The 72089-nt window shown below is 32.1% G+C and overlaps 4 protein-coding genes across 6 annotated transcripts; 3 read left to right on the top strand and 1 right to left on the bottom strand.

Moving 5' to 3' along the window:
- Positions 1 to 398: 398 nt before the first annotated feature.
- Positions 399 to 2307, top strand: LOC108466096 (bifunctional protein FolD 1, mitochondrial-like). The gene is made up of 3 exons (XM_053030845.1): positions 399 to 727; positions 1542 to 1709; positions 1919 to 2307. Exons 1-3 carry the CDS (start codon positions 464 to 466, stop codon positions 2087 to 2089), a joined length of 603 nt encoding a protein of 200 aa, XP_052886805.1. The 5' UTR covers positions 399 to 463; the 3' UTR covers positions 2090 to 2307.
- Positions 2308 to 21801: 19494 nt separating this feature from the next.
- LOC108482810 (signal peptide peptidase-like) lies at positions 21802 to 28063 on the top strand. Of its 2 annotated transcripts, XM_017785927.2 has the most exons (12): positions 21818 to 22128; positions 22227 to 22337; positions 23142 to 23257; positions 23345 to 23496; positions 23601 to 23686; positions 24509 to 24636; positions 25015 to 25065; positions 25502 to 25588; positions 25719 to 25788; positions 27290 to 27426; positions 27539 to 27616; positions 27801 to 28063. In XM_017785927.2, exons 2-12 carry the CDS (start codon positions 22298 to 22300, stop codon positions 27873 to 27875), a joined length of 1020 nt encoding a protein of 339 aa, XP_017641416.1. In that variant the 5' UTR covers positions 21818 to 22128; positions 22227 to 22297; the 3' UTR covers positions 27876 to 28063. The 2 variants fall into 2 exon arrangements, with proteins under 2 accessions (XP_052887182.1, XP_017641416.1); XM_053031222.1 differs by lacking the exon at positions 27539 to 27616 and having other exon boundaries at positions 21802 to 22128.
- Positions 28064 to 45292: 17229 nt separating this feature from the next.
- LOC108484940 (uncharacterized) lies at positions 45293 to 54208 on the top strand. Of its 2 annotated transcripts, none has more exons than XM_017788892.2 (8): positions 45293 to 46298; positions 48336 to 48443; positions 48515 to 49165; positions 51250 to 51329; positions 52063 to 52482; positions 52594 to 52674; positions 52758 to 52852; positions 53755 to 54208. In XM_017788892.2, the coding sequence occupies exons 1-8, from the start codon at positions 46280 to 46282 to the stop codon at positions 53840 to 53842; spliced, it is 1542 nt and encodes a 513-aa protein (XP_017644381.2). In that variant the 5' UTR covers positions 45293 to 46279; the 3' UTR covers positions 53843 to 54208. The 2 variants fall into 2 exon arrangements, with proteins under 2 accessions (XP_017644381.2, XP_017644329.2); XM_017788840.2 differs by having other exon boundaries at positions 52027 to 52482.
- A 3960-nt stretch (positions 54209 to 58168) lies between these two features.
- Positions 58169 to 58564, bottom strand: LOC108478236 (uncharacterized). Its single transcript, XM_017780676.1, has one exon. It carries the CDS (start codon positions 58562 to 58564, stop codon positions 58169 to 58171), a length of 396 nt encoding a protein of 131 aa, XP_017636165.1.
- Between the last annotated feature and the right edge of the window lie 13525 nt (positions 58565 to 72089).

Genomic DNA, 72089 nt, shown 5'->3' with positions numbered 1-72089 from the left:
TACAAGAGGAATAAACTATGTCTATTTATAGGCTTGCAAAGCCATATTCTAGTAGGATTGAAACACCTTATCCTAATCAATATAAAATAGATGGAGTTTAATAAGGTTTAAAACCTTATTCTAAAATAAAATAAAAGAAGTCTAGTTCTATATGGATTTTACTTTTATTTTATTTTCCATCGTATTTTATTTAAATAAGAATTTGGGTCACTTAATTCTAACACTAGATTTGGGTGTTCCTTTTTCCCCTTTTTTCCAATATGCTATACAGCCAGTTTATAAAGAATTATCTAATCCCCTATTGGAAGATAAAATCTAGATTTGGGTGTTCTTTTTTCCCCTTTTTTTCCATTATGCAACACAGCCAGTATATAAAGAAATATCTAATCCTCAACTTTGTCATGGTCTTATTCAGTTGTAATACTATCTTGAATTTTACAAGAGAACCCTCAATGTTCTGCAAATGACTTGTAAAAGTTTCCTGGTACAGCATTTGGATGAGGAGAAGATTTTGAATCTGGTGAGTTTAGAAAAAGACGTGGATGGCTTCCATCCAATAAATATGGGGAATCTCTCCATGAGAGGAAGGGAACCGCTCTTTGTTCCCTGCACACCTAAAGGTTGCCTTGAGTTATTGCTTCGATCTGGTGTGGGAATAGTGGGAAAGAAGGCAGTAGTGATCGGGAGAAGCAACATTGTAGGATTGCCTATAGCATTACTACTGCAGGTAATAATCTATTTTATGCTTACATTACATATGTTTCATAAATATATGAAGAGGTAAAAGGAAGTTGATATGATATGAATGTATCGGGCAGTAATCCCTATTTGAGTGGCTTAGTAAGCATCTTTCCTCATGGTCTTTGTTTCAGCATATGAGTAAACTGCCTTACTACTGCAGGTAATAATGTATTTTATGCTTACATTACGTATGTTTCATAAATATATGAAGAGGTAAAAGGAAGTTGATATGATATGAATGCATCGGGCAGTAATCCCTATTTGAGTGGCTTAGTAAGCATCTTTCCTCATGGTCTTTGTTTCAGCATATGAGTAAACTGTCTTTCTATCACTTAGAAACACACTTTTCTTGTTATCTCCATCCTCTCTCCCTCAAGGCAACACCTTGTATGCTGAAATTGGGATTTCCTTTTTTTTTTTTTTTTTTACTCCTAAATTTATTTGTTTGCCTTGCTTTTCTTTCTTTGATATTACTTTGTTGTTTTCTTAGAATGGTCAGGGATCGATCTATGTATTAACTAGATACGTAGTATCCACTTCTTGAGCAGTAAATAAAAATAGTTTTGACCAATGAGAAGATAAAATAAATCTTTATTTTCTATATTCACACATTTCACCAGTGTCCATGTTGATGGTACGTGTAAATCTTTATATTCCAAAATTTTATTGAGAATATTTGTATTTTAATTCTTTCTAAGTTACTTTCCTATAATTCTCATAGGTTTAAGAACTGGTTCTGTTTAACTGTATCCACTTGTTATTTTACTAAGTAAGCTTATTTTACTGAAATTGTTGGGCAGAGGCACCATGCAACCGTCACAACAGTACATGCTTGCACGAAGAATCCCGAACATATCACATGCGAAGCTGACATAGTAGTCACAGCAGCTGGGGTACCTAATATGATTCGTAGTAGTTGGCTGAAGCCGGGTGCAGTTGTTATTGATGTTGGGACTTGTCCAGTTGAGGTAAAATTGCTACTGTTTCACTGATTTGCTTTACGTTAATCCACTTTCATTGCAGAAACTGAATGGAAAAACTTTGGGGAAAGTAGTTTGATTAGGAAACTATAGCGTAAACTCATAAAGTAGGTTCTACGACATTCATTGTCCATTCCAATGGTTATGATATCACATAAAGATGTAGTCTTAAAATGATTGGTGGATGAGGACTGCAGGATCCCAGCGCGGAGTATGGATACCGTCTTGTAGGAGATGTATGCTATGAAGAAGCATTGAGGATAGCATCTGCAGTTACTCCAGTACCCGGAGGAGTTGGACCTATGACAATTGCCATGCTTCTGTGCAACACTCTTGATTCTGCCAAACGGCTGTATGGCTTTACGTGACCAGCAGCTCTCATTATGAATGGCTCGCAATTTATTTAGTATCTACAAAGCATTAGCTTGGTTGTATTTTACGGTTTCTTCTCATCATTTTTGCAGTCCCCATCTTACCTTAACAATCAACTAGGGAGTACGGACTTTTTTGTCTCATTATTTATTCTTTTTGCTTTCATTTTCTAAATAATTGGTAAATTGCAAAAGCAAATTATTAGGAAACAAAATGGCTTATTTACATGATTTCTCAAGTAGTATTATGATTATATATACCTATTAAAAATAACTTGCCACCATTAACACAATTAGAGCTTCTCTAATTTCGTAATTAACACAATTAGAGCTTCTCTAATTTCGTAATTTTGTACTATTGACTTTGGATTTTTTACTTTAATTACTTAATCTTTTTAATTTTATTTTGATAAATTGATGAAATTAAAAAAATGAAATGCAATGAAACAACCCAAAGTGGAAATTTTATATATTTACTTTTATGTTAATTATATTTAAAATATTATACTAGTTGTGCACAAGTTGGGAGTTAGTAAGTTAGACTAGTTGTGTTGGAATAAATGTGATGGTCTTTAGGTATTGAATGCAACTATACATGTTAAATAGGTGTGCATTAGATTGATATATGCTAAAATGGTTATTGCATCGGTAAGTGTTGAATTGTTACTTGGTTTAAGTAGTTAAAGTATGTATTTAGTTAGTTCAAGCTATCTATTTACTGATATTGGAATGAGATATATAAAATGTCATGAACTAAAGATGTTGATTATGTTTTTACATATCAATTGGATGTGTTTTAGCTTGGTATACCTTTGGAATAAGTGATGAAGTGTTTTGGTATCATTTAATTGTTGGAAAGTTTGCATTTTTGACATTTTGGCAGGATGGTCTCTGAGACATATTGGTCATGTCTCGAGATAGTATGATAAAAAATGACCAAATGGTATATTTTTGGAAAGTGATCTTGAGAATGTTTGAACATCCCTTGAAACATGGTCTGTACAGTCTCGAGACAAAAATTTTATTGTCTCGAGACAAGCCAACCTCAAACCAAAAATATATTTTGCCTCGTTTTAGGTATCGAGACAAGAACCCTTTAATCTCAAGACATTTAAACATCGAAGCTAAAGGTCGAAAACAGAGGAATTATGTCTCGAGATCTGTCTCAAGACATATTATTAAATTTGGTAACTTAAGTTTGAATTTGAATTTTAACTCCGTAATTGACCTCGTTTAATTCTGAAACATTTTATGTGAGATATTTGTTATGATTTAATTATGTTTGTTCATAAAATTAAGTATGTATGGAATTTGCTATAATTGAATGTCAATATTATTGTTGAATTAATTGGAAATAGCCCGAGTTGCTTCGACAATATAATGTGACATCATGCATTCAGATCCAACGACCAGATCAAGTATAAGGCATCACATCTACACTAGCGGTCTTGATCATGTTGTTACTGAAATTCCTATTGCAATTGAATTTACTTTTGTAAATTACAGAGCTATTTTAAAGCTGAAAGACCTATGCGGGTTGGCATTTAGGTTTGGGGCTTGGTATCCCCTATTAGGAAGGGGTATCTGAGGTATGAACTGTAATATCCCAATGAATGGATGTATTAGGGATCATACTGTTGTGGTGTGAAAGGATTGTGAGGATTTTGATATTGCGGGGTAAAGTTCTGTCCAATTTGGTTTTGGTAACCTTTGTAGTTTGTAAGTTTTGATTGTTTGAAAAGTTTGAGAAGTTTTAAGGGTTGGTAAATTTTGGTTCGTTGAGATAATTGTTGTTGTTTTTAGGATATGCCACCGTTCTTGATTCTAGAGGTCGGGAGTGAGTCTGTGCTCTTCGCACCAATTGTTGATATCAAATAAAGGTTACGATGGTTGGTGACAATTCACCTAGTAAGCAGAGAGCCTTAAAAGGTGTTATGAGTTCTTAGGTAAAAGAAAGGTAGTTGGAGGAGGTCCTGGACTTGTGGGTCTTATTGAGAGGCACCGTTGGTCCTTCCCAAGGCACCTTGTGCCCTATCCTCGTTGGTCTCGTTTTTTCTAAAGCTCAACCGACCTATTTACATCATTTCTCCCTAAGCATGGATTATTCTGTCAGGACAATAAGTAAATGTGGTGTACAGATCACAAACGTGTCATCCTTATCAAGACCATGAGACTTTAAGTGTGTGTTTACCTGGTTTGTAAGGTTGAAGGTCCCTAGGTCCTCGCCAATAAGATCTAGTTCCTCATAGGTAATCTTAGATCATAACCAATTCCACGATGAAGGAGATTGCTAGGTGAGCTTCTAATGAGCTCACAAGGTATAGGTATAACAATAGTGATATTATAATTACTATTATTAGCTTCAAGTAATCTAAATGTTGCATTTTTTGAGCATATAATGCCACTTATAGTATAACTTTTTAAAGCTAATCAAAACACTATTTGATCATTTATAAATCATACATAGTCACATATTAATATAAAGAAGAGGTTGTTTGCACCATTTAATGAACAATTACACCATAACATAATTTAAACTAGACTTGTTCAAGGGTTGGGCTGCCCGTCCAAGCCTTATCCAAAATTTGGAAGGGTTTAGATAAAAATATTATGCTCGAAAAATGGGTTTGATAAAAAAAATTAGGCCCATTTAAAATATGGGTCGAGCTTGGGCTTGAACATTCAAGGCCAAGCTCGGCTCGATCCATTTTTAAGTTTATAATACCTTATATTATGTTATCTTTATATATTATGTAATTTATAACACATTAAAAAATAAACTTCTACTAAATATATAATATTACTCTAATGTAAATATTAAAATAATGTTAAGATTACTAAATATAAATTTTCTATAAATAAAAAATAAATTATTAAATATTAAATTAAAATAATATAAATATCTTTAAAATTTTAAAATAATATGGGTGGGCTTAAAATGGGATTGAGTTAATCTTTTGCAAATATGTGCAATTTTAGCAAAATTTTAGGCCTATATTTTTGGGTCGGATCAGGCTTGGACAAATATAAAGTGTATTAATATCATGCTTAGGCTCAGCCCACCTCTAGGTTAAACTTGATAATCACAAATTGGAGAATAGAGATTTGGTTTTGTAAATTAGATATCACATGTTGGAAAATATTATTGCTATCACTTATTGATTAATAGTTACTTTTTTTACTCTTAATTTGGGTTTAATTCACGATTTGGTTCTCGAAGCATACTTGTTTTCCCACTTTGGTACCTAAATTTTTTTTTGTCTCATTTTGGTACATTAAGTATCATTTTGATATATATATTTTGGTCCAATTTTTAACGTGGTTTTAAAAAAAAAAGGTGGCCAACGAAAACATGCCATATGGCATTTTAATTAAAAATATATTTTAATCACATATTTATATATCAATTTTAAAAAATTATAAAATATAAAAAATTTAGAAAAGTATAAAAATAAAATTATAAAAATAAAAATCATTAATTCCATAAAATAATTAAATGTTTTTAACCTAAAAATCTAACAAAATTTATTGGTTCTTCATCATTTTTATCATGTTCTTCATGTGAGGAAAGAAAAGATGTAACAGTGTATACCTGACTCGATCATTGAGTTCAGGTACTTGATGATACAAAGTCCCAATTAACTTAAATAGATTTTAAGTTCTATTCTTGTGACATTCTTAAACACCCACTTTATACATCAAACTATATTAAGAAATATAAGTTTTAAAAGTTACTGTCTTACAATCTTAGCAGTATTTACAATTCTAAATTTAAACTTTAAATTATTTTATTCAACGTAATCCTCGAGGCGTGACCTCTAAAGGAAACCTCTTTATACACATGTATGACTCTCACGCCTATCCTACAAATTTGGCGGTGTTAGGCTTGGTCCCTCCACTAGATGTCCTAGTCAAACAGTTGTCCTGTAAACAGGCAATAAGCATATAAGTTCAAATGAACTTAGTGATATTTTGTAAAACAACGTTTTAGCAATAATTTTGAATCTTTAAGAAATGAAGTTTTAGGCAGAGATTTCATACTTCCTGTTTATTCTTGACCTTTCGTGGATTTCCACCAGCATGGTCGATGCATGTCCTTTTTTCCATAGCTCACTACTAGCTGACTTATTTTCTATCTTAGACATATGCATGTCCTTTACAATAACGGATTTCTACGTATTGGAAAATTCCCATCTTATTTCAGTTTATTTCATGCCTCAACAAACTTAACTTTTACTATTATCTCTTCACTTGGATATAGAGTTCATGGCCTTTCACCGGTTGTCCTTCATTTTTGTTCTCTTTAAATTTGGATCCTTACCCTGATCCGTTACTTTCTAACGGGCTGTCCACCCAAGGTAGTCCATGGCTGAGTTTTTCTTCTAGATGCCTCATGTGGTCTAACCAACGCTATCTAGTCCTGATCAAACATTTTTCCTATTTGTAAATTCTTGATACATTCTATTAATCTGACCATTCGAGCGATCATTATCCCCGGGTGAACCTCGGCGGACTTACTTGTATCTGGCTACCCTTTTTCACCCACAAATCCTTAGATTTAGGTTTCGCTTGGGCATCTCATTATCACATCAATTATGGTTTATTAGCCAAAAATCTACGGACTTATCTAGTAGACATTTCATAACTCTATGTAGCTTTTCCCTCTTAGTTCCTTATCAATGTTAAAGATAGCATAATCCTATTTTTGTTTCTTAACAATTTAGCGGGTTCTTAACAATGCCGCTCACCCGTGATCCTAGATGCGCCATATTCATCCAATCATACTACTCTCTATGTGAGTCATACAACATTCTTCCTTTCTTTGTCCTGTCAGCTTCCTGGTTCACTGTCATGTGGACATTTATCTATTACCATAGTCAAGCCATGGTCTTACCCACGTAACCCCCATGTTTACTGTCCTAGCGGACTCCACCTATTACCATAGTCGAGTTATTATCTTACATATATAAACCACATGTTTAATGTCTTAGTTAACTACCCATTTTTGCTGTCCCAGCAGACTCTTTTGGTTGCCTTAGCCGAGCTAAGATCTTACACCTCGTAACCCTATGTTTAACGTCCTAATAGAATTTATTGGTTGCTATAGTCGAGCTATAGTCTTACACTTGTAAACCTTTTCTAAGGTGCCACCCCAAATGACCTTATAACCATTACCATGGTGTCGCCCCGGAGGACTTTATTGTCATCGTGGGGTCACTCCATAGAGTTGAGGGACAATTACAGTGTCACTCTAGCGAGCCGGTCAATAATTTTCATTGCGATGTTGCTTCATAAAGTCGATAGACTGTTGTCACGGTGTCCCTCTAGCGAGCCATAACATTCCACATTTGCTACCCAAGCTCCCTTGGATTCCCATTTCGATCCGTTTATTCTTCTAATGCACCAATTAATCCTATCTTCATCTACCTCATCAAGGTAAATACCTCCGCACCTTGCATACATTAAAACATGTATTTCATGCAATTCATTATGGTAGCTAATTCAACATACAATTTGCCATCCTTCTATTCATCCAGACATAACTAAGCAATATTTAATAAACAAATTTGCAAGAGTGTTTGCACTTACAGTATCATGCATACAAAGCTTACTTATCTTCCATGCTCATACGCTATCATGATTTTAGGCACAACTCAGAGCAGGCACGGACGTAATTGAAGTAAACAACATTACATCATCAGTCACCCAAAAACAAAGTACATAAACTCACCTTAAATCCTTCCTCTTTGTCAACTTAGCTTGTCCCAACGTCAGAGCCTCCTTCGTCCTGGAAGCTAAGCATGACAACCATTTATGTCGGTTAACTTGAGATCATTTAAACCTTAAAACCCAAAACCCAGTTTACAAAAACCTATTAGGAGTTATAGCCCTGTTTCTTTTCTCAAAATCTCGAGCACAGAAAGGTCAAAAAGCTTATCAGTTCCTCGATTTCTCTATATCCAGACTTCACTTCTCACAACAACAGCTCCATGCAGAGCTCTCTTGATCCTTCTCTTCTTCGGAGCAATTGAAGAAGCCATTGTAGGCGATAAAGAGATTACCGGCTAAATTTTGGAGAATTCTGTAATACCCCTACCCGTATTCATTGCCGGAATAGGGTACGAGGCATTAGGAGTTCTTAATTAAATTTTTTTATTCAATATAGCCCTTTTATAAATATCTAACCTTCCCGTAATATTAAATCGAGACCAATCCACATCAACCAAATCAATTCAACATATTTTCATGATAGATTCATGCATTTATATAAGATAACATCATCACATATCTATAACCAGGTTTGTTAACCATACTAATGGCTAACTTTACATTCATTTCACGTTAACATTTACTTTGTTAGCTTATACATGCCATTGATTTCCAAAATAAAGTTTCTTTATATACCGAAATCCTGAGGTTGACAGTGTGATGTGTCTCCGACCAAATCCGACCTCCGAGCTTTTAACACTACAAAACAGGGAAAAAGGAAATGGGGTAAGCACTTCGTGCTTAGTAAGCTCATGTAACAAGAATTATACTTACCTAATATTTTCAATACAATACAATAAACATCCATATATCCATTCAATGCATTATTACCCTAATATGCACAAACTCAACATTCAAGTTAGTACAATAATTTCCATGTACCAATAATATATACCATGATTGATGTACTCATCAATACCATGATTTTCATTCCCTTATTATTTTCCATATTTATCCCGTTGAATTTATCAGAATTTCGATGGATTTTTAGAGGTACACTTTTAGTGTACAATTCCGGGTCCGTCAATTCATATTCATGTGCGCACATTTCCATTTTAGAGATCACACTCCCGCGAACCTCAACCTTGCAGCGGGATTACCAGTCCAGGCTAAATCCTCAGTAATATAAACTCATAGAGTATTGTCGGGATTACCAGTCCGAGCTAAATCCTCGCAACGACAATTACTCTAATGAGCTTGGATCTGAATTACAGTCCAAAGCTAAATTCAGACCCTAATTCGGATTACCCGTCCGGGCTAAATCCATTTTACACATACTCTTCGGGAGGGCTATATCAAGATAGGATCACCCATCCGGGCTAGATCCTTTTTACCATCAATTCCTTTTCAGCGATCCATCGAATTTTCCTTTCATTCAACCGGGATTTCTTCCCATTTTATCAAATATATTAATGTTTCATTAATTTTCATACAATGAACACTCAAATCATATTCACATCAATAACATACAATCTCAAGCATTTAAGAATATAATTCAAGTTACACGAACTTACCTTGATACTTGTTTGTAAACAATAAAAATCTACTAATCCCGAACTTTTTCCTTTCCTCGATCTAGCTTTGTATTTGAATCTTCCGGATCTAAATAAATAAATTTAATTATCAATTTAATACATTTCATGTTCATATGCAACATTCTCTATAATTCAACTATTATTTATAGTTCATTCAAAGCTGTCTACTTAAGTCATAGTCACTAAATTATTTATAACTTGAGCTACGGAACTCAAAATTAAGATCCATTAATTTTACCTGAAAGTAGACTCATATATATTTTTACCATAAAATTTTCAGAATTTTTGGTTTATCCAATAAGTATAGTTTATTCTTTAAAGTCACCCCTATTCTGCTATTGACAGTTCTAACCCTTCTTCACTAAAAATTAATTATCTCTTCATACAGAATTCAAATAATGTTCTCGTTTGTTTCTCTTAAAAATATACTCATTAAGGATTCTAGACATATAAATTTAAGTGCATAATTGTTTTTATTAAATTTTTTATGATTTTTCAAAGTTAGAACAGGGGAACCCGAATTCATTCTGACCTTGTCTCACAAAATTCATTATATCTCAAAATTTACAAATCCATTGCTTACACTATTTCTTCTATGAGAAACTAGACTCAATAAGCTTTAATTCCATATTTTGTTCATCTTCTAATTCGATTCCTACAATTTTAGTGATTTTTCAAAGTTAGTCTCTCTGCTGTCCAAACTGTTTCATTGCAAGTCGTTTATTACCATTTTCCCTAACCTTTTAATAAATGATAATTTCGTCCCTACTCAATTAGCCTCTCAATTGAGCTGATTTTTCTCAATAAACATTTTATTCTATCACCTTAAACTAGTTTACAACCTTTAGGAATCGAATTTCAAAGAATAGACTTTAATTCCAAGCATTTTCACAATTAGGTCCTAAAAATCAATTTCCATTGAAATTGCCTAATAAAATCATCTCATAAACAAATTAAAGCTTTAATTTCATTCTATTTCATCATAAACTTACAGCACTCAACCATGGTGACTGTAATATCCTGATTTTGGGCCTAGTCGGAATAGTGGTTTTGTGACCACAAAATCCGAGATATAAATAATTATTTTATGATTATTTTAAGGTCTATGATATGATTGCATGATTGTGTGAAAATTTCGTGAAGAAATTTTATGCATAAATTGCTTAATTTGAAATTTGGGACTAAATTGAATAAATTGCAAAACTTGTGTTCTAGAAGTATTTTGCATAAAATTTAATTAGATTATTAATTAGAGGTCCTTAAAGAGTAATTTTACCAATTTCTAAGTCTATGGACAAAAATTGGACATGGATGGAATTTTTGGAAAGTTTAGTAGTAAGGGCATTTTGGTCATTTAGGGGTAAAATGAATTAAAATACAAAATTAAAAGCCAATTTTGCTCATCTTCAACCCCATGGCCGAATATAGCAAGGAGAAACCATGGCTAGGGTTTTCAAGCTTCCAAGCTCGATTGTAAGTCCGTTCTAGCCTCGTTTTTAATGATTTTTACGTTTTTGGAGTCCCTAGAGCTCGATTTAGCTTATGCTAGCAATAATTTAACCTAGGGTTTATATTTGGAAAAATACCCATAGGTGAAATTTGTGTATTTTGGTGTTTTATGATAGAATATGAGGTTTTAAATTATGTTAGACAACTTGTGCTACTCGGTTTTAAGTGAAAACGAGCAAAAGGGCTTAATCGGTAAAAATACCTAATAGTCATAAGTACATGTTAGAGTGAGAATTTGATGTTGCCATAGAAGGAAAAATGATCAGCATGTCATAAAACATAAGAAAATAGGCTGAATTTTAATTTACGAGCTTTGGGGCAAAAGTGTAAATATGCAAAAGTTTAGGGCAAAATTGTAATTTTTCAAAAATATGATTTTGGGTCAATTTGAATAATGTGAGTCCTAATTAGACTATATTTTAAATGATAGATCAAGGAAAACTGAAATTGGGCTAAAATGGGGAAAATACCAAGTTGTGGACGAAATGGTAAAATAGCCATTTTAGCATACGAGGTAAGTTCATGTGTAAATAATGTCGCATAATTGTTATTTTTAAGTTATTGATATTAATTATGTGTTATGCTGAATTTCATTATGAAATGTATGCTTTGTGGTTAATTTCAAATAATATGTAAATTATGTGAACTACTTGTTAAATATAATTGTTAATGAGTATTGATTTGGCATTCTACTAAGACGGCAAGAATAAGTGTTCGAGGAAAAGCCCGTTTGAACCTTAGGAATAGATTAGGATACAAGTGACATGTCACTAGGATGGTTGAGCATCCGAACTCGTTGAGTTGAGTCCGAGTTCACTTATGGATGCGAATGTCCGAACTCGTTGAGTTGAGTCCGAGTTCGTGAGATGTAACTAGGCATCCGAACTCGTTGAGTTGAGTCCGAGTTCACTTATGGATGCGAACGCCCGAGCTCGTTGAGTTGAGTCCGAGTTCACTTATGGGCGGGTTACATGGTAGCTTGGCTACATATGTGGCACTTATGTGCAAGTTATCCATGTATCCGAATTATATTCCGATGTGTTCAACGGGTAAAGTTCTACTCAAATGGAGGAATACTCAAGATGAAAGGGACGTATTGGTAAGTGTTGTGAAATGGATACTTTGAACAGGTATGTACTTAACCCTCGGGTTGAAAACTCGATATAACAACAATATGGTAAGATGATAAATGAAAAGGTGATATGAATGTCTTGGTGATGATTATGCAAATGATGTTTTATGTTTGCTTATATGGTTATGTTACTTGCTATTTGCATGTGAGCTTACTAAGCATTTATGCTTACTCCTCCTTTTCATTCCTTGTAGTGTTGACAAGCCAGCTCGAAATCGGAACGGCCGGAGGCACGCCACACTATCCGTATACCATCTTGGCATAATGGCTTGTATATTTTGAGTATGGCATGTATAGCATTATAATCATTTTGTATATATGGTCTTATGATATGGTTATTGAGTTGTATGGAAATAGAAATGCTTGGTAATGATTAGCCATTGGAATGGCTAATCATGATCATATTTGGTATTATGTATGTCAAATTGCTAGCTAATCCATGGAAACCATGAAATAGGTAAAATTTACCATAAAATAGATTCAGACAGCAGCAGTGACGTGAGTTTAAAAAATCACTAAAAATAGTAGAAATGGAATTAAATAATGAATAAGTTATGGAATCGAAGTTTGATGAGTCTATTTTCATATGGAATAAGCGAAACAGGTATATGAGCTATATTTTATGAGATGTTTAAATTTTTGTGAAACAGGGCCAGAGCGATTTCTGGATCCCCTGTTCTGAATTTGGAAATTCACCATAAATTTTACAAAGATAATTAGAAGTCATGTTTTATATGTACAGATTCCTTATTGAGTCTAGTTTTATTAGAGATAAACGGCATAGTCATTGAAGCTCTGTACAGGGAGATATCTGATTCGTAATACACAGAGGTCAGAGTAGTTGAACCCTAAAATAGGGGAGACTTTAACTAATAAACTGTACTAATTGGCCCAACCAAAAATTCTAGAAAAAAATTAGTAGATATATATATGAGTCTAGTTTCAGGAAAAATTTACGGAATTGGATTTCAAGTTTCGTAACTCGAGATATGATTTTTAAAGCGACTGTGATGCAGTTAGCCAGCTTGTCTGGAAATTTTAAAATGAATTGTATGAGCTGTTTAATTAATGAATTAAGTCCGTTAACACCTCGTGTTCGACTCCGGCAACGGTCTCGGGTACGGGGTGTTACAGTGACTTTCAATTTCATCCATGAAATCAAAAACTAATGAATTTTATAGTAGGACCTAGTTGTAAAAGTCTTAGAAACACAAAAATTACAAAAAAAAGGCAAGGATTAACTCACTTGGTGCAAAAATTATGAAATACCAGCTTAGAGAACCCTCCTATGGGGTTTTTATCTGCTGGAATTGAAGAGAAATGAAGAGAAATCTAGATATTTCCTATTTAGTCCTAGTTTTATTTAGTTAATTTTGCAATATTCCAATTTTACCCTTAATTTATCAATTTTTCTGCTGATTTCATACCCTTGCCGTCCAGCCCAAATAACTTTTGGGTCTAATTGCCTTTTAAATCCTTTCTCATTAAACTCTTAAGCTATTTAATCACTCTAGCAACTTTTACACCTATTACAATTTAGTCATTTTCATTTAATTAACTACCCAAACATTAAAATTTCCTAACGAAATTTTAATACCACATTAATAACATTTCATAAATATTTATAAAATTATTTTTGACTCGGTTTTACGAGATAGAGGTCTCGATACCTTGTTTTTACCCAATTTCTTCAATAATTTCTTTTTCTATCTAATCACTAAATCGGTAAAATTTTTCTATCAATATTTTCATACGATTTTCCTATCATATCAATTTTCATGCAAAAATATTGAAATAAATTTCTCTTTAAATTGGATTTGTGGTTACGAAACTACTGTTCCGATAATTTTGAATTTAGGCCATTACAAATTCTCTCATTTCTACCCACATAGATATATATATCTCCAAGGTTACATGGTCTCCTAGTCCATTTTTGCCTATTACTGCTAATCATTTTATCTCCCACTATGGAACTAGTCGGTTCCATCCTAACCAAACCAGAATTGAGACCTAATTAATCACAATTTAGCCACTAAAATATTTGGATTTCCTTATGGAGCCTAACACTTCGTCAATTAATTCAATTTAATCCTAACTTTCCTTAAATTCATATCAATAATGATAATCGGATGTTACAGAAGAATTAGGTTCTCTTACATTTTTGTTCATAGTAATTTAAACAGAACAAAAATAAATTCACAATTATTTACAATCTCATTTAATTAAAATATTGTTTAATTACATTTATTATAATTAATTTAAAATTCAAATAATCTTTCTTTTAAAGTTTCAAACCAAAACCTAAACTAAACCCAAAAATTTCCAAATTCCACTATCAGTGGCCACTGACAGCCACCATACTTGACTATCGGTCATTGCTCACTAGTAGTCATTTGAGTCCAAATTTCATCATTCTCTTATTTTTTATCCTCTCCTTTCATTTCTCACATTTATTTTTTTTAAACAACACTAGATTTTTGTAGATCTACAAATAAATCTTAAAACTTAAACACCAAAACTAGGTGTTTTTCACTATTGGATTGTCTTCAAATTTCAGTATATTCTTTCTGTAACACCTCGTTACTCGACCAAATCACCGGGTCCAAGCTACAAGGTGTCACATTCATTTTCGAAGCAACTACTATCAATTTACATTCGATTAAAAATAATTAAACATTCAATATAAGTAAAACATGTTTATAAAATGATAAATAATCATTTTGGGGTCTTATACGAGCTTACGAAAGCTCTTTTTCAAACCCAAGGTAGAAATAGGACCAAATTGTAAAGATTTCAAAGTTCTGGTTTGACACCGCGACTTTAAGGGTTCCTTGTTGTGACTCAACTCTCTGGCATAGGCTTGTCGTGATCTCGACTATACATCATTGCGATGTGACTCACTGTTTTCAAAAAGACCAATTTGAAGCAAGTTGGAAAGATTTGAAATAGCACTTAACATCTCAATTACAACTAAATCAATAATATACCAATTGTATTCAAGCCAAAATATGCTAAATGGTACTTCAAAATAACATTAAACAACGAAGTTCTAAATTTAACCATTTATGATACAAAATCGACTTAAACCCTAAGTATATGCCATAAACAATCAAAAGATTACTTTACAAACTTTGTTGAGTTGGTGAATCCCTTCTTGGATACTGGAACTACTTCTCGATTTCTCAAAGATCACCTACACCTACGTACGGAGAAAATAAAGCGTACGCTGAGCAATAGGGCTTAATGATACTTTTATGATCCAAATAGTATAACATTAACATAGGTAATATATTTCAAGATTACATATGTGAATATGCACTCAATATCTAACCAATTATGTCTCAAAATGTCAACCATTCTCATCAACTTACAATGCATGAAAATATACTTATAATCACACTTAAATAACTTATTCAACATCACTATGAGCGTAACCAATTTCATATGTTTGTCAATTATCAATCTTTAACCATATACTCATTTAACATCATTCGTGAATAAAATGCAAACATTTGTTTACCTTTATTAGCATGTTATCTAATGCCATTAACATCATTTACCTATTTGACTATATTTCAATCTATTTCCTAGAGTCATTTGACTCATTCTCAATTGTTTTGGCCCTCAGGGCTTGTTTCCAACTGATTTGCAAATAAGGTCACTTATTTTTTCTATCACAAATCACTTATGCACACAATTCATCTCATATCATTGTAACATCTCATTTACATGTCATTTACCAAGTTTACCAATTATATATCCCCATTAACGTGACTCGGACTAAGACGAATACACTAATCATCCAACTAACACACCAAACTGGCATCGAAGTGCATCGTTGGATAGATCGAAGTAGAGTAACCTAGTACGTAAAGTGCGTACTAGTGTTCAAAGCGCATCACTGGTGCACAAAGCGAATGCTAGCACACGAAGCGCATGCTGGCACACAAGGTGCATCTTGGTGCATAAGTGCATAATTCTGTCCACAATCAAATCCTATGGCATGCCAACTATATCCGACTTGGCCCAACTAGTTAATAGGGTACCAGTGTTCAATTATATTATACAACATGATACATATACCATTTCTCATTCATATGCATAATCATAAGTCAATTTCATCATCAAGCACAAATACTTCATATCATATGACATACATTATTTCAATTCTCATTTTACATATCATAATTCAAGTATTTCATGTCATTTTCCAAAATAAATAAAAACCAATCACAACATCATCATGTACTTACCTTGACTTATATTTATCTAATTAACACATATAGGCTAATTAACACATATAGGCAAGCACTTAATCTATCTCGAATCATAAAAGTATAAATTATGGTCTCACGTCACTCGTCAATAACTTTTGCTTTTCCTTTCCCTCTCGAAGGTTTCGCGCCGATGTTCGCTATGATTCATCATAAAAAATAACATACTATCAATTTACAGAAAATTCATAAACAAATATCAATTTACACATATTTTACAATTTATTCAATTCAGTCCCTAAAACCGAGACAAACATAACTTTCAATCTAGAGCTTTAGATTAAAATCCAATTTCACATATATACATTAAGGACCCTATACTTCCTACTCATATAGGAATTTCATGACACTTTTTTATTTTATTCAATTTGGCCCCTAATGTGCAAAACTAACAATTAAACTTTACAATTTAGTCCTTATCTCAATTTAAACTTAATTTCTAACAATTTCACACCTAAATTATTCAATTCTCAACAATGGCAACTTACCAAAATTTCACCAATTAATCTATGGGTTAGCTTAATCAAGCTCCATGATGAAAAATATATAAAACAATCAAAGAAAAATGGTTAGGGACTTACTTGGAATCAATGCCAAAAGCTCAAGGACTCAAAAATGGCATCCTCTCTTAGGTTTTCTTACTTTGGCCGGTTGGAGAAGATGAATTATCATCTCTCCTTCCACTAATTTCCTTTTATACCAAGATTAAGTATTAGTTAATTTTAATTAATCATTTTCCTATGTTTTTAATTATAATTAATTAGTTAAATTACAAACCATCATTACATTCCACTATCAGCTCTCTAAAATGGTTTATTTGCTATATTAATCCTTTGGATGATTGTTATCTAATCCTTAGGCCTTTTTCTAATTAAAAATCTATAGCGATTAAACTTTTACAATTTAGTTATTGAAACCTAATTAACCACATTTTCGACTAAATTGCTTAACCAAAATTTAATTCATCAATATAATAACTTCATAAATATCTCTATTTAATATTTACAGACTTGATTTACGGAAACAGGGTCTTGAAACTGCATTTTTTGATACCACTAGAAACTGGTTCGTTACACTTGCCCTCTTTATAAGCTTCTCTTTTACTTTTTAGATCAACCAAATAATAATAATAATAATCCATTCTTGCTTTGGTCGAAATTTAAGTTGATGATTTTTTAGACCTTTCTTTTCTTCTTTTTATTCTTTTTTTAAAAAAAATTATTTTTGGTGTATAGTGATGATAATTATGATATGAATATGCATTTTAGTAATGGATAGGAAAATTTTAGCCATAATTGTTTATATTGGGAAGAAAGATGAAGTGAATAATAAGATAAAATAGTGGGGAAGAAAATGAAGGAGAGAGAGAGAATGTGAGAAACAATTGAATTAAAAATATATTTTATAAATTAAATTAAAATTTAATAAATATATATTTTCAAGTAAAAAATAATTTAAGTAATAATTTTTTATGAAAATATAAAGACCACTATCTGGAATTCTCTAATTGGTTGAATATTTTTTAACTCCAGTTAACTTTTTGAATTAAAAACCATAAAAGAGGGATATTGTAACACCCCGAACCCGTATCTGTTGCCAGACTAGGTTTAAAAGGCATTACCGGACATATCGGAACATTTCGCATTCATATCACAAACATCATAGCATCATAGTCAAATATCAACATAAAGTTCATTTCTTAGGTCAACAAGACCTTAAACATGCTTTAGAAAGTGGTCAGGACTAAACCGAGCATATACAAAATTTTTTAAAACTTAAACAATTTTCTAAGTTATAAAGGTCACAGGCCCGTGTGAATAGGCCGTGTGCCTCACACGGCATTAGACACGCTCATGTGTCTAGGCCGTGGAAAAACATGGCATACATACTAACTTGTCCACACGACCACAAGACACGCCCATGTGCCAGGCCGTGTGAAAATTAGGGAGGCTACTAACTTGGGTCACGCTGCCAGTCATACGCCCGTACTCGAAACTAATTTGGCCACACGGCCTAGCACACGCCTGTATATGTATAACTGTATGGTTTGCTTAGGCTCATTTCGAAATTTCCCTCAAGCAACATGGCTGAGTCACATGCCCGTGTCCTTGCCTTCGTGGGCAAAAATAGGCCATTTACAATGCCAACATGCCACCCATTAAGGGTCCTCCCTACAAGCAAGAAATAGGTAACAATTGCGTCACAAATTCAACCAATTTCAATCACATAACATACATTCTTCATGTCATATAATCACCAATCAATTTCACGTTTATAACCATACCAAATCATACCAATTCATAAGCCAAAAACTATACTAAAACATATGTTTCATAACTACAATTCATTTCATTCATTCTCATACCAAAACCTTACCAAAATAGGCACATACCAAAAACTTACCAAATTGACCAATTCTCTTGGCCATCCATGAACATATCATAACATACCATTTCTTAACACAACTTAATCTAGCCATATCACATATCATGATATATACATCACAAAACATATCAAAATAGTCCTAGCTTATACATGCCATACTTTGATATATACATTTTCAAAAGGGTACCAAAATAGTTCGATAGTGTGGTGATTATCCTCGACGATCCCCAAGCTCCCGATAGCTTTGATATCTAAAAACAATTAAATACGCACACAAAGTAAGCTTTTAAAAGCTTAGTAAGCCATATACAAATAAACTTATCACATAACATAATTTAAATTCAATTCAATCATATAGATCATGGCAAAGCATAATCACATATCTATAAATCTCATATAGTTCATACATATTTCATATGTCCACATATGTTCAAATACTTACCTTTTATTCCTAATCATGATATACATTTCAAACGTACCTGAGTTGATACACAACTCCATATTTACTCATTTCTCGGAATGCCCGTTGAACCGTACGGAATCAAATAGGATACGCGGATAGCTCGAAAAACTCGTACAATGCCAACGTCCCAGACGTGGTCTTACATGTAATCAAATATCGATGCCACTGTCCCAGACAGGATCTTACATAAAATCAAATACGATGCCGATGTCCTAGATATGGTCTTACATGTAAATATCAAATCGATGCCAACGTCCCAGACATGGTCTTACATGAAATTACATATTGGAAATCCTATGTCATGACATAAGTATCCTAACTATTCCTATGGTTCATACGGGACTTTTCAGACATCGTCGCATTATCAGAACTTTCTCAAATTTCACATATTTCACTCTCAAATCCATTCATCACAATTCAAATATCATATAAGCAATTAATAAATCAATTCAATACATTTATTTGTATATTGACTTACCTCGTATGGATTCGAACGAACGGAATCGACTACTCAACGACTTTCGACTTTCCCCGATTTAAATTCGTTTTCTTTGGTTCTTCATCTAAACAAATTCAAATTTAACTTATTCAATCTCACATTCATTCAAATCAATTCATATACACATATTTAGGGAATTTTATAAATTAGCCCTCACATTTTCACATTTTAACACTTTAGTCCCTAATTCATAAAATCACAAAATATGCATAATTTCTTTATAGACATGCTTAGCCGAATTCTCATGTAGTTCAAATAAGTCCATATATTCCATTTATTTCACATTTTAGTCACTTAATTTCTCATTTTCACAATTTAACCCAAAATACTCAAATTCATTAAAAATCCCAATACAAAACATAGTAACCTAACACATATCTTTCATATTTCATCAACTAACATTACAAAACTCACAAAATCAACAATGACATAACTCAAAATCATCATCAAAATCAGAAATTTAGGCATGGGCTTGATAGAACACAAAGAAACAATCACAAAAACGTAGAAATTATCAAAAACAGAACAAAAACGAACCTTTAATTGAATTTAAGCATGGCCGAACCCTAGAAATCTTTTCTTTTCCTTTTTCTTCTTCAATTTTCGGCAATATGAACATAAAATGCCTAATTTCATGCCTTTGTTTTATTTTATTTCATAATATTTCATCATTTACTAAATTGCCCTTTATAATTAAACACATAATTCATGTTAATTAAGGCCATTGATGTCCACTCAAACTTAAAATGGTCTATTCACAACATAAGGACCTCTCCTTTAATAAGACATAACAAATAAGAACACTTAACATATAGCATGCAACTTTTTCATTTTACGTTGTTAGGTCTTTTTTAACAATTCGACACACAAACGATAAATTTTCATACGAAACTTTCACAGATATCAATTCACATATCATAAGCACAAAAAATAATATTAAAATATTTTTCTAACTCAGATTTGTGGTTCCGAAACCACTATTCCGACTAGGGTCTAAACCGGGCAGTTGCAGATACTTTAGATACCCAAATTAGGACAATAAAGTTAGGTACCGAAGTGTGAAAAATGATATATTTCAAGAGTCAAATCGTGAATTAAGCCTTTAGTTTATTGTTTTGGAAAAAGGAAAATAATTACTCTGTAGTCTTTTCTCCTAGGATAAAAACCAGGGTAAACTACATAGTTGGTCACCTAATTTCGGTAAGTTTTCATTTTAGGGCATAAAAAATAAACAATTTTCTTCAAGGATAACAAACATTTTCATTTTAGTCACTCAACTTTAATAATTTTTCATTTTGGTCACACCCATTAATTCAATATTATTGTACTCATTTTAGTCACCCAACTTTAATAATTTTTTATTTTGATCATTCATTTATTTTTCCTAAAATCAGAGTTTTTTTATAAAAATTGAATTATTCAACTGTGAAAGTGAAACCTGAATTTTCTCTATAACTCAATTATTTGTAAAACCCCAAAATTTTTCTATAAAAACTCAGGCGAGAAACCTAAGATTTTCCTTTTACTAGAAAAAATTAAAACTAATTCTAAAAAAAGAAAATAATAAAGTATTAAATAAATAAAATGGGTTTTACACAAGTAATTTTCTGTAAAATCCCAAAATTTTCCCTTTATTATAAAAAACTAAAATTAAATCTAAAAATAAAAAATAAAGAAATTTAAATTAGTTTTTCCTATAAAAATTCAGATAATTTACTATAAAAATTCAGATAATTTCTAGTAAAATCTCATGTTTTTTCTTTTTACTGCAAAAACTAAAATTAATTAAAATTAAAAATAAAGAAAATAAAAAGATAAAATAATTTTTCTTATAAAAATTGAGGTAATTTCTATAAAATCTTAATTTTTTTCCTTTTATAAGAAAACAACTGAAATTAATTATAAAAATTAATTTTAGAAAGATAAAATGAGTAACTAAAATAAAAATTTATTAAAGTTATAATTAAAATGAAAATAATCGTCACTGATAATGCCTATCTTGAAATTTTTTTTATTTTGAGTGCTAAAAATCAAAACTTACAAAAGGACAGATATTTTTGTACGATGACGTGGCAGAATCTTATTGGAATTGGCACCTCATCGGACTGTATAATCCTCGTACCAATTACAAAACCTCACCCAGTAACAGTCGCATACGAACCACACCAAGAAAGCCCAATAATATAACGCAACGCGTCAAAATTAGTTCCCTTCGCAAAAATTTCCAACCAAAATATCCCTTTTCTATTGGCAGTTACAATATTCAAAATGACAGCACCTTCAATTATGGCAACAAAATTGACTCCAGATTTTGTTTCCTTTAAAGAAAAAAAAATCTAAGATTTTCGTTTCAATCTGCGAGAAAGATTTTTACATTTTTTTCTCACTCTTTCTCTTTTGTTTTTCTTTCATTTTCGGCATCTCCGATCTGTAAAGTTACACCCACTGTTAAGAGAGACAAAAATTAAAGGTTTTAATCCCTAACTTTACTTGGAAGTTCATTACATTCTTGGTTTTGTTTTTTCTTTTTCCTTTATTAATAAGTTAATTTGTTTCCATCTATTGTAGTTTCTTTTTTGCTTTAGGTGACAGGAGGTTTCGAGTTTTATTCGCTGTTTTATTAGAAATAAACGACGACAATGAAGAACGCTGAAAGACTCGCCAATTTGGCTTTAGCAGGTTTACCTCTTTTTGATCTATTCTTCAGCGTTTTCTTAGTTTATTATATACATTTTTAGTTTGTTTTTGAAATGGTTGATTTTTTTGGGGATAATTTTTTTTTTAAATATTATTATTCAGTTGTTGAATTTAGTTTAGTAGAAGCAGAGTGGATTTAGTTAGTTAAAGTGTCTTTATGTTCGAGTCGCAAACAAAGGAAGATAAATGATAGGAAATAGATAGTCTGAGATCGAATTTGACTCTTTTTTTTCTTTCAGTCTTGGGGATGTATATCTTATGTAGAAATGAGGTAGCTTTGTTATTTCTGGTATAATGATCTTTGTTTTATTTATGAAACTATGTTATTTTAGCTTTAGAAAATCTTAAAGGAATAGAAATTTTAGGCTCTTTTTGGTTGTTGCTTTGGACATAAAAGATAATATTTTGAAGGATTTAGAAGTAATAGGATGCATGCAATTAGCCATCTCAAGCAATTCGATTTTATCATTTGCATGTTTTAGTTAAATATGATTTTGTTGTCTACTCTTTCTTCTACATTTTAAATTTGTGAACCAAAATTATTTATCATAATCAATGACCAGATGGATGCACTTCGTATCTCATATCCCCACTTTTTTCATTCTAAATGCATTATTATTGTACATTTCAAAGTATTAGAGTTCGTACCTCATGAATCTTTCTGAATATAATAGATGTATGCCTCATTGCTAAACCTTTTATAGAGTAAATGTAACATAAATCAGTGTCAGATATGAGATCTCTATGGAAGCTTTTAACGTGATATCCATGATTTGCTAAACGCAGGGTTGACAATGGCACCACTAGTTGTGAAGGTAGACCCCAACTTGAATGTTGTTTTGACTGCATGCCTAACAGTATATGTGGGTTGCTATAGGTCTGTCAAGCCTACTCCACCATCGGTGAGTAAATTGATTCTGTTACTTTCTTATTTTGTCATCAAGGACCATAGATAAGAATTATCTAATAATGTCATGTCTATCATACAGGAGACAATGTCTAATGAGCATGCTATGCGTTTTCCATTTGTTGGGAGTGCGATGCTGTTATCACTTTTCTTACTGTTCAAGTTCTTATCAAAAGACTTGGTTAATGCAGTTTTGACATGCTATTTCTTTGTGCTTGGGATCATTGCTCTTTCGTATGCTCTTTCCATATAAATTTGCTACTATTTTTTTTAACTTTTTATACATTCAGTTCACCTGATGCCCTTATCTCATTTATTCTTTCTGCCATCATTCTCAGGGCAACAATACTGCCAACCATAAAACGCTTCTTGCCAAAGCATTGGAACGAAGACCTTATCATTTGGCATTTTCCATTTTTCCGCTGTAAGCCCTTCTTTTTATTATTCTTGTGGAGTATATTTTGAGTTTTATCTATAAGAGGATTTGATTAGTTTTTGAATGGGATATAACCTTTTTCTTCTCTAATATATACTGAATTATTACTATTGCTTCAGCCTTTTGTGTTTATGATGTATTCTTCATTTTTCTTTTTTGGCATTTTGAATCTTTTGTTCGAGGCAAGCATCATCTATATTTGATTTGAAAATCCTGAATGTACTTTGATCTTGTTTGTTTCTTCCTGATTTTTCCTTTTATGTTATTTGCCATTATTTCCTCTGAAAATTACTTTGGATGAGTTTCTTGTGTGGGAAGGAAGTTATGTGGAGATGGGACAAACTTTCTTTTTTTCTTTTTCGGTTGTAGAAGGATACTAGCATACCAGCTGCATTAAAGTTTTCTGGCTTTTCTATAATTTGGTATTTTCTTCGAATCTTCTGCTCAACTTTGTTTCTAGGATTTGCTCTTAGAATTTTGTAAATCCAAAATGGAGTAAATTCTTTGATTCTCTTGATGCCTTTTAGAATGGTATATTTTTGTCAATTTATGAGCATTCTGGTTCTTGTGCCATATAAAGTTGCCAGGTCTTCCCCCTGGAATAGTTTAAATGCATAATTCTGTTGTTGATTTGAGTTTTAGGTGCCAATTTCTTGCTGCAGTGATATAACCTTTTCCTGTTTAAAGTTGAGTACATCTATATTTGGTTGTGTTCATCGTTGATTCCTTAGAATTCTTACTTGATCTGGTTAACATTACCTTGCTTGCATTATGCAGAATGATTTTTTTCCTTACACCTTTCTTAAACAGCTTTTGAGATTGAGTTCACAAGATCTCAGATCATAGCTGCAATCCCTGGAACTTTTTTCTGTTCATGGTATGCTTTGCAAAAGCATTGGCTGGCTAATAATATTCTGGGTCTCGCTTTCTGCATTCAGGTATGGCTTAAATCCTGTCTAATTGATCTTGTCACTTTCTAATGTAGAGGGATTCCTGATTAATGAGTTATTTGGTGCTTGGTATCTACTACTTTTTCTTTGATTTTGCAATGAGATCTAGAATAATCAATAATATTGGGATATTCTTGTTAGTATTCAATCTTGTAATATGGAAGTTTGTATGTCTGTCAAATTTTTTATTAGGGTTTAATTAACCAGTTGAATAATAATTAAAGTAGTATTTTCCTTTATCTTTTAATAATTTTATGAAGGTGCTTATTTGTTTGTCTTTTCCTTTAAATGAGTTTTGTGTTCCTTTTTTTTTTTCTACCACATATTAACTTGATGTTTGACAGTTTCCATTGTTGGTTTTTGTAGGGAATTGAAATGCTTTCTCTTGGATCTTTTAAGACTGGTGCCATTCTATTGGTAAGTATATTAGTGAGTTTTTTTTTTTTTGTGTGTGTATTATTCCCTGTTACTGAGACAACTTCCTAGTCTGATTTTTTTTTTTTTTATGTAGCAATGTTTTGCATGAGTTTAGCTGGTCAAGATATGAATCAAACAACTTTCCTATGGTTGCTTATTCTTGAGATTTTTATCCATAGACCCTGTTTCCTTTATGTGCTATCTGCTTTGACAAGAATTGATCCTTGTGGCTTCTATCTTACATTTTGCTCTGTTTTTTTTGAGCTTATTATTCGTTTGCTCTGTTTAGCCAAATTTCAAAGGTTTTTTTTCCTTGCTGATTAGACAAATTACTTTTTTGTTAGGCTGCTGTTTGTCCACTTAATTCACTTGTTTTCTCATTTTCAACTATGTTTCCTTTTGTATGAATTTCCTTTTCCATCGTTATACATTGCAGGCTGGGCTTTTTGTATATGATATTTTCTGGGTCTTTTTCACTCCTGTGATGGTTAGTGTCGCGAAGTCTTTCGATGCTCCTATAAAGGTCAGTTCCTTGTTTTTCTTCATTTGAAATACTTAACCTGGTTGGTTCTTGTTTTGATGTATATTTATGTTTTGCTTGTAATTAAATTTGTTACCCATGGTGATCTAATTGCTTTAATACTTATCTGCAGCTTTTGTTCCCTACAGCTGACTCTACCCGACCATTTTCCATGCTTGGACTTGGTGACATTGTAATTCCTGGTATGTTTGAAATTTGTTTTTTAGTTGGATGGTCTAATGCATGCTTCTGTTATGATGTGAGCTGTTATTTAGGGTTTCTTGTTTTATTATGTAGTCATTCTAACTAAAAGAGAAGTATCCTAAAATTTTGAATGTTGAAACAGGGGAAAGTGAGATCACTTTTTCCCTTCCTAACTGTATTTTGTATCTAGAGTTCCCTCGTATTTTTCTTGACAACTGTTTTACTTATATTCATTGAGAATTGAGACCTAACGCTTCATGATAATTCAAGCTTACACAGAGCATGTTAAATGGCTTTAAAAATTTGTAAGCTCATGCTTGTATGTAGACCTGGCCCGGACAAGGTGTTTTTAAATTTGGAATTTTTTTAATAATAAAATTAATATTTTTATTTCAATTTACTTATAAAAATATATACAAATTAGTAAAAATGTTACTTTTGAATAGTAAAGTGAGTAATTTAGGTTGGTCCGGGCCCATCCCAAATTGGCTTGGGTAAAGGATTTGAATTTTTTTCTGGTTGCTGCTTGGCATGTTCCATGACACCCCTACTTGCATGCTTCTATTTGATTATATGGTAAACTACATCCAAGGTTACTAAACTATTAGTAAGTTTACGTTTTGGTTATTTAACTTCAAAAAGTTACAAAATTGTCACTGAACTATTTGAAAGTTTTCATTTAAGTTTTTTTCATGAAATATCTTTGAATGTCATGAATTTGTGAATCAAAATCCAAACAGTTCTCTTCTTTGATTTTTGACACTGAGCGTCAGACTGAGTTGGATCTAAAGTATGTTCTACTCGTTGATGGGTACTGATTCACTATACCGATTGTTGAATTATCACTTGGAGCTTGCTAGTTAGACTTTCTTTAAAAAAAAAAATTTATAGCGTTGTGACTTAAATAAAAACTTTCGAATAATTCAATGACTTAATAAAAAACTTTTTAATAGTTTATAGTTTAGTGACCATTTTGTAACTTTTTTGAAGTTAAGTGACTAAAACATAAACTTACTAATAGTTTAGCAACCTTGGGTGTAATTTACCCTTGATTCTATGAGTTTGTTGCTGGACCATGATCTTATTTACTGCTGTAGCTCATTTGACTTGTGTTGTTTGATTCTGGAGATGTTCATTCAATTTTTTCTTTTCTTTTTTAACTAATGCCCTGTATCATCTCTGTTGCCAAGATAGGCAACACTGCTTCCTGCGCAGTAATACTCTCATCTGCTGGTGTTTTCCTAATGTCATTTGTTATCAAGTGCAATATGAACCTTTTGCTTTAGGGCTTTGATTTTAAGTTATTGATTTACACTGTTGTGGAGATTAATTTATGTTTACTTGGTTTAACAAAAATTGTTTCTCTGTCTAATTTCCATTTCGTTTGTCTGTTATTCCTTTGACAAGTTACTTGTCACAAAGATAGATGCGTGTCTACCTGAAACAGAATATAGGATCAACATTTTCTGTTTTTATATTGGTTTATTTCTCCCTTGGTAGGTATTTTTGTAGCACTAGCATTAAGATATGACGTATCTAGGGGGAAAGAGAGGCAGTATTTTAAGAGCGCATTTTTGGGGTACACGGTGGGGTTGGTCCTTACAATTGTTGTCATGAACTGGTTTCAAGCTGCACAGGTGAACTCTTAATGACCTCTGTTTTTATGTTATACGCCTTGTTAAAACATATCCAGTAGATGTGCAGTGATTCTGTATCATGTCAAAACTTGTATGCTCATTTTGCTTTCAGCCTGCACTTTTGTATATTGTACCGGCTGTTATTGGATTCTTGGCTGCTCACTGTATATGGAACGGAGAAGTTGGACCGGTTTGTTCCCAGCCCTTCTCTCTCACATTATGTTCTTGGTCTGGGCATTTTTATTCGATTTCCTTTTTGCTGTAATATAGCTATCTCCTAGTTATCTGATGTGGGAGTGAGTGAAGAGTAGTTTAAGAAAAATGAAGAGTTTGGGTAACATAAATGATCTTGTATGCTCGGATTATGATTGCAGTTATTGGAGTTTGACGAATCAAAGATGGCGGTTGTAGAAGGCAGTGAAGACAAACCTAGCAAGAAAGTGGAATGAGGTATAGAAGGCAAGGCAGACAGTGAAACTACTTTTAGCTTGAGAAGGAATTAGTGTTTACGTTAAAAGGTCAATCTCTTGGCTAACTTGTTTTACTGCAATGCCTTTGTAACAGATTTTGGAATTAAGCAAGAAATAATATTTAGCTTCTTAATCAGAGATTTTTTTATTCTTTCTTTTTTACACAATTCCAATTTTCATGGATATTCACCATGTTTTCTGAAAATTATTCTTCCTTTTCATGAATTTTCTTTTAAATGTTAAAAAGAAGAGATTAAAGAATTTGGAAGTATTTTTCTTAGGGTAAATTATACAGATGGTCACTTACATTTTAATCTCCCAAAATATAAAAAAAAAATTGCAAATTGGTCGCTCTTGTTAACAGCTGTTTTTATTTTAGATCTTTAATTTTAGTAAGTTTTTTATTTTGAATTAATGGGTGACCAAAATCATAACAACTGTGCCTTTGTAAATTTTTTATTTTCGGTACAAACTGTATAAAAATCATAACAGAGTTGGAGTCCGAATGTCATACGGATAGGGTCACAAAATGTTCAATATTTTGATTCTAGCATGGCCCAAACTGTGGCCTTTTACAGGGAAGGCCATGTTTAACCACCAAAACTAATGTTCAACTTTTATTATGATACACACTAATTACTAAATGATGTAGACAAGATAATAAAAATATTTTTAAAATTAAAAATAATAATTAATTTTAAATATGTACAACTTTTTCATCAAAAAATGTTCACTTGAATCTCTTTTTTATCCTTAAATTTAACTAAACAATAATATAAAAATAAAAATTCTAAATTTGTGATTACTCCTTTTATTATTTGATCAACTCAATTAATTAAATTATTTTAATTTTAAAATTAATTAATATTTATATAATTAAAATCAATTTTATAAGTTGAAATTATTTATAATGTGAGATACTTATATTATAAAAATAGTATATATAACATAAAAGTGTAAGGATATAAAATACATCAACTGCTATATAAATTAATTATTATACCATTATGATATTACAGTGTACATTCTTTTATTAATGATATGCGACGTAAACCTTAAAACATGTCACTATGATGAGAAGAAAACCAAAAACCGATCCAAACTAAGGTATTTAGACAGTTTATGGAATGCAAGTTTAAAATTCACAAAATGCAAACCGAACATAATTCTATTTTTTAATTCATATATAATTAATTTTAATTTTTATTATATAAAATTAAATATTTATATTTTAAAAGTGAAAAATAATTTAAAAGTTCTTAAAAATTATTTTTTTTTGAAATATTTATGAAGAAAATTTGAAATTTTGTCAAATAATATTAAAAACCATAGAACAAAGCTCATTTCATCAAAAAGTCTAAAAATTCAAAATATATATAGAAAAATCAATAACCAAACTGAATCGAACTAATTTATGACGACGATTCAAAAAGGTCCTAAAACCCAATTGAAATAAATTGATATCAATATCACGTATAACTAACTTTATGGTAGATTGTAGCATATACAATCAACATTATATAATTAAGGTAAATTAGTAATGATGTGTAACCCTATATAGTATATACAACTATGTTATTATAATGTATATTTTTATATTAATGATACTTAACTTTAAACAGAGATCTTAAACATGCAACTAACAATATGGTATATCATAATATATATATATACATATATGTAACCCTATATACAATTAACTATTGGATCGGTATCTTAAGTGTAGTATTTTCGTTTATGTACACTCATATTTTTTAAACAAATTAGTTTAATAAAATTATCTATAAATTACATTAATACACTTTGTATACTGTCTTCAATGGTCTTTGCACGCAAAGAAAAATGAAAGCAAATATTGGCTCACTGAGTATTACATGGTTGGATCGTAATACGAAAAGACATCTTGTATTAGTAGATAAACCTAAACATGTCTTTAATCTAATTGGAGATGGGTAAATCGGTTGAAAGACTAATATGTTGTCTATTAAGTCCATTTAGGGAGATGCTTTGTCTTGAACATCGGAACAGATGACTCTTAAAAGATAGAGACATATATGTGATTGACTAGATTGATAATACATCAGGCAAGACCCATGTAACAACCCGTTTTTCAGTAGTTTTGGAGCTACAAATCCGATGAGTGAATTCGTAAATATTATTATTTAATATTTACGAGTCAAATACAATATTATAATAAATTTTGATTTGATAAATTATGTTATTTGTATGAGTAATTAGGTTCAAGTGGTAAATCCATAAAGTCAAGTGGTTTTAGAAAATGAGGTATAATGAGTAATTAGGTTTAAGTGGTAAATCTTTAAAGTTAAGCGATTTTAGAAAATGAGGTATCGAGACCTCGTTTTTATAACCGAGCCCGTAAATATTTCTATTAAATATTTACGGAAGGTTATCAGGTGATATTAATATTTAGTTATGAAATTTTAATGTTTAAATAGTTAATTAAGTAAAAGGACTAAATTGAAAAAGGTACAAAAGTTAAAATCTAATAGTTAAAGGGGTTAAATTGTTAAATTACTAAAGTTGTAAGCTTTTATGTGGCTATTATTCCATAATTTCATGTTAGGTACTGTTGGTACCTTAATTTAATTTATATGTTAAAATAAATAAAAGTAAAGTAAAGTGATATATTAAGAAGCAAAAAGGTAAAATCTTTTTTTTTTTTTTGTTTATGTTCATCTTCTTGGTGCCCAAAAACCACTATTTTTTAGGGTGTGAGGTTCGGCCAAGGTCTCTTTTGTGCATGGTTATATTTTTTAGATCAAGAAATGACTCAAACGAACACTAATCGCGAGAAAACCGAAACGATGGATTAGTCGTTGGATCACGTTAGGGCATCATTTTGATACAGGTAAATTCATATAGAGTTAAATTATTTTATTATTTTTATATGATGTTTTAAATGAGTTACTATAAATAATTATGTAAATTAAAATCTTGATTTGTAAGGTTAGTTTATTTAAAGCTTGTAATTGAGAAATGTGTAAATCGTGATAATATACGGAAATGTTATAATGTAATGGAAGTAAAGGATTTAAGACGTAAAAGTCCCATTTGAACCTTAAGAATTTTAGGATACAAATGACATGTCATTAGGGTTTATATGGTTTTGGGCGCTAGTCTTGAATATCCTACCGATGGCTAATATCTTGCATTTGTTGCTGATTCTCCACAGCTCGTGTGAGCAACATCGTGTAGCTAACATTCCGACCCACAGTTCGTGTGAGCAAGCCCATTTACAGCTCGTGTGAAAACTATTGAAAAGGAAAGATTATGATTACATGAAAAGACATACTATATGCGAACACTCCTGAGTATCTGATGAAATTCTAGATGGTTCAATGGGTAAGTAAAGGCTAATGAAAAGATATGTATAAAAACTTAATATACTAATATTCATATGAAATGGAAAGATGGATATGCACATATGCAATGAAAAGAATGAGAATTTATCATGTGACGGATGAAATAAGCATGAAATTTATTTCTTAATATATTTTATGTTTACTTATAATCTACCAACTATGTGGACTCAAATATGTAGAATGTGAAATGGACATATATATGTGTGATGGATGATATATAAAACCTAAATGCTTATTAGGTATATGTCATGATTTACTATGCTATATTATGTATGATATATGAAATTTGAGGTGTGAAAGGTAATGGAAATGAAAGTACATAGCATATGATGAAAGTGATTGATGATTTAAAAAGCTTGAGATGTTATATGCCTTATTTGGTTAAATTTATATGTGCATTGCTTCACCTACTAATCTTGTGAGGTGTTGTGTATAGGAAAAGGAAATTTGGACTATGGCTAAATTGAATAATTTATAGTTGTTTAATTATTGCACTTGGTAAGTTTAAGTTCCGTTATATGAACTTACTAAGCATTAGTTGCTTACCTAGTTGATTTCTTTGTTTCTATAACACCCCTAAACCCTTATCCGTCGCCAGAATAAGGTTACGAAATATTACCAGTCATTTCAATTCAAATATAAACATTATGCAATTAAATAACATACATTTCATAAATTAATCAATCTAATGACCTAACCTATTTATTTATATAAATACTTTAACCATAATATCCAAATTAATTCAAAAACCACCATTTGAACCAAATATAAGATTATATAATTTCAACCAAAATATACCATTTAATAACTATAACCCAAAACATATTTATATAAGTACTAATATTAACTTATACTTCATTTACAAACATTATCTAAAATGACAAGTATAACATCCTAGGTACATGCCATTTACCAAAAAGAAATGTACATCACCACTTTGAGTTCGGGATCGACTTTGGATGCTGATTCAATGATTTGACTTTACCTAACCTGCGCATGGAAACAAACCATACGCTGAGTATAAATTCAGTGGTATTTCTATAATCCAAATACGTATTAAGCAAAAATTGATATTGTTTATACATATATTCACACAAACATAATCATTCAAACAACTAATCAGTTTCTTATACATATCATTCATAACACTTTCAATTATCATCTCTTCTATATCAATCTCATAATTGCTATTCAATAACTTTTCTTAATAAGATACTCAATTCAATTTCAATATCAATATCCTTTTCATGAATCCATGATTCATGCAATTTCATACATTTCAATTGCATATTTCATTTTATTGTTCATTCCAATCCATATTCAATATCATTCAATACCATTCAATAATAATCAATTGTTCAATACAGTTGGACACCCCTATTAACATGACTCGGACTCAAACGGATATGTGGATCCAACCAAAACACATCAGTACGGCACTCAGTGCCTCATCGGCCATGCTAAAGTGAATTGGTACCTAGTACCTCATCGGATTTAATCCGAAGCAATCATACAACACATAGTGTCTCATCGGAATTATCCGAAGCAATATTACGACACATATAGTGCCTCATCGACTTGAGGTCGAAGTATCCTTGAACACTTCCAATCCTATGGCATGCCAACTATATCTGACTCAGCTTGATACAGTTAATAGGGTATTCAATTCATTTCTCACTTCACAGTAATTATACATTTCAATATCAATTTCACAATAGTCACAAATCATTGTAATCTCAATTCAATATCAATATAATAACAAATAATACTCAATTCAATTCCATTTTATTCAATTCAACACCACAATTATCCAATATTCAAATATCATATTAATCACCTTAATATCTTTTCATACAGATATAATCAAAATTCAACAATTAATAATTAAATTCAAATTATAGAAATACAAACCGTATTTTTTCAAGTCACTTGTTGTTGACTTTCTCTTTTCTCTTTTCAGCCGATGTCTCTGGTCAACGTTAGCTATGGAAATTTAAAACAATTAAAATTTATCAATACAACAAAATTCACATCAATTATTTCAATTTCTATTCAACTTTTGAATAAATTCTAATTTAATAATTTAATTTTCTTTACAATTTATTCTCTATTTTTCATTCAACTATCACTTAAAACCAATTTCAACTCTCTAATTTCACCATAAATCCCTAATTTAGAATTTTCTTTCAATTTTGTCCCTACTACATAAAACTTATGATTTGTTTTACAATTCAATCCTTTTCTCAATTCTAACTTGAAATTCTATCAATTTAACCCCTAATTCTTCAATTATTTCAACATGAACAATATCTAAAAATCAACTAACTTTCAAAATTTCAACATAAATCAAGTAGTATTTTGTTATAAGATTCCAAAAACATCAAAATTACAAGAAAATGGACTAAATTGACTTACCAATCAAGCTTTAAACCTTGAAATCCCTATTTCCCCTTTCTTTCTTTCTTTTCTTTCTTCTCCCCTGTTTTTCGCTTGGCTATTTTGTTTCTTTTCTAACTTTGTTTCTTTATTTCTTTATTTAATTTATGTTTTATTATATTATATTAGATTAACTTAATAATTATTTCTTAATTTATAAGTAAATACATGTATTTATTGCAAATGTATGTATATTATTTAATACACATGTATTTTATTTTTACCACACACTTGGCACCTATTGCTTAATTGCTAATTTAGTCCCTCATCTTTTTTTTATGCTATAATTAAACTTTCACACTTTATTCAATTTAATCCTGACACTAAATTAACCATAATTCAAGCTAATTCGCCTAGCCAAAACTTAATTAACCTCACAATTAACTTTGTAAATATTTTTAATAAATATTTACGAACCCCTTTTACGATAATAATGACCCGAAAATGCACTTTTCCAATAAACCATAAATTTCGGGTCGTTACATTTCTCCCCCCTTAATAAATTTCTTCCTCGAAATTTACTTGAAAAGAGGTGGGGGCACTGAGATATGATAGTTTCTTCTTATTCTCAAGTCGATTCTTCAACACTATAACTTCGCCATAACACTTTCATTAATAGAACCCATTTATTACGTAACTCTTTTACTTCTTGAGCTAATATCTTAACCGGTTCTTCTTCATACGATAAATCAGGTTGAATTTTTATATCCTCTGTCGAAACAACATGAGAAGGATCCGATCTATATCTTCTAAGCATAGAAACATGAAAAACATCATGAATCTTTTGTAGTTATGGAGGCAAAGCCAAATGGTAGGCAACTGGCCCAACTCTTTCTATAATCTCATACGGCCCAATACAACAAGGACTCAATTTTCCCTTTCGACCAAATCTCAATATTTTCTTCTAAGGCGAAACTTTAAGAAATACTTTATCTCCAACTGAGTATTCAATATCCCGTCATTTTAAGTCTGCATATGATTTCTATCTGTCGAAAGCCGCATTAAGTCTATCTCGAATCTTCTTGACAGTGTCTTCAGTTTTCTAAATCAACTCCGGCCCAATCATTTTTCTTTTACTCAATTCCATCCAACATGTAGGTGATCTACATCTCCGACTATATAAAACTTCATACGGAGCCATCTGAATACTCGATTAGAAACTATTATTATACACAAATTCAACTAATGGTAAGTAACGTTCCCAACCTGATTCAAAGTCAATGACACAAACTCGAAGCATATCTTCTAAAACCTGAATAACCCATTCAGATTGCCCGTCAGTTTATGGATGAAAAGCTGTACTAAAGCTGAGTCGAGTACCAAGAGATTCATGCAACTGTCTCCAAAATCTCGATGTGAACCGTGGATCCCGATCAAAGATTATCGATACAGGAATACCATGCAATCTCACAATTTCCCGAATGTAAACTTCAGCAAGTTTCTGAAGTGACTAATCAGTCCTGACTGCTATAAAATGAGTTGATTTTGTAAGCCGATCAACAATCACCCAAATAACATTTTTCTTACCTGCTGACAGTGGCAATCCATTAAAAAATCCATCGTAATACAATCCCATTTCCACTCAGGAATGTTAATAGGCTGAAGTAGTCCGGTAGGAACCTGATGCTCTGCTTTTACTCTCTGGCAAGCCAAACATTTAGCTACATATTCAACTATATCCCTTTTCATACCTGGCCACCACTAAGATTCCCGTAAATTACGGTATATTTTAGTTCCTTCCAGATGTATTGCAGAAGGACTATCATGTGCTTATCGAAGTATCAACTCTTTCAATTCTGAAACGGCTGGAATACAAATCCAGTTACGAAATCTCAAGCAATTATGATCATCAAAACTGAAATTCTCTACCATGCTGTTATGATCCATTTCTCATTTCTTCATTAACTTGCCATCTTTTAACTGTGCTGATCTGATTTGATCAAACATTACTGGTTTAACTCTCAATTCAGCCAATAAACTTCCATCATCACTGATATTGGGTTGTGCAAACATTGTTTGTAATTCAATTGCTGCTTTTCTACTTAATGCATCAGCTACAACATTTGCTTTTTTCGGATGATAATCAATAACACAATAATCCTTTAGAAGCTCTATCCATCAATGTTGTCCCAAATTTAACTTCTTTTGAGATAAAAGATACTTGAGACTTTTATGGTCAGTATAAATATAGCATTTCTCACCATACAAATAATGTCTCCAAATTTTCAGTGCAAAATTCATAGCAGCTAATTCTAGGTTGTGTGTCGGATAATTACGTTCATGTGGTTTCAACTGCCAAGATGCATAAGCTATTACTTTTTCATCTTGCATCAAAACACATCTGACATCATTTAAAGAGGCATCACTATATACAATAAAATCTTTTCCCAGTTCTGGTAAAGTTAAAACTAACGCTTCAGTCAACATTTCCTTTAGCCTTTCAAAACTTTCTTGACACTAATTATTCCAGACAAATGGCATATTCTTTTGCAACAGTTTCATCGTTGGTAAAGCTATCTTCGAAAATTCATTTACAAATCTTCGATAATAACCAGCTAATCCCAGAAAACTATGTACCTTAGATACATTTCTCGGTGTTTTTCGCTAAGCAATAGCTTCAGTCTTCTTTGGATCAACTCTGATTCTATTTGCTGATATTATATGTCCCAGAAATACAACTTCTGATAACCAAAATTCACATTTGTTAAGCTTTCCATACAATCATTTTTTTCTTGTAGCATTTGCAAAACAATTCGGAGATGCTGTTCATGTTTGATTTCAGATTTTGAATAAACCAAGATATCATCAATGAAAACCACCAAAAATTGATCCAGGTATAGTTGAAAAATATAATTCATAAGATCCATAAAAGTAGCTTGGGCATTAGTCAATTCGAAAGGCATTACTAAAAATTCATAATGTCCATATCGTGTTTGAAATGCTGTCTTTGGTACATCATTTTCTTTTACCTTTAGTTGGTTATAGCCCGATCTTAGATTAATCTTTGAAAACACAGAAGCTCCTTTCAACTGATCAAATAGATCATCAATACGAGGTAACGGATATCTATTATTAATTGTCACATTATTTAGTTGCCGATAATCAATACACAGCCGCATTGAACCATCTTTCTTTTTAACAAACAATACTGGGGCTTTTCAAGGTGAAGTAATCGGACGAATAAATCCTCGATCCAACAAGTCTTGCAATTGCACTTTCAATTATTTTAACTCCGAAGACGACATATGGTATGGAGGTATTGATATCGGAGCTGTACCAGGGTACACTTCAATTCCAAATTCAGCCTCTCTATCAGGTGGTAATCCTAGTAATTCTTCAGGAAATACATCAGGAAATTCACAAACAGTCTGGATTTTATTGCGCTAACTTTCAACAGAGTCTGAATTAATAACATATACCAGAAAAGCTCTACAACCCTGATGAAGAAGTTTATCTGCCTGAATTGCTGAAATAATACGAGCTGACCCGCTGGTTCGAATACCATTAACTTCAATCTTATCTCCATTTTCACTCTAAACAGTAAACTTCTTTTTACAACAATCTAAAATCACCACGTGTTCAGATAGCCAATCCATTCCCAGAATTATATCAAAATCACCTAATGACATTATTAACAAGTCCCAGAATTATATTAAAAGTTACAACAATCTAAAATCACCAGTTTTGTATTAACATATGAATGTGAAAATCCCGAATTAATTAAAACATAAATAGGTTCTGAATGCAATAAAAATATATCTGTCACCACATCATGAGCATCCCCTCTTCATGAGTCCTTACAACTTATGCTCGAGCTGGTGTTCTAGCTTCTGATTACTGAGTGACAAAATCACTTCCACTTCTAGCTCCTCCTCGGATAACTGAACCACTTTGACCAGATCCTCAGCTTCTAGAAGTAGATTCAGATCTCTGGATGTAACTGGTGCATTATTTCTATTTTTTCGGCAATCTTTTACCAAATGCTCGGCAGACCCACAACGAAAGCAACCTCGTGTCAGTCTCCAATATTCACCTCGATGTTTATTCCCGCAATGTTCACATTCGAAAATTTCAGTATTATGTGATGGACTTTGTACACTACCGAAGCAATAATACGACACGTAGTTTCTTATTGGAAACACATATAGTGCCTCATCAACTCGAGGTCGAAGTATCCCTAAGCACTTCTAATCCTATGGCATCCCAACTATATCCGACTCAGCTCGATACAGTTAATAGGGTATTCAATTCATTTCTCAATTCACAGTAATTATACATTTCAATATCAATTTCACAATAGTCACAAATCATCATAATCTCAAGTCAATATCAATATAATAACAAATAATACTCAATTCAATTCTATTTTATTCAATTCAACACCACAATTATCCAATATTCAAATATCATATTAATCAAAAATTCACATACATTCAATTCAATATTAAAACACTAATACTTACTTTAATATCGTTTCATACACATATAATAAAAATTCAATAATTAAAAATTAAATTCGGACTATAGAAATACAAACCGTATTTTTCCGAGTCACTCGTCGTTGACTTTCTCTTTCCCCTTTTTAGCCGATGTCTCCGGTTCAATGTTAGCTATGGAAATTTAAAACAATTAAAATTTATCAATACAATACAATTCACATCAATTATTTCAATTTCTATTCAATTTTTGAATAAATTCTAATTTAATCCCTAACCAAAACTAATTTAATTTTCTTTACAATTTATTCTCTATTTTTCATTCAACTATCACTTAAAACCAATTTCAACTCTCTAATTTCACCATAAATCCCTAATTTAGAATTTTCTTTCAATTTTGTCCCTACTACATAAAACTTATGATTTGTTTTACAATTCAATCCTTTTCTCAATTCTAACTTGAAATTCTATCAATTTAACCCCTAATTCTTCAATTATTTCAACATGAACAATATCTAAAAATCAACTAACTTTCAAAATTTCAACATAAATCAAGTAGTATTTTGTTATAGGATTCAAAAAACATCAAAATTACAAGAAAATGGACTAAATTGACTTACCAATCAAGCTTTAAACCTTGAAATCCCTATTTCCCCTTTCTTTCTTTCTTTTCTTTCTTCTCCCCTGTTTTTCGCTTGGCTATTTTGTTTCTTTTCTAACTTTGTTTCTTTATTTCTTTATTTAATTTATGTTTTATTATATTATATTATATTAACTTAATAATTATTTCTTAAATTATAAGTAAATACATGTATTTATTACAAATGTATGTATATTATTTAATATACATGTATTTTATTTTTACCACACACTTGGCACCTATTGCTTAATTGCTAATTTAGTCTCTCATCTTTTCTTTATTCTACAATTAAACTTTCACACTTTATTCAATTTAATCCTGACACTAAATTAACCATAATTCAAGCTAATTCGCCTAGCCAAAACTTAATTAACCTCACAATTAACTTTGTAAATATTTTTAATAAATATTTACGAACCCCTTTTACGAGAATAATGACCCGAAAATGCACTTTTCCAATAAACCATAAATTTCGGTTCGTTACAATTTCTGTATGTCATTGGAAAAGTCGATCGGTTGGAATCTTCGTCGGAGCACAATCACAGTATCTATTGACTATTTTGGTAGCTTTTGATTAAGTTGGACTAATGGTTATAAATGACATGTATAAGGTTGTATGCTAGTTTGTTATGTTTCGAGCCTATGCCTAACATACTTGCGTATATATATGTGTTTTATAATAAGTTGGTATATGCTTATGTTAATAGGTGAGTTTGGTCTCTTATGAGTGTCTTGTGAAGGAATGTGACTAAATGGTATAATTTAAGAATGAAGTAACTAGTGAGTATGTGATGTGTGTTTGGCATGCATAAGGCTTGAATACATATGCTAGTTTACTACTTGGTAAGTTGATATATTTTGGTTGGTGCCAAACTTGTGTATGCGTTTATTTTTAGCCTTGTAAAATGCTTCAGTTAATATGTGTATTTAGTCATTTGAAGGTCAGGTAAATAGAGGACATATTTATAGCATTGAAGCATGTCAATTGTGTGTTTGTATGGTATATGTTCAAGGTATGAAAATGGCTTGAAATGTGTTGAATCAATGTTTGAGTTGTGGTGCTTATGAATGACACATTGGTTAGAATAATTAGGATGATTGAATAACATGTTTTGTAGGTGTTTAAGGCGTGTTTTTTGTCACATGTATGTGTGGGAAGAAGCTATCTTGGAATGCAATCATAGGCATTGAGTTGTCTTGTTTTAGGGGTTAATTTTGAAGCATATGGCCTAGGACACGGACTGTCACACGGCCATGTAACACATACGGTCACCATACACGGCCATGTGTTATTTTATTTTCAAGTGCAGGTTTCACACGGCCTCACGCACAGCCTGTGACACAGCCGTGTGAAACCTGCACCTGAAAATAAATAACACATGACCATATATGGTGACAGTGTGTGGTACACAACCGTGTGAACTAAGTTAGTGAGTTACACGATTTGGCACATGGGCTGAAACACAACCATGTATCCCATAGTTCGAATGTCCACATGGCCGGATAACCCCTGTTTCCCAATTTTTCATATTTTCCCAAAAGTTTCTAATTTGTTCCAAATTAGTCCCTGATTATTCCCTAAACTATTTTTAGGGTCTCTTAGGCTAGATTTAAGGCCGTAAAAGTATTTTTTTCTATAAATAAATTATGTTATCTAATGTTAATATATAATTGTATGTTAGTTTATATTTCGATAATAAATGTTTTGAATTGTACAGTAATGCTCTATAACCCTAATGCGGCAACGGAGACGAGTTAGGGGTGTTACAACCCAAGTAGAAATAGATCCTGAATTCATATATGGATTTATTCACTTGTGATGTTCATAGTGCGACATACCTTAATCTTAAGCGAATGATGAATATGTATGCGTGACTCGTGTACTTTGAAGTAAGCAAAAGCTTGAGTTCAAATAGGTAAGGAACCAAAAGTTGGTGCATTAGGTATACGACTTCTGCAATATGTAGCATCATTCACAATAGTTTAATTCATAACCTAAGACATGGATAAATGATATCCTCTCATTGGCATTACGTGATAGATGAAAAGTAAATGTGGTCACGGGTCTATTGTTTTTATGATACATGACTTAATTATTACTTGATAGTAATTGACTTTTCATAAATAAAGATGTAATAGTTACCATGAGATAAAATATGATCATATTGGAAAACGGATTTATCCCAAAGATATTAAGGATATCCTATAAGGGTAACACACTTATGACAAGATAATTGGACGAGCAATGATTGTGTAGCTTTCATAATGGTATGTAATTGAGGAGAGCTTAGTCACTATACTATAGTGGAACGACTTTGTGACTAAATGGGTTTATAATTAATAGGTGAAAAGTTAGAACTTAATTATAAATCATTTGAACTTTAATTAGAACTTAATTATAAATCATTTGAACTTTAATTACATATGTCTAATTGATCTCTCCTCTAGCTCATTGAAACAAAAATGAATTGTATATATAATCAAATGAATGTAAATTGATAAAATGATAAAGTTAGAGTTACATTTGGAAATAAATGTGGTTTCTCACTAGGTATATAAATGACCGAGAATTAATTAAGTTTTACAAATTAATTAAATAATTTTTATTTAAATTAATTAAATTAATTAAGTATATAAATTGTTATTTAATTAAATAATTGAAGTTCGAAAATAGAATTAAATTAATTAGCTATTGTAAATTCCGTTGAATGTAGAAATTAAATATATTTTCTTATAGATTCTTTTATGGTAAATTGAATGGAAAATGTAGTTTCTTATAGATTCTTTTAGAATTGAGTTTAAAAATTATTTAATTAGAAAATTAATTTAATAAATAATATTTACTTTGGAAAATAAAAAACATGTATTGGGTTAAATTAAATTTTAAAGTGTTGGATTAAAAGTTTAGAAACACATAAATTGGACTTGGTACAGGAGAGGCACAAAACCCCTAAGTGTGTGGGGCGACAACCCTACTATTATTAACTAGAGTTAGTCGCCATTCTCTCCTAATTCAACTAGGGATTGGTTTTTGTAACGCCCCTTACCCGTATCCGTCGCCGGAACAGGGTATGAGGTATTAACAAATCATAGTACATACTATTTAATAAAACCGAGACAAAAATATGGCGTGCAATTAGATCATGAATCATTATAACATATGCCTTTAACAATACTAGCCAATTTCAAAGGCTTCGTACAAAATAATCGGTTAGATACTATAATTAATATTTTAAACCTAGACAATTATGACACGTAACAAAATAACTAAGTCTACTATACATGCCATAATTCAAAATGTTCAGTTCAAATACCCAAAAGTATTGATAGTGTAGGCAGATCTTCAACGATCCTTGACTCCTGTGCAAGCTGGACGACATTATAAGACAAAAGAGAGAAAAGAAAGTAAGCTTATAGCTTAGTAAGCAAGTATATAAATAATGAATAAAGAATTTAATATGTTTACACAATAACCCAAGTGTATCTACTTTTTAATTTTATTATTTACTCCACTTTGGTCAAGCTATCTCTCCTGTGTCATATTCACTAAATAAATCATAACTCGAGTTACAAAACTCGAAATTCAAATCCGTAAAATTTTCCTGAACTAGACTCATATTACTTCTTACTAAAATTTTTCTAGAATTTTTGGTCTATCCAATTAGTACAGTTTATTAGTTAAAGTTTCCCCTGTTATATAGCTCGACTGATCTGACCTCTGTCCACTACAAATTGAATTTCTCCCAGTACACAATTCAAATATCCATGAAATCTGTTTCATTTAAAACTATACTCAATAAGGAATCTAGAAATATAAACTATATTTCTTAATTTGTTTTGTACAATTTTTACTGATTTTTCAAAGTTAGAATAGGGGATCACATAGTCATTCTGAGCGAGTCACACACAAATATAAATATCTCAAAATATAGAATTCCTTTACTTGCTCTGTTTCTTTTACATGGGAATAGACTCATTAAGCTTTAATTTCATATCTCATTCAGCCTCTAATTAAATTCCTACTATTTTTGGTGATTTTTCAAATTCACGTCACTGTGATTGTCCAAAACAGTATTATTGCTAATTCACTCTTTCACTCTTTCACACTTTCTTTGTATTAACCACATTTTAACATGCATATCACAATTCATTTTCACCAGATTTCATACATCACAAGTATAGGTCCATGATTACAATGTCACCTTAAAACCATCCCGTTGAACAATTCGGATCAATCATCGATACTTGATGGTTTCAGCACACAGCCCCACCATCATATTTCATATAATTCGGCTCTCTTGTACACATGGTGAACACTTAGTACCACTCATGTGACCTAGCCAATTTATCTCATAGCTCTCTTGTCTACATGGTGTCCTTCACTTGGAATCACACATGCGATCTAGCTACATTTATCTCTCCCGTAGCTCTCTTGTCTACATGGGATACATCCCGTATCACACATGTGACCTAGCTACTACATAGTATCTCGTATCTCTCTTGTACACATGATGTGCACTCAGCACCATACATGTGACCTAGCTACGCTTCATCTATATTATTCAATCTTTCCGAATGTTCAACCGGGATTTTTCTCTCTATTACTTATTTTCATTCTTCCAATAGTCGATTTATGCTTCAAAATCAGCTAAAATATATATAATAGGCTGAAATATAAAAATGTAAATGAAGTTAATGTATTATTTACATACAAACTTACCTCGGTGCAAAATATGAAAATTTTGCAATTTAGTCCAAAACCTTTTCCTTCCCCCTTTTGAGGTCGATTCCACGCCTTTCTTGATCTATAACAACACATTTAGCTTATTTAATACTCATACTATTTATTTCAATCCAAAAATCACATTATGGAAAAATTACATTTTTGCCCCCTAACTTTTACAAAATTATGATTTTTCCCCTAGGCTCGGAAATTTAATTTCAGCCCTTATTCTTATGTTTTATGACATGCTGATCATTTTCTCTTCTATGACAACATCAAATTCTCACTCTAACATGCACTTATGAGCGTGAGGTATTTTTACCAATTATACTGTTTTGCTCGTTTTCGCTAAAATCGCTTAGAAAAGATCGTTCTCCTAACCTCAAACATTCATATTCTACCATCAAACATCAAAATACATGCATATCATTCATGGGTAAATTTTAAACATAAACCCTAACTCGAAATAATGGTAGAAATAGGTAAACCGAAGCTACGAGGATTTCAAAATGTAAAGAACATTAAAAGCGGGCTTGAATGCACTTACTATTGAGCTTGAAAGCTTGAAACAAACCCTAGCTATGGAGAACATGCAAGTTTCGCCAAGCTAAATGAAGATGAACACATTTTTGTGTTATTTTTCCCATTTTATTTCATTTATTATGCAAATGACCAAAATGCCCTTACTACTAAACTTTCTAAAAATTCCATCCATGTCCAAATTTTTGTCCATATAAAGTATAATGGTCTAATTTCCATTTAAGGAACTCTACTTAAAACCCCCATTTCAATCAAGTACTTTATGAACATGAACACACATATTTTTCACCTATTTCAATTTAGTCCTATACGTCAAATTAAACACCCAATCGATAAAATTTCGCAACGAAATTTTCACACGATTATGCAATCATAATATAAACACTAAAACTTAATCAAAATAATTTTTTTTCAACCTCGAATTCGTGGTTTTGAAACCACTGTTCCGTTTTGGCCCTAAATCGGGCTGTTGCAGTTTTTCTATTAAATAAGTATTATTTGTATTTCTATTAATTCAACTAGAGTTTCTCTATCGCTCCTTGTAACACACAATTTTGAGATATTGTTATTTTGCTCGAAATAGTTAAAATTTATTTCTAAGTATAAATTCTATTTTCTGGGAATAACAATTCTATCGGTTTTTATAAGAGAGAGATTTACTTCCCTACTGAAAGTAAGAAAATTATTTCTGATTTTATGTTTGATTCGAAATTATTCGAACCCATACTCGAAGCGATTAGTAGTACGAGAATAGCGGAAAATACCATTCGGTTGAAAGTTAGGAAAGTCAATGATCTGTCTCGCTCAAAGCACAAGCACTTTTTAAAAAAAAGTTCATTGTTATAAATATCACAAACTGACTCTTTTTTTAATTTTTATTTTTCCGTAGTGTAATAAAATTATTTTCAAATCAAATTTTTTCCAACACTAACTTCTAAGTTATATTTATGATCTTAAACCCTAAGTTCAAATCTTGTCAAAGTATTATGTTACTAAGAAACATGAAAAGACCAAAACACTTACATTAATATTTATGTTCAGTTGACTCATTACCAACTCAATCAAGAGTTTAATATAAAATTATAAGTATAGATATTAAATAGTGGACCCGTTGACAATAATTTAATAAATAAAATTTATTTTAAAATTTAAAATTTAAAATCTAATTAATGAATAGTTTTAAATATTAAAATTCAAATACTATAAAATAAATATTATTATACTTTATATAATTTTTAATGAAAAAAAAATTCTTTAGAGCTAGAACCATAAGAGAGCTTCGATGGATTCCCAACCCCTCAACTCCCAATTTCCAAAGTCCAAAAATAAAAATTTCCCCAGTAAAGACCTCCAGCCCTCGATTCTCAAATTGTCGACCCAAAGATTTGGCTGCATAATATTTTTTGGAATACAATATTAAGTATTATTTATTAAGATATTAAGTTTTTTGGAATTGCTATTTAAGTTTTAATTTGTTTGAAAATTTTATGTTTAAATATTTAAATTTTGTGAAATTGTTATATTTAGTTTGTTTGGATTAAACTTTAGTTATGAATAAATTTTTATTTATTTTATAAAATTTAATTTTAGAGAATTTAGATTTAAATATGGGGCATATAGTGATATTTAATTTGAATTTGGATTACAAATAATTTATGGTTTGAGATTTGAAGACATATTTGCGGATTTAATTGAAGAGGAAAAGATCCGAAACAAATTGCAAATAAAATAAGAGACTGATTTGATTTTGCTTTCATTTTACAACTGGTTATGACAACTATATTTGATTTTTCCGGGAAAAAAACCAGAGATAACTTTAAAAAACAAAAGAAAAGAAAACCCCAAAACTGGGTTTTAATTCAAACAAAACCCCCCAAACATTAAATCCTACTCTAATTGAATCACATAAGCAATATGGAAAGTGACACCAAAAATAAAACAGAAAGTTGCACCCAAAAGCAATCTCTTTGTTTTCTCATTCTTCTACCAGAATTTCCCTTTCCCTTTCTCTCTCTCATTACAAACTTAATTAAAACGTAAACTTAAATGTAACAATTAAAAGAAACAAAAACCTTGGAATCGTAAAAGCTTCTGCATTTGAAAACCCAGATTTTGCTTTGCGATAATGGAGGTTTCTTTTTTAAGGTCGAATCAAAGGACAAAACGTTGAAGAAAAGCAAAGGGTTCCCAGACCAGAATATATATATATATATATATATATATATATGTCAGAAACAATGGGAGGTAGATGCTTTCGTTTCTCAATCTTAGATCAACCATTTAAGATTTGGGTTTTTAGTTTTCTATTCATGGCTGCTTTCAATTTTGAGATTTTTTGGGTTGTTCACAAGTTTGGCTTCTTAAGTGTGGGTTGACGGTAATATGTCAGATAGTTGCATGCTTAGAGGGATTTCTGGCCAATAAACGTGTCATTGGGGCTGTTTGGTTTTTGAGAAAATGGAGGAAGAATTATAATATTCTAGACTTGATTTTTTTCCCAACAGAAATGAAAAAAAGAAAGTATTAGCTATCTTTTTACTAAAAAAAAAAAAAGTCTCCGGTGCTTGCATTTTTTTCTTTCAATGATTTAATATTGTTTTGGGACATAGAGAGAAATTCAAACTGAGGGAGGCAAGATCCTAACCTTTTACCTAACTCATTCTGACTGCTGCTTTTGTGAGGATTTAGTTTTGTTCTATCACTTGAAAATATACAAAATTTTCAATGGCTTTGCTTATGCTATAAGTTACTTGATCCATGAATATTCCAGTCCTTGTTTCTAATGGTTGCATGTTTTCTTTTGGAATGTTCTTATAACTGCGGATTGAAAGCACCTTTCTATAATGGACCTTGGAATATTTTTTTATTGGTAGGGATGTATCAATGTGTAACATCTTCTGTGAATCATGCTGTTGGTGTTAACAGTCATCTGTATAAGCTGATTTCTTTTGTTCCATAGTTGGAGAAATTGTCTGTCAAATGAGAAATTATGCTTCAATAAACCTGCAAATGATCCATGAATATGAACATTTTGTTCACTTCAAGATGTTCCTAAAGGACTTTTAAAGGTCATTTCTCTAGAACATGGGTTGAGATGTGCTAGAGCTTTGTTGGTAAAGCAAAAGTTTCCCAGTGGAAGTAGATACTAGGTAACATCAATTTCAAGAAACTTCATAAGTTAATGGCTTAGGAAGGCAATGTTGTTGTAAGACCATGTAGTTGGTCGGAGGTTGAATTGTATTATTATCTGTATGTTAAATTGAAGCTTACCATGAGTTACGTTAGGAGGCTGAATTTTCAGATGAACTTATGTTCCTTGGTTCTTTTCATATGTTACTGTGGCCATAAAATCCATTCTTTTGTTAGGATATTTCCTCCATTCTTTTCTAATTTTTATGGGGTTATATTGTTGTTTTTCTGTACTCTAAACCCTATCCTACCAAAATGGCTGAACTTGAAAGTTACTAATGTTGGTGCTACAATAATGATTTGGAAAATCTTGAAAATGGAGACATGTACTTTTTATTGTTTGGACCTAGAAAGCAAAGTGAGAAGGAAAAAAATTAAAAATTGACTGATGTTTCTTTGGAAGGAAAAAAAGCAAGATCCCTGAGGTATGGACTATCAGTGCCTGTTCTTAAGTGCTATTTTTTCTGTTGGTTATTTATTATGAATGTTGGAGATGAGTTGGAGGAGGTAAGATTTGATGGGTTGTAACAAGAAAATTAACCTATTCTGTTATACCACCCTTAAATGTGCTTCCTTTTCTAGTGTAATGGTTTTTACTGGTCTTCAATGATATCTAGAAATGGTTTTTAGAGCTAGCTGATGTGGGCAGTTATTTTACTTAAGATTTTCTTAAGGTGTTGTAACTTGAGGACCTTATGAAAATGATAGAGATATCAAGAGGATCATTGCATGTAAAAGTGAGATTGTGGAGAGTATAATCTGACAAATGTGAAGCTGTACAAATGGTTGAAGGAGTATAGTAAAATTGTTCATCAGACTCAGTTATTTGGATGAGATTTTAGTTCAGCAGAGTTTCCCTCTTCATTGTTTTACAATATTTTATGCCTCTTCATTGTTTTACAATATTTTATATATTTGGTTAGGACCCATTATGCTTCTTCTCATTGATAGAAAATAATCCATTATAAATATCTGTGACAACTCTGATTTCTATTATTAAGCATAGCAGCATGTTAACTAATCTTTTTCACTTTTATACTTAATTTTATCATATCTAATACTTTTGTTTCTATTTCTTTGTTATCGTTTTAGATTCAGGTCAGGTGCAGATTGAAGAGGATAAAGTTTCTCTGGATGTGAATAAGAAAAGAGCAGTGAAAACACCAGCCCAGGTTATAGTTCTTGAGAACTTCTATAAAGGTAATAATTCTTGTCTTCTAATTGAAATGTTTTATTTTTTCTGTTTCCAAAGGTTTTTGGTTCTTTTACAGAGGAAAGATTTCCTTCAGATGAAATGAAAGCAAAACTGGCTGTTCAATTAGGGTTGACACAAAAGCAGATATCTAGTTGGTTTTGTCACAGAAGGTTAAAAGACAAAAGGAGAGATGACTGCTACGCTAATGGGCAACATGATTATTCCAGTGGTGTTATCCAGGATCATGTTAGCGGGCTCAGGCAAGATTCTTGTGGCAGTATTAAGCAGGGAGATTACAGATATATTGATCTGAGGGAGGTAGAAAGTCGAATAATTCATGGCCAAGGGTTTCCAGCTGCTGACCTCACATACGAGCGTAGAAGTCATCAATATCCATATGGCGTTCAGATGGAGGATCCATCTTCTGAAAGTAGTCTGTCTTTGCACGATCAGCTTTTCTTGAAAGTTGGGAATCGTTATGACATGCACATTTCAGCTAAACCTACACAAAATGGAGCAATTGTGCAGACAAACTCGAGTTCTAAAAGCATAGGTTATAAGCCATCTGGATATTTGAAGGTTAAGGGTCAAAGTGAGAATCCTGTTATTACTGCTGTCAAGAGGCAGATGGGAAGGCATTATCGAGAAGATGGTCCAGTGCTCGGAATTCAATTTGATCCACTTCCTCCTGGTGCATTTGAGTTCCCAAGTAGCCATCCAGTCAATGGTAAGCCTAATACCCAGATCTGTTTGATATATTGACAATTTTCATAGAATCATGAAAGAATTCTGGCAGACAAGTTGCTTAAATTTCTTTGTTTTTATTGCTTGTTGCATTGTTTTTCTGTCTGCTAAACATTTATTAGCTTCTGAATTTAGAAAATAATTGTTAGATTGAACTTCTTTCTACTGCCTTTAGGCATTTGCTGTGCTGATCATGGTGATGTCAGAAGCAAATGCATAAGAGAAATCTCTTTAGTCTTTGAGAGAGAGGCTAAGCCCTAAGGCATTGGGGCATTGTCCCTTTGTGGACAAGTTTTTTATTTTTATTTTTAATGTTTAGATAATGATTTTTACAATTTTATAGCAGTTTATAAATAACAAAACAAATTGTTCTACAAAAAAAAAAAAGTTATCGCTCCCCGCTAAGAAGCCTAGACCCTAATTCAAGTAATATCAATGATAATTTAAACCATCATGACTATCCCATTAAATAATTTTAGTCCAGATGCTTAGAATTATTTATTCTCTATTTTCTTCTCTGTTTGCACATATGTATACTTTTGTATCTTATCTTTTAATCCTTTCCATCTCCTTCCTTGAATGTTTACTTTCTTATTCCATGTACTTTGTTCCTTGATGTTTCTTTATTACTAAGTAGCTAATTTCCCATATGGTTTCAATCTCCCATTCACTTTCTTTTTCTTTTTTATTTTTTCTGCTCTGATCTCTCTATCTCCGTTTGTTTTGTTTACCCTCATATCTACCTCCTTCCTTTCTCCGTTGGTCTTTCTTTTGTTTCCATGGATTTCTCCTTTTGATTTCAAAAGCATCTTTCTTTCTTGTTTTATTGTCTTTATTACAAGTTATTTAATGATGAGAGTTAAAACTGCAGAGGAATAATGTTTCAATGGCATATGCATTCCCTGTCTGTGGAAAAAAGGTGTAAGCCCTGCGGCGAAGTTTATGATTGTCAGAAAGGCATATTCCTATGAGGTGTATATTTGACATCTTGCTGCAATTTTCAAAGGCTTAACTTGTGGCACACCTCATTGTGCATTTCAAATGCATTTAAAAACACTGTTGATAAACTTACGTACAAAAAGCAAAGTCTGAGAAAGTATAATTGAAATGAAAATTGCTTTTGGGAGTATGGGATGCATTAATCCTGAAAGTCATCTGTTGCAGCTGTTTACCATTTATTTTGTTATACTTTGAGAAAGCTTTTTGTAATTGCAAAGTCATATAAGTGACCAAAGCAAAGAAACAATGTTTAAAAGTGAAACCAATCTGGTAACTGAATTGTGGTAAGTGGAAAGTTTAAGAGTCGAGAGGTTCAATTGGAGTTTGATGTCAGAAATGCATCAATCAATGGTTAATTAAAAATGATTTGCAAATAGAATAATCATAACAGTCCTAGGTTTGTGGCTCAGAAATGAGAATGAAAAAGAATGGATAAATTTGAGTCTAAATCAGAAGTGTCTGCTTTAGTAGAACAAGCTTCTTCAAAGAATGAAATATTCACAAAAAGGTGTAAAAGCATGAAATATTCATAAAAAGGTGCAGTAGTGAGAGATAGCTGCTTTGGCACAGCTCTGCACTATCCTCTCCTAGGTATACCTTTGTTTGCATGTGAGTCCCTTTGGCTCCTTACCTCCACACCTGTTGTCCTGGTTCTATCAACAGAGGGTAGACCTGTCAATTGGGCCGGTTGGGTTGGTTTTGTGTCGGGTCAATCTAGATCAGGTCAATTTCCAACTTAGTTTGGGATTTAAAATTTCCAGATCATTTTGGGTTCAAATCAATTGCGGGTTCAGGGCACTTAAGTTTAGGTTTCTCAGGTCAAATCATTACGAGTTTGGATCATTTTGGGCTCAGATCAATTGGGGGTTGGGATGACTTTTATGATTAAATCAGGTTTGAGTCCGGATTGGATGGGTCAAGTTATCGAGTTTGGGTCAGAATTGACAAGTCTAACAGAGAGCACACTCTTGCTAATATGCTTCCCTTGTAGTCTTGAAGCTTAACTTTGATTATCCTCAACCTTGAAATATTTGAACTCATCTATATCTTCCATTGATTGCATGGCAGAGCCAATCAATATTAGAGATTCCCGACAGCCCCATTGTTTAGATATCTCTGGAGTGATGAAGCAGTCGAAGCCTAAGATTGTAAGTGGATTCTTGATGCATTTTTCAAAGTTTTAGCATACATAATGGACACCCAAACTATATTTATATTATATTCTGTAATTCTAAGACCCTGTTAAACAGTGGTCACAATAACTGAGAGTTAATTTGTACTAGTTCAATCAGTATTTGAGCTAAATATTATGTTAAGCTATTTCTTCCTAAGGTGCCATTTGCAATCCTGTTGAAAGAGAACTAAATTTGGGGTATTGTCTTTGATAATGGAGGCTGTGTGTATTATTCATGGACTATATGTCTCAGAGGCTGCTAGTGTTTATAGCAGTTAAGGTAGAGAAAAAGTGGTACAAGCTTTTCAGTTTTAAGCAACTTTCTCTGGCCCCACTATTTGTTGTTGTGAAATAAAGTAGAAATTGTCCTAAAATTACTTTGGAAGGTAGAGAAATTCTCTACACTTGTCAAGATTTCTTTAAGATACACATGTATATGGATCTTTTAGTTGAACAGCAATATAATGGATTATAGATGTAGCTTTCAATTATTTGTACTTTGTACTTGGACCATGAAAGTCACTCTAGTTCTTTCAATTAGGAGCTATTTTGACATTACTTATGATGGGAAGTCACATTTAACAAAGTGAATATCATCTCTTTTTTTATGGATATGTTATTCAAAAGTGATTTTTTTAAGATCCATCTTTTTCTGTTTACTTCCATTGTAGATAAATGAAGTACATAATACCATGTTGAGTTTTCAGGACTCATACATGGAGGGTGCAAACTTTAACACTGTGCATGGGTCCAAAAGCCAGGACTGGAGATGTCATCATCAACCGAAATATAAGCCTTCTTTTTCTTGTTCGAACCCTTTTCCCTACAAGGACTTTCCTTTAGATATCTACAAAGGTTATGCTGACAAACCTGCTATCAGTGATTGCAAACGAAGTTGGATGAGCTCTAAGCTTGTGGTTGAAAGGATGGTGCCGGATTCTTGTTCTAACCATCCTGGTCCCTATGGTAGGAAAATTACTAATGAACAAAAAATTCCTGGGTTACATGATGCTCATCATATCCACATGGACCCCAAAGCCAAAAACCTGCCTAAAACTTCAAGTTTCATACGCGCGTGCAGTGAGTCCTTGGGTAATGAGAGAGGGCCATTTGCAAGGATGGAAAAGGTGTCATTATTGACTTTATAGTTTCTGCTTACATGTTTTGTCATTTACCAGTTTTCATGGTGAATGTTTTGGCTTCAAATTTTTCCTTTTTCATTTTTTGCTTATGTGCAGGTGGAGAACGTTGTTGGAGAATGGAAGCTGAGAAAGGATTACCCTGTCAGAGTAAAAATTGATGCAACAAATGAATTGAGCGTAAGTTTAAGCTTTAGTTGACTTTTGCTCAAGTATGCATATCACATCGTTTTTTCTTGTGACGCCCTCTTTCATATTTGAAGGTTGCTAAACGGGTTGATCTTGAATTTCCTCAAAAAGATTTTGTGGCAAATGCATCACATGCCAGATTGCATCTGTTGACAAATCCAAGTAAAGGGTCAGTATAATATGTAATTTTACCTTCTTAATCTATCTATTCATTGGCATATGCACATGCCAATGGGTTTTTGCTTGTTCTTTATTGTGATCTTGCATGTCCATATACTAGCATTTCTTTTTAAGTAATCTTGCATGTTCCTCTTTATTCTTTATTGTGTTTTCTTTTTCTGTATGCTTGCGGCTATTTGTTGTGCATAATAATTCTTTTTTTTTTTTTGATATTTTCTTTTGATGGTGCTTTGCTTCAGTTATTACTTTATGGGATTAACTTTAGAAATCATTGGTAGTAAATCAAGCATTTTGGTAGTTGAGGAAAAGCAAGGAAGGTCCATAATATAGCTCTATGTAAGGTTCTGAACATATCAAACTACAAATTTAGACCTAAAACAAACTAATGTGGGTTAATATTTATACTTGCAAATAACAGGTTTATCGTGTGGAACATAAATAAGGTCAATTCAATTGAAGTGTTCCATTTAGTTTGTATTTAATCATCGGACATAGTATTATCCATTTTGTGAAATGAGCAGTACTGACATAGTAACTCTTGTTCCTTTGGCCAAACTGATTATGTATTTCCATTCTCACAGTGATTTTGTGCCATTATAAGTGTGCATGCCTTCGTATTTCTTATTTATTTTGCATGTCCGGTGGTCTTTGGGGAGGGGGATGTTTGTGGTATGTGGTCTTGTAAAGTGGAGAAAAAGAAGCATTTAATAACTTCTACAGTTCTACTGCCAACCATCCGAGACATCATAAACTTGGAATGCCTGGAAATTCCGGATGGTTTCTTCCTTTCCCTCATCTTGGGACTTAAATTTAGGAGTTTGGTTGTTCTATATGCTTCTGAAATGCATTTGCGGTTTCATAATCTTTTTTGTTGCATTTGATGTGATGTAGACCTTCCATGGATGTACCGAGTTGCTTCAGTGGGGATGAAACTGCAGAAACTAGTTTATCCTCTCGGATTGAGGATGCATATGGTTGAGAAGATTGCTTTTGTACTGCTGGAAAAAGAGCGAAGGTCTTCAAGCTTACTAACTAGAAAAGCAGTGGTAGGAAGAACATGGGGGTAGGACAGTGTTTTTGTTCATTGTATTTTGTGTTTAGATAGATAGTGGTCAGCTGTTAATATATGTGTAAACTCTTTTTGATTTTGTAGTTAATTAAATGCTTTGTGATTGTGAAGGATAGTAGTGATGAATTTTTCTGGTGAATCCACCAAGGGCGAAAGAATGTGACTCTATCCCCTTGGTATCAATATTACAATGTCTTAAGTACAATACCTATTCAACTTAGACAAAGATGTTAATTTGAGTTTAATCCAAGCTGTAGAATTTTTTTTTAATTAAAATTTATGGTTGGTTAAAGTTAGAAACAAGTTTCTTAGAGTACGACTTCGAAGTTGGTTCTATCATTGATGCTTCCGGGCATCGGTTGTAGTACCACTTATCCGAGATCATTGTCAGTCTAAGTAAGGAATGTTCCAATACATCATCTAAGTGAGTTGTTAAGAGCATAGAAGTACCGATAAAATAAATTAAAAAAAAAAAACATTAATGGTTGGAGGTTAAAATTTTCTTCCGACCTTTTATTTAAATTTACATTATATTATATTTATTAATCATGTTTGTTTTTTTTTACCTAAAAATATTTTGAGATATCTAATATTGTTTATAGATATCTAACATGCCTTTGATTTTAGAAATTAGGCTAAAATACTAAATAAGTCCTTCGAAAACAATTAAAAAATCAATTAAGCTCCTTATCTAAAAGTGCACCCAATTAAGCCTCTTGAATTCATTTTTTCGTTCAAGCCTTTGACAGGCCGTTAAGTGTTAAATGGTAAGTTGATGTAACAGATGATGTGGAAAAATGATGATGTGGTAGTTGACATGGCAAGATGATATTAAAAAATGATGATATGGAAGGCTTAATTGATTTTATTTTTTTTATTTTTTGAGGGTTTGATAATTAATTTTTTTTATATTAAAATGATCGGGTATTTTTTGAAAGGAAAGAAGAAAAAGAACTTGAGATCCAAGAGATCTTTAGACCCAAGCCCATTACAGCAATAAAACTAAAGAAAACAAAAAACCGGCCTCACTATCTGATTTGATAATGCAACCAGCAATAAAATGTAACCTAATGGATAATCAGAAAGGTAATGAAATCAAAATTAAAATGAAAAAAGGAAACCTAAAAAAACCACCCTAGTCAATGTGAAACGGTTGGATACCATTAATGCTCCTGAGCTGTCATTTCCAAAGTCCAATTCGTTCTTGTCACTAGCAGATTCCAAAAAGATAAGCTATACCTGCTACTCTCTATTGATAATCGGTTTCCTCAAAAAACTCTTCAGTCTGGGTTCCTTGACTAGTACCTCTCTGAAGCAAAGTCATGCCGATTCAGTTTTTCTCCCATCAGGTAAGTAGGCTCCCTTCCAGCAAGAGCTTGTGTGTTCCTCGATCTATAAATATGCTGAAAAATAATCTCTTGAAAACACCCTTTTTTGTTCTGGATGTCGTTGATAATGGCTTCAATCACAGATTTATTCGGTGAAGTCGTTTGGCATTTCTTAATAACTATTTTAGAGTCTCCATGATTTTTATCGATTGTAAACCTAGTGAGATCCCTAATTTTATACCCTCTAAACATATATATGCTTTTGCTGCAAATGGGGAGGAGATACTACTGTGGATGATGGACTTTAAGGCCATGAGGCTCCCCGTTAGATCCCGAATCACTATACCTGTCGCAGATGTAGAATTGCTACTATCGAACGCTGCATCGAAATAGATCGTCGTTCTCGGTATATCTTCTTGGGCTCTTAAGTGTCTATTCATATTTAAAGGTCTCTTCATTTCTCTTACCACTTCATATTCAGCCAGAGACCTCTATATGTTTTGCGCTAACTCACTACTTGTGTTTTTCCTTTCATGTACGAACTGATTTCTAGAGAACCATATGAGCCATAAAGCATAATAGAAAAGTCTGCATTGGATGTCGTTACCTCTCTTGAAAACCCAGGTTAGCCACTCCCATATACTTTGGTTCATATTATTAACCACCGAAGATAAGTGTACTATTCCCCAAACCTCTATTGTTGTAGGGCAGTCACGGAAGATATGGAGGTTGTCTTCTACCCAGGAACAGCCTCGGGGGCATCTATCATTAGAAATTACTCTTCTATACCGGAGATTAGCAAAATTTGAAATAAAATCCCAGAAGATTCTCTAAATAGTGATTACAATTTTAGGAGGTAGCTGTAGGCTCCATAGCTTCCTGTAAAATTCTTTCATTTCGGTCTGTAATAAATAATTCCTAGGATCCGAGCTAGCATTATGTAATAGTTTATAGGCATTGCGTACCGAGAACTTACCAGATAACTCTCATTTCCAAACTTGCGTGTCCTCATGGTCGGTCTCTACGAGAGGGATCTGCAAAGTTTTCTGAGCAACTTCCTCTTGGAAGGTACGATTAATCAAACCTGTTGTCCATTTCCTATTTGCGCTATCAATAAGCTCTGAAACTAACTGTAAATCCCCATTGTTATGACTGCTATGTTTATCAGCTGTATCAATCCCCAAAATCCAGCTATCTTCTCATATAGAGATTTTATCTCCTCTGCCCACTCTCCAGCCCAGCCCTTTTTGGAGAAGCCCCTTGCTGTCTAAATACTCTTCCAGGTAAAGGAAGGTAAATTGCCCAACTCTGCATTTTGAAAATTTGAGTTCGAAAAGTATTTAGCTTTTAAAACTCGTGCTAATAAATAATTTGGATACTGAATAATGTGCCAACCCTGTTTTGTTAGCAACATAATATTAAATTGACCAAAATTTCTAAAAACTAAACCATCGTTTTCTTTTAAATCACAAAGGTTTTTCCAAGTACACCAATGGATACCCCTTTTTCCATGGCTCTTCTGCCACCAGAATTGTGCAACAATACTTTCAAACTCATCACATAGGGTCTTAGGCAATAAAAAATAAGTCATCACGTAAATAGGTATTGCATGTAGAATGGCCTTCACAAATACTTCCTTTCCCCTTTGAGATAAAAACTGATTACTCCAATTATCAATACATTTTAGAAAACGGTCCTTCAAATTTTGAAAAGATTCATTTTTTCCTCCTACCCACCATACTTAGCAACCCAAGGTAACGCTCTGGTTCGTTTGAACTGTGGACCCCCAGTAAATTACTAACCAATCCCCTGATTTCTTCCGAGGTATTCTTACTGAAAAAAACTGTTGATTTGTTGAAATTAACACATTGACCCGAACAAAATTTATACTCCCGCAGAATGTCATTGAATAAAGTTGCATTCTTGCTTGTTGCCTCCCCAAATAAAATACAATCATCAGCAAACAAAAGATGTGATACCTGTGGCTCGCTTCTACTAACCCTAACACCCTTGAGGAGCTCGCTATTCATTGCTAGTCTCAGTAGACTCGATAGGCCCTCCCCACATAAGTGAAATAAAAACGTGCTTAACGGATCACCTTGTCTAAGGTCTCTGGTTGGGAAAAATTTGTCCCTAATATGCCCATTTATAACTACTGAATAAAAGACCGTTAATACACATTTCATAATAGCATCAACCAATTCGTATCAAACTCCATCTGTAGCATAATTTCCTTTATAAAAATCCATTCAGCTTTATCGTATGCCATGCTCATGTCCAGCTTAACGGCTATATACCCTTTCTTTCTTGATCTCTTCGTATTTAACTTATGCAATACTTCATATGCCAACAACACGTTATCTGATATTAATCGTCCTGGCACAAAAGCACTTTGCGTGTCATCAATACATTTTCCAATGACTCCCCGTAAACGATTAGCTATGACCTTGGCCAAAATTTTATAGAGCACATTACACAAACTAATTGGCCAAAATTGTGTCATGTCTGAGGGGCTGGTGACTTTAGGAATAAGTACTATATTAGTAGAGTTCACAGTACTAACCTCCATATCCCCATTAAGAATTTGTAAGCAAAAAGATGTGACATCTTCTCCAACAATATGCTAGCATTCCTGATAAAAAAGAGCTGGAAAATCATACTCCCCCAGTGCCTTTGTGGGCCCCATGTCGAATACTGCTGCTGTAATCTCCTCTTTGGTATATGTTACTGTAAGCTTCTGATTATCTTCATTGAATATACAAACTAAATCTCGGATAACAAATGGTCGTAATTTCTCCTACTTCCTGCCTAAAATAAACCTTGAATATCTAGCAACGCCTTCTATTTCCTGTAGTACCACCATTTCTCGTCCATCTTCATTCTGTAATCTATGAATAAAATTCAACTTTCACCGCTGTGATGCATGACTATGAAAAAATGCTGTATTTTTATCGCCGAATTTCAGCCAATTAAGACGAGCCCTTTGTTCCCAATAACATTCATCTTTGTCAATCTCCAAGTTTAAATTAATCTTCGTATAAATCAGCTCAGCTAAATTCACATCATCTCTCTTAGCTTCAGACAATTGTGCTAATTTCTCCGTAAGGATCTGTTTTTTCTTTCTCCTATTCATATGAATTTTCCCTGCCCACTGTTTCAAACCTTTTTTTAAATTTTCCAGCTTCTGTAACAATTCCCCTGAAGACTCCTCCCATAAACATTTGACTTCATTAATAAAAGATTCCTCTAAAGACCACCAGGCCTCAAATTTGAAGCCATTTTCCTTCAAGCGTTCTTCATTCATTCTTGTATTAATAAGAAGGAGACAATAATAAGAAAAAAAGTGCACTAAATGTTGGACTTTCACCTCCGGGAACATATCAATCCATTCTGTGTTGGCAACCCCTCTGTCTAATCATTCTTGAATATTCGTCTCCGGTAAATTACTTCTCTCCCTAGTGAACCAATTCCCACAAAAATCCACGTCATGAAGTTGGCATTCCTCCAGTGTTCTTAGAAATAGTTCCATCCGTCTTTCATCTCTAGGCAATCCTTTTTTTTTTCTCAAAACCATACATAATCTCGTTGAAATCTCCACAAACGAACCAAGGAATATCTACTTCAATAGCTAGCCTTTTCAGAACAGCCTATGAGTCAGCCTTATCTGGCGCATAAGGAGATCCATAGAATCCTGTAAATCTCCAATTATTCCTGTCTTCCTTATCCGCAACTATCACATCAATATGCCTCTTGGAAAAAGTATAGAGAGTTATATTTACATCTAGCCGCTAGGCTAAACACAATCCTCCTCGTGTACCATCTGAGTCAACTTCAATACCATTCACAAAACCACAACTTCTACGAACCCGCTCCATCTGCCACTTACTAAGCTTTGTCTCCATAAAGAAGACTATTTGGGGATTATATATCTTCAGCGAATGTCGAAGTCTTCTAATTGTTCGTGGTCTCCCCAAACCACAAACATTCTAGCTTAAGATTTTTATTGTGTTCGGTCGGCTTGCCTCTTGGCAACCACCGATGACAAAATATTAAATTCCACCGTTCACTTACTCCTTGTCATTGCATTGCCACTCTCTTCTTTCCCAGTTGGATCTCCCGTTTCCCCCATTGTTCATTTTTTCCACTCCTCTCCTACTAAGATTCCATCTTCTAAATCATGTTCCATGGCCATTTGCATCTAATCAGAGCAAGAATTCTCCTGCCTGTGATATAAAGGTGACGTTCCTCCTTCAATATTGAATCCCAAAATTGGATCAATAAGTTTCCCACATTTGCCTTTAGTATCCCCATCCCAGAATCTGAGCCCCAAAGATCGATTGTCCCCCCAAATTTCTTTTCGTTTCCCTTTCCCTTCATCCCGAAGCCATATACTATTCATAGATAAGGCTCTTCGGGATTGTGCTTGCAATGATAAATCCCAACCCACTTCAGCAGTATCTACCCCTAACATCATTTTTTCCTCACAGAATGAGTCACTATGCCCCAATCAGCCACAATAGAAACAAAAAAGTGATAAATATTCATACTGAAATTTAACATACGAGCATCTCTCGCACCACATGACCTTCTTCCTTTTTTTTAAAGGCCTTCTAATGTCAATCTGTACCCTTACTCTCATGTAATTACGATTTTCCTTCCCAAGATTTGAACCATTATACTCCAAGAAAGTTCCAACAAAATTCCCTAATTGCATTGCTAAACTTTCAGAAAAGAGCCCTATTGGGACGCCGTGAATTTGGACCCAAAAAGGGGAAAAAAATTAAAGGTACTCTTAATGGGTCTTCCTCCCTTTTCAATTTATAAAGTATCAATAAATGATTATTAAAAGTCCAAGGAGAACCTTTCAAAACCCTCTCCATATCCATACCGTGAAAAAATTGAAAGATATACCTTTTTTCTCTCAGATCTCGAATTTGAACCCCATGAACAGGATGCCACAGATTGGCCATAGTACTTTTCATGGCTGGAAAGTGGATTATACTGGCAGTTAAAAAACATCCCACAAGCTGAAATTCTCTCACTCCTCTTACCGTGCTTGGATCTACCTGGATCTGCAGCATTTCTTCCTTTTCCTCATTTAATGATAAATGTGCTAATTCAGTCTCCATGGACGCAGGTTTGATGGCCAGAAACACAGACGACAGACTCCACTTGTAGAAATAAAAGCGACAAAAAAACTCTTAGTTTGAACTAAAAAAACAAAAACTGGGACAAAAAACCTAATAACAAGTCAAATGAATAAACCTAATAAAAGATATTTCAATTAATCAACCTAGGGTTAGACGTTGTTAGTCTGGAGAGAGATAATAATATAAATTAGGGATTTCTACGGATCAAGTCAAATGAATAAATCGTCTAATTCAGAGTCAAATAACAAGTGAAGTCTAGGTGGATTTTTCTCTTGGGTATTGTCTAAATCAATCAGTTTTCCCAAAAGTATTTCCCCAATTTACTTTCTGTGCATTCTTAGTTTAGTTAATTAGTTTAGATAAAATAAATCCCCTTATTTTTAGGCTAGATAATAAAAAGAAGGTTAATACTAGTACTTTTAGTTCCTGTGGGTTCGACATTCCGGTCTTGCTATAAACTATACTACTGTTCGATAGATGTGCTTGCCTTTATCGTGATAATAGTTAGTTTTCAAGTACGATCAATCATAATTTTAAAAACTTATCACAAGACGATCACGTCAATCATTTCAAAAAATATAGTTTAAGTTTGACCCCAAAAATCTCTGGATTTTCCTTGAATTAAAACCTACAAATTTTAGCAACATATAAGCAGTCAAATTCCCTATACGCAAGATTTGTAAGAAAGTGATAAAGTCAAACTTAGAAGCTTCTTTTTAATGTTGTAATTTAATATTTGTGAAAAATTAAATTTATTTAAAGAAATCGTGAATAATATCAATAATTATTGGGTATAATTGTAAAATATATTACACTTTTAAAAGAAGGATTTAGGTTCAAATTTTAGAAATAATATTATTGAGAGTGACAATAATAGTCATAATTCTCGAAAAGATCAATATTTATGAACCGTAAAATGAACATAAACAATACATTGTTTCCGGAAAAGAAAATAAATATTGAGTAATGATAGTAATTAGATAAATAATAATATAATTTTAATCTTTTAAAATTACTAAAAAATATATATAGATAAGATAAACAAACAAAATTAACGAGTAATAATTTAAATTTGGAAGAACAATTTAAAATCATTTAATATTTATCCTAAGAAATTTTCTAAAATTATTAATCACATTTATCCAAAACTTTGAAATCATATTATTATTTAATAATATTCTTCTATATATATATAGAAAACTCACACACATAAGACTCTCATTCGTCTTTGTCGTTTGCCCTTTTTTAAAGCATCCTGAATAATCCCTTCACTCTTCTAACTTGTATTCTACTAATTTTTAGGTTGATTAATTATTTTATGAAATTATAAAATAAAATATTAAATATTAAAATATGCTTTTAAGTTTATATACATTTCGTATGTTTAGAATTTAATTCTCTACTTTCGAATTTAAAAATTTAGGTACAAGAGTCACCACTATTAAAATTATTCTACTAAATTCACTATTATGATATTTTAAATAAAAATCGTATAATAATAAAAATAATATTGAATCAAATTAAATTAAAAAGTATAAATTAAATATTAAGTTTTAGCATTATATAAGGGTTGTCTTATAACTTAAAAAAAAAGAAATACCTACAAAAAATGTGTCAAGTGGACTAATTAATAACATTAAAATTATAAGGATCAAATTATGTTAAAATTAAAATATATAAATTAAAATTAAAATTTAGACATATTAAAAGGATTAAAACTAAAATTTAATTTTTTTATGAAATGCAAAAAGAGAAGAGAGGGAGAAATGGAACAATTGGATGTGTGCCATGTGACAAATGGAAGGTGAAAAAACCGTTGCTTTTTTAATTTATATTTAAAGAAAGTGTTTGTTTAAATATAAATAATAATAATAATTGTAAAGCCCAATTTTAGCCCGGGCCCAACCAAAAAACCAAAATAAAAATAATATGGTCCAGAGTTCATTTACAAGAAATTTTATATCCAAACAGCCCAAAACAGAACCCTAGCTCAAATTTAAGGGCCCAAAAAGCCCAAAACCCTAAAATTTTTAGAAAACCTAGTGCCACCCCTAACCCTACCCTAGGCCTCATCAGACCACATCACACACCACCCTCGCCATCGCCACCACTGCTTCACCGCCCATTTGCACTTGCAAAAAGAAACGAGAAAAGCGGCAAAAACAGTACAATGCAAGTTGTATTTTGGCTATAAAAGCCATAAGAAAATCCATGTAAAAAGTTTTTTTTTTTTTTTAACAATCAATAAAAAAGGAAGAGAGTTCAAAAAAAAAAAGAAGCAAAACGTAGAGAAGAAAACATACAAAGGTTCTTTTTTTTTCTTTTACGAATCTTTTTTTTTCTTTTATATGTATATAAAGAAAAAAGAGGCGGCTAACCTTTTTTTTATAGCCGAAAAAAAGAAAATTTTGCTATTTTTCGACCATCGTGGACAGTGATCGGCACGGCGGCCGATGGCCGGAGAAGGGGCTGAGAGAGAAAGAGGGGAGAAAGCATTTTTCTGATTTTTTTTAAGTGGAGGTGAAAATGATTTTTTTTAAATTTTTTTTAAAGTGGAGAGAGAACGGGCGTGTCCCTGCCGAGTCCAAGTATAACCCTAGTCGAAAAAGGCCAATTTTGGGGGCTCTTAGGCATTCTAAAGCCTATTTAAACACTTGAGGAGGCACTTAGAAGGGGACGCAAAGTAGGAAGCAAGGAATTACTTAAGGGAGGTCTCTAGATATCAATGATATGAGCGACGTTACTACTAACTCAGAATCTCCACTTGAGCAAGATATGTGTTTAGAGGAACCGTAGGACTTTGAAGATGACAAAGATTGTAACCTATCTTCTGATTTGTTAAGGATGGTAGAATAAGAGGAGAATCAGATTCTACCTCACAAAGAGTCAGTAGAGATTAAGATCTTGGAAGAAGGAAAAAAAAAAGTGAAAATTGGAGCTTGCATTGCCGCAGAGACAAAGCAAGACCTCATTGAGTTACTCCAAGAATTCAAAGATGTCTTCGCATGGTCGTAACAAGATATGCCTACACTAAGTACCGATATCGTGGTACACTGGCTCCCCATAAAAGAAGAGTATAAACTAGTTCAGCAAAAGCTCTGAAGGATGAGGCCAGATGTTTTGCTAAAAATAAAAGAAGATGTCAAGAAGTAATTCGATGCTGGTTTCTTACAAGTGGTCAAATACTCAGAATGGGTAGTCAATATCATCCCCGTCCTTAAAAAGATAGGAAAGTACGAATGTGAGTAGATTACAGGGACCTGAGCAAAGCCAGCCTGAAGGACAATTTCCTATTGCCCCATATCGATACCTTAGCGGGCAACACGGCAGGTTACTCATTATTCTCCTTCATGAATGGCTTCTCAAGATATAACCAAATAAAGATACATCCTAAAGACATGGATAAGACCACTTTTGTAACTATGTGGGGAACATTTTGCTATAAGGTGATTCCATTTGGACTGAAAAACGCAGGAGCTACATATCAGAGAGCTATGGTAACCCTGTTCCATGATATGATGCACAAAGAAATTGAAGTTTATGTTGACGATATAATCGCCAAATCCTGAACAAAAAAGGAGCATGTGCAAGTCTTGAGAAAAATATTCTTGAGGTTGAAGAAATTCCAGCTAAAACTCAATCCAGCAAAATGTACCTTCGGGGCCAGGTCAGGAAAACTGCTAGGATTCGTAGTCAGCGAAAAGGGGATTGAGATTGACCCGGATAAAGTCAAGGCTATACAGGAGTTGCCTCAGTCACGCACTGAAAAAGAAGTTCGAGGATTCCTAGGAAGACTAAATTACATTGCCCGATTCATTTCACAACTAACTATTAAAATGAGACCCCATATTCTGTCTCTTTAAGAAACACAATCCAGGTGTTTGGGATGAGGAGTGCCAGAAGACTTTTGACAAGATCAAACAATACATGTTCAATGCCCCGGTGCTAACGCCACCTAGTCTAGATAAGCCACTAATACTGTATTTGGCAGTATTCGAGAATTCTATGGGATGTGTGCTGGGCCAATACGATGAGTCAGGAAGGAAAGAAAGGGTGATATACTACCTCAGTAAGAAGTTCACTGAGTGTGAGACAAGATACTCGCCAATTGAGAAGTTGTGTTGCGCCTTAATATGGACAACCCGAAGATTAAGATAGTATATGTTCTACCACAAAACTTAGCTCATCTCAAAACTCGATCCTTTAAAGTACATGATGGAGTCGACTATTTTGAATGGAAGGATGGCCCGATGGCAAATCCTGCTTTCTGAATTTGATATAGTCCATGTGAATCAAAAAGTTATAAAAGGAAGTGTAATAGCAGAATTTCTAGCTAGTAGAGCTCTAGAGGATTACGAGCCTTTGAACTTTGATTTTTCAAACGAAGATCTAATGTATGTTTCCACCACTGAAGAAGACCCTCAATAAGGCCATCCTTGGAAACTAAACTTCAACGGAGCATCAAACGCTGTGGGTAAATGGATCGGGGCAGTCTTGGTGTTCCTAAATGGAAATCATCATCCCTTTACTAGTAAATTGGATTTTGATTGCACAAATAATATGACAGAATACGAAGCATGCATGATGGGTATCCGTGCAGCCATAAAATGCAAAATCAATGTGCTAGAGGTATATGGGGATTCTGCGCTGGTGATCTATCAACTCAAAGGTGAATGAGAGACGAGAGATCCCAAGTTGATCGATTATCGAAGGTTGGTCCTTAAATTAATTAAAGAGTTTGATGATATCACCTTCTGCTACCTCCCGCGAGAAAAAAATCAGATGGTTGACGCCCTAGCAACTTTAGCTTTCTTGGTCAATGTGAACAAACAAGAGGATGTGAAACTTATCCAGATGAGTGTTTATAAGACTTCGGCTCATTGTTACAACATCGAAGAAGAAGAAGAAAATGATGATCATCCTTGGTACCACGATATACTGTGATATGTGAAGAATCGTGAATACCCTGACCAAGCTACTGAGAATGATAAAAGGACGTTGAGAAGACTGGCCAATAACTATGTCTTGGATGGGGAGATCCTATATAAAAGAAGAAAGGATCAAGTGCTACTAAGATGTGTAGACGCTATCGAGGCTAAGAAAATCTTGGAAGAAGTCCACGAGGGTGTCTGCGGAACACATGCTAATGGTTTCACAATGGCCGGGAAAATTATGAGATTCGAGTATTATTGATCCACTATGGAAGGAGACTGTAGCAATTATGCCAAGAAATGCCATAACTGCCAAATTTATGGAGATAAAATTCATGTACATCCTTCGCCTCTACATGTTATGACTTCTCCATGGCCTTTCTCTATGTGGGGCATGGATGTCATTAGGTCGATTTCGCCAAAAGCCTCAAATGGGCATCGATTCATCTTTGTGGTCATCGATTACTTTACCAAGTGAGTAGTGGCCGCTTCATACGCCAATGTTACAAAGTCAGTAGTTAGCAAATTCTTGAAGAAGGAAATCATTTGTCGATATAGAATGTTAGAAATGATCATATCTGACAATACATTGAATTTGCACAACAGCACGATATCAGAAGTCTGCAGTCAGTTCAAGATTAGACACCACAACTCGTCACCGTATCTCCCAAAAATGAACGGTGCAGTCGAGGTAGCCAATAAAAATATTAAGAAGATCGTGGGGAAAATGACTGAGACTTATAAAGATTGGCATGAGAAGTTACCATTTGCTCTCTATGTTTACCGAACATCTGTCAGGACCTTCACCGGGGCAACGCTTTTCTCATTGGTTTATGGAATGGAGGCGATTTTGCCCATTAAAGTTGAGATTCTTTCTCTCCAGGTTTTGTCAGAATTGAAGTTGGATGAAGCAGAATGGATCCAATCCTGCTATGATCAGCTAAACTTGATTGAAGAGAAAAGTTGAAAGCCATCCGTCATGGTCAGATGTACCAAAAATGAATGATGCGAGAATACAACAAAAAGGTTCGGCCGAGAGAATTCCACGAGGGAGACCTAGTATTGAAAAAGATCCTCCCTATACAAAAGAAACTTCAGAGGAAAGTAGATGCCAAACTGAGAAAGACTTTATGTGGTAAAGAAGACCTTTTCTAGAGGAGCGTTGATATTGACCGTGATGGATGGCAAGAACCTACTTAATCCAATGAATTCAGATTTGGTCAAGAAATACTTTGCCTAAAAAAAAAAAGGGGAGAGACCAAGGCGAAAACCCGCAAAGGGCACCTTGAGACCAAAGGGATTTGTGTTGAAAATTTGGAAAGAGGCAGCTCAAATATGGATTGAAATTTTAACATGTGATGGTCAGGTCTCCTCAAAAAGAAGAACGTTACATCTTGGGGCATCGACAGAGTACTCTAGATCCCCTAAACACATAATTGAGCTCAAAATGGTCCTCAAGAAGTTTGTGCAGAGAAGCTCGTGCTGCGATATCTGAGGCACCAACTTTCATCTTATCCGCTTTGTATTTTTAGCAAAACTTTCTATTTTGATTAATCCCATTCATTTCGAGCTTTGCTTCCGTTAAATTTCAATCTTGTCTATTGTTACAATTTTTTTCAAGCACTTCTTATTGAAATGACGATTAATGGACTCCTAATATTCACGTAAAAAGAGTTTTGCATATTTCTCTTAAAGGCTTCTAAATAGTACAGGGACCTAAAATAAGACCACTAGTTAGAACTAACCCAAACCAAAAGGTTGGAAACATTTGAGAAAGAATAGTCTAAATTGTGACTATTTCTTCAAATTTTTTGCCAAAGATACCAGCTGAACAAGAATGCTTGGTAACACATCAGTGCCAGAACCTCGATGAGCAACAAGCGATGACAACCTAAGCACTATAAAGAGATCATTCTCGAAAAATGACATTCTGCATTCATGCAAATATCATTCATACACATCAAGTTAGGAGCATTTGATTCATTTTTGATCATAACATCTTAATCACTTGGCATAAATAGGCCCATGAAATGGATTCTACAGGTCATGTTCCCCAGATAATGGTTGACAGATCAGACGAATCACAAATCCTACACCTCTGAAGTTGCAGTGGGATGGATTGAAGTTATTATTGCAAATCTTATCGCTCTGAAGTTGCAGTAGAGCAGATTAAAGCTATAAACCTTATCCCTCTGAAGTTGCAGTAGAGCAGGTTGAAATTACGAGTCTTATCTCCCTGAAGTTGCAGTGGAGCAGACTGAAGATAGTGAATCTTATTTCCTTGAAGTTGCAGTGGAACAAAATAAAGCTACAAATTACAAATCTTATCTCCCTGAAGTTGCAGTGGAATAGATCAAGCTACAAGTCATAAATCTTATACCTTTGAAGTTACAGTAGGATGGATCAAATCTACCATGGCGAATCTTATCTCCCTGAAGTTGCAGAGGAGCAGATTGAAGCCACTAATCTTTTCTCCTTGAAGTTGCAGTGGAGTGGATTGAAGATAGCAAATCTTACCTCTCTGAAGTTGCATTAGAGCAGATTAAAGCTATAAACCTTATCTCCCTAAAGTTGCAGTGGAGCAGGTTAAAGTTACAAGTCTTATCTCACTGAAGTTGCAGTGGAGTGGATCGACTATTTTCTATTTTTAGAAATTTCGCCCCTTAATTTTACGCCGTTTTCAGTTTAGTCCTCGGCTTGCTGGAAGGATGCATGTCCCAAAGATTGGGATATTTTCTCATTCAGTCCTTGCATGTTTTCGCGCTTGTCATTTTAGTCCTTATTTGTTTTTTTATTATTTTAATTTATTACGATTTTTGCCTCTAATTTTATTCTGATTTCAATATAATCCTTTGATTAATTCATTTTATTACTTATTCATTAATTTGTCCATTATTCTTCATTTTTAATTACCTAAGTTTTTATTTTATATCCATTTTTTAATACCTAAATTTTATTTTTACTAATTTATTTATTTTTATTCTTTTACTTTTAGAATACTTAACTTTAGTATATGTATATGTGTTTTATTTATCTACTTATTTATTATTATTATTACTATTATTATTATCATTTTTTAATTGTTCTATTTAATATTTCTTTACTCTTTTATTTATTTTCTTATTTTCAATTTTTATTTTATTTGTTTATTTACTTATTTTTTAACTTGTATGTTTTATTTTATTTCTTTTATTATTTATCTTATTTTTATTTTTTGCTCTTATTATTGTTGTTTATATTATCACATTCATTATTATTCATTATACATATTAATACTATTTTTTATCAACATATTATGCCATTATCACTACAAATTCGTGTTACATTAATCCTTACCTGATACATACAATTTTGTTTTTTCAAATAAGCAATCTTTCGTATTTTGGAATTCGAAAAGTCGTTCCCTAACTTACAGGGTTTCAATTTTCTCAATGAATCTGAATAAACGAACGTTTTTAAAGCACGAATTTTAAATATTCTCGGGAATTAAGAAAAGATCATGTTCTAACTTACGGAACATGATTTCTTTCTAAAACCGAGATAATCGAACATCTTTTAAAATAAATAAAATTTTCGGGGTTAATTCTCGTTTTGAGAATTTAAGGCATTGTATCCTAACTTACGGGACGTAATTCTTTTTCTCGATTAAAGTAAAATACCCCCTTTTCTCAGAAAATTTTTCAATAAAGCAATATTTTAGCGGATGATCGTATTTTAAATCTCTTCAAAGTTTTCAATTATCGGCAATAAAAACAAGAAGTAATCAACTGGGTACCAATTTTGGGCGTTACAAGGGTGCTAATCATTCTTTATGCGTAATCGACTCCCAAACCCATCTTTCTGAATTTCGTGGACCAAAATCGTTGTTTTAATAAATCAAACCATTTATTAAAAATAACCATTTTCGAGGTGACCCAATCCCACCTCATCAAAAAAGGATTGGTGGCGACTCCCATGTTCGTTTTCATTTTCAAAATCAAAGTTGACGACTTTTTCAAAAAAAAAATGGTTTCGACAAATAATAATAATAATAACTTGTTTTAGTATTGTTTTAATACTTTAACTTTTAAATATCTAAATTTTTTTCATTTTAGCCTTTTCTATGTACAATAGCAACCTTAAATTTGGAGTAAAAAAGGTTAAACTCTTAAAAAGGATAAAGTTGTTTTTTATCATTTTAAATTCGAGATCTTATTACCATTCAAATTATATTGGTAATTTAAATCGGATTGATTCACGATTTGACTGTTAAAGTATTTTTAGTTTCACACTTTGGTACTTAAATATTTGTGTATCAATTTGGTATCTAAAGAATCAATCACTTCCTAATTTGGAATCTAAAGTATGCATCCATTATATTTTTACAACTTTTTTAATAGATGTTAAAAAATATGATAGCTAATCACAAAGCACCACGTAGTAACTTTATATAAAAATAATGTATATACACATTAAAAATTTGGAAAATAGAAATAAATATATAAAAATTCAAAAAATATACATAAAATCTAGAAAAGAAAATATAAATTTTAAAAATAATTTTTTAAAAATAAAATAAAATAGTTGAAAATAAAAATATTATTACAAAATGTAAAAAATATTTAAATAAGTTTTAAAATATTTTTATAAAAGTCTAAAATGTATTTAAATTGCAAGTTTTTTGCAATTCCTTGAAATTTAAATACTTTTTAAAATTTTATAACAATTTTATATATTATTTTGACTTTTAAAATTTAAAATTATATATTTTAAAATTTTATATAAAAAGATTTAAATTTTTTATATATTATATAAGATATTTTTACATCTTTAGCCAATATAATATATGATATTAAAAATAAAAGGTTATTAATTCAAATTTAATATTTTTATTTTAAATAAATCTAATTGCCACATAACATTTTTTCATTGGCCAAAGTGGCCTAACAGATTTTTTTTAATGGCGGTTACAAAATGGACCAAAAATAGAGAAAATTGAAACTTTAAGTACTAAATTGGGACAAAAAAAGTTTAAGTATCAATGAAAAAATGAGTATACTTTAGGGGCTAAATTGTAAATTAAGCCATTTAAATATTGTACTAGTTTATTTATTTTTTAATTATAAGTAAAAAACATGTTTAAGGTATTGATTTGACGGTAATAAAACTTTGTTGAAAAACGTAAAAATTGGTTGTGGCAACCACCGATAGTGGCTGACACTAAAGTATTGCGTCCAACTGCTTTTACAGTTATACATATTCACCAATCATTTGATTAGATTCATAGTTCTTCCAATCAATAAACTATACACTGTTAAATATACAGGGTATATGTCCAACACACTACATGTTTAAAAATAAAATACAATTTCGATTGAGACTTACTTCACTTGGCAGAGTTATTGTTGTCAGTATAAGAGGACATAGGTTCGAGTATACTAAAATGTATTATCATCTTATTTAAAGGTTAAAGAAGGACTATGAATAGTTCTAGGTATTATATAAAAAAAATCCAATCCCTTCTTTCCATACATTTTTTTTAGGTATTCTCCCAATACTTTTTCAGTATATTTTAATTTCATTTTCATGCTTTTATTTTCAAAAATTTAATCTTTTTGCTTTTCAGATTTAAAATTTAAGTCAAAATGTTAACACCGTCAAATTCTTTTATTAAATATGCTAATGTACATTTTAATTTTTTTTAAAAAACTACTCAAGAATCATGTAACAAAAATTGACATTATAATGAATCTTAATTAATTAGAAAATTTTAATGATGTTAACATTTTTAAAATGTCATAATAAGTTTTTAATAAGAGGAAAGTATAAGCTAACTAATGATATTATAATAATTGAGATATTAAATTATATAAAATTTACAATATAAAGATTAAATATTGAATTCAAAAGTTGTATAAGGACTTTTTTTAAAAAGTCAACATCAAAGGATTTGATTGATAGTTGTGGCATAGACATTTAAGGATGGATTTTTTTAAGACTGGTTGTTATTATTATCACTATGTACTAAATATAGATTAATCATTAAAAATATCAAATTGTATACTTTTTAATAATTTTATTATTTTAAATTTTTAAATTTTAAAAATTATAATTATTGCTGCGACATTCATATGACAATTTATGTATATATTACATTAATAAATCAATGAAATTAAAAAAAATTTAAAATAATTATTTTTATAAAATTATAAGGTGAGATGCTATGGGCAGGTGCACAATTATATATAAAATGACAAACATCAATATATTTGTACTTTAATTTGTACTTAGAAAAATCTAAGAGCTAATCAATCCATGGGTGATTTTAGAAGGTGATACTCGTACATTGTTTTTATAAATTGATGGAATCGAGATTTTAATAATTTAATCGATGTAATTAATAGTTTATAATTAAAAATATTTTGATTTGGTAAAATAAAAACTAGTTAAAAGTGAAAAAATATTTTTATTTATTAAAATTATTATTTTTATTTATTTCTAACCAAAAATTGAAATTGAAATATATTTTAGCTAATTTTATATTCCTATTATTAGAAAAGGAGTGGGTCGAGGCCAACAAAAGGTAGTCTCCAACCCTCATTTACCAACAGACCCTTCCAAGAAATAAATGGAATAGTTCCCATCTAAATAGTTTTCTCAATAGTTTAATAACTCCTTACTTTTGAGGACTCTAGTATTTTACTAGAAATTTTATCACATGTATATATGTGTAGAATATATAAATCGGGTTTTTAAATTAAAGTCGAGT

Source organism: Gossypium arboreum, chromosome 7 (genome assembly GCF_025698485.1).
Source record: "Gossypium arboreum isolate Shixiya-1 chromosome 7, ASM2569848v2, whole genome shotgun sequence".
NCBI lineage: Eukaryota > Viridiplantae > Streptophyta > Magnoliopsida > Malvales > Malvaceae > Gossypium > Gossypium arboreum.
The sequence above is the reverse complement of the archived record's forward strand: the minus strand, read 5'-3'. Positions and strand labels throughout refer to the sequence as shown.

Coding starts and splice junctions, on each gene's coding strand:
- LOC108466096 (XM_053030845.1), top strand. CDS start 464: ATGACTTGTAAAAGTTTCCTGGTACAGCATTTGGATGAGGAGAAGATT. Junction 728..1,541: donor CTATAGCATTACTACTGCAG/GTAATAATCTAT, acceptor ATTGTTGGGCAG/AGGCACCATGCAACCGTCAC. Junction 1,710..1,918: donor TTGGGACTTGTCCAGTTGAG/GTAAAATTGCTA, acceptor TGAGGACTGCAG/GATCCCAGCGCGGAGTATGG.
- LOC108482810 (XM_017785927.2), top strand. CDS start 22,298: ATGAAGAACGCTGAAAGACTCGCCAATTTGGCTTTAGCAG. Junction 23,687..24,508: donor GCATTTTCCATTTTTCCGCT/GTAAGCCCTTCT, acceptor TTTCTTAAACAG/CTTTTGAGATTGAGTTCACA. Junction 27,427..27,538: donor ACTGGTTTCAAGCTGCACAG/GTGAACTCTTAA, acceptor TTTTGCTTTCAG/CCTGCACTTTTGTATATTGT.
- LOC108484940 (XM_017788840.2), top strand. Junction 49,166..51,249: donor AAGTAGCCATCCAGTCAATG/GTAAGCCTAATA, acceptor ATTGCATGGCAG/AGCCAATCAATATTAGAGAT. Junction 51,330..52,026: donor AGCAGTCGAAGCCTAAGATT/GTAAGTGGATTC, acceptor CTTCCATTGTAG/ATAAATGAAGTACATAATAC.
- LOC108478236 (XM_017780676.1), bottom strand. CDS start 58,564: ATGAATGAAGAACGCTTGAAGGAAAATGGCTTCAAATTTGAGGCCTGG.